Genomic DNA, 70,832 nt, shown 5'->3' with positions numbered 1-70,832 from the left:
ATATTCTGAAGTCAACGCCAAAGATACACAAGAATGTTATAATCATCTGCAAAAAATTATTTTAATTAACAAATAATAACAGTGAACAATCAAAACAATTGAACAAGATTTTTTCAGCTGCGGCACTTCATACCACAATACCCTGTACGAAGTAAATATATGCTCGAAGGGAATTGGACTCCCTTCAAAAGAAGGAGATGAACTACCAGACTGCAGTTAAGTGTATAGAAGTCAGCCTCTTATTTACTTATTATATTATTAAGACCCTTAAGTACGTTACCTACACAAAATTGAACAATTACCTCTTAGCTACAGTATAAAGTAACGTTAAGATTGTGAACAAACTTGCAAAGATATAGGTCCCAGTCTGCAAGAACCTGTCAGCAAGTTCATTATAGTAATTACAAAATGTGAATGATTGAAAGTTGAAACTCAAGTCCAAAGCAGCTCGGTGTTTTCTATTTGTTAGCAAAACATTTGATGCTACTAGGGCAAACGTACTGTGAAAATAAGAGCATTGGAACAACAATGACAAGAAGTCCAGAGACAATGTAGCTAAGTATGCTTTGAAACCCCTATTCTTCGAAGGTGCATCGTCGTTTTTCTTCTTCAGGGAGGCACCTTTAATAATAATAATAAAAAAAAAAAGGCAAACAAACATGTTATCTACGTAATGTATATGAACAAGATAAGGTGAATAAAGCTTGCATGGAATCAAACAACCGAATCATAGGGTAACAATACTAATCATAATAAAAATAAAAATGTCAAAGAGAATTATAACAAATGCAGAAACTAAGCATAAATAAAATGTTCGGTTTAGCTACTTGAGTTTGAAAGTGTGAAATTTAAGTTTTATAGACTGACCATTTAAAGAAAAGGAGGGAATGGAGTGACGAATAAGGACGAGAATCTGTAAGGGGAACAAAAAAAAAAAGACGATCACATCACATTTGAGTTGGTATGAAAATTGTATGTGGCATGCAAATTGTGGGTTGACTCACAGGGACAGTTACTGTAAGCGCGGCGATTTCAAGCATAGAGGATCCGCTCAGTTGCTTACGAATCTGCATTTTAAGACAAATACGAAGGAGGGATTAATAATGAAAATTGAAGACGATTACAATAAGGAAAAAAGCATGGGTTAGGGAATAAGAAAGTAGAGAGAGTAACTCTTCTTTGAGATGCTTGTTGGGGTTGAAGGAGGGTTTAGGCAGAGGAGGATCCATGGTTCTATGCAACCGTTAACTTTGGCTCAAAGATGTAGAAATCATAGATAGCTGTAGCTTCAAACTTCCCTTGAAATGGAGATGGGTCGGGTAACGTTACGGGTCGGATTTATTTTGATACATATTGGGTTTAATAAAATCAAGTGGGTTTCCGGATCTCCAAATGACCCGATTGGAGATGGTAATTGAGCAAGCTCCACGTCTTTCTAGCTCGAAAGGAACCTCTCATTCATACAAGATTTTAATGTTTTATACGTGTTCATTCCATAGGATCATTTGGAATGAATTTATTGTAATCTTTTTCAATTTTTTGGGATCAGAATATTTATGGATTAGTTGATGAGTTAACTCTCTGCACACAGATATAGCAATAGGTAAGGTATAGGTGGGGTACTATAGTATCCATTCTTATATCTGCGTTTTACAAAAATACTCGTACCTAACCTTATACCTGTGTAGGTATGAATATTAATCCTTGTATTCGTACCTTTTGGTACCTGCATACCCATCTTGTACTCGTTACCCACGTTTGTTTGAGAAAAAAATATTTATAAAGAAAAATATGTTTATATAATTTCACATAATTAACATAATAATACAAAAATTTAAAATGTAATTGTCAAACAAAATACAAATATAGATAAAAAAAAATAAATATTCAAAGATCACAAGTGATAAATGTATCTTAATATAATAAATTTTTAAACTAAAATTCTTAGAAACAATAAACGAAACTAAACAAACAAATTATTTGTCGGCGATAATCCTATCTTATGTGAGATTCGATCAATCAGCAACGTCAGAGCAACAACGAAATAGATCTGCACAGTGGGTAGCCCTTCGTGTGAAATCACTTGGTAATCTCTTGTAGCGGTATTAACAACTAACTCTAATGAATAACAATTTCACAGTTGTTAGGTTTTAATGAAACAGACATTAAGAATGAGAATAGAGTTAGGGTAGAGAAGTTCAAGTACTAACAACAAAAAGGTAGATACATAAATATTTTTTTAACTTTTGAATTTGAAATTGTAAGAAAAATAATATATTTAATTAAAATAATATATATATATATATATATTATTAATACTAATATTTTTAACTCATATACTATAAGAAAGTATTTTGTCAAAAATAAAAATTTTTAAAAAATTATTTTAATGAATTAAATATTTATAATGTATATATATTTTAAAAGAAAGAATTTGAATAAAAGATAAATGGTTACAATAAAATTTTATAATAAAGAAATATATGTGTATATAAAAAAATTATACTTTTTTATCTGAAGAAAAAATTAACAAAAAAAAATTAATAATAATTTTTTATATTTTATATCTTTTCAAAAACTTATTTAAATATAAATAAATAGTAAGAATAATATTATTTAAATTTAATATATTATAGTTGTGCTTGTAATATATATGTTGTATAGAAAATATTATTTTAAATTAAAATATAAAAAATAAAATTTAAATATTATCAATAAATAATAAGTTTATGGTAATAGTAGGTTATTGTAAAATTTATAAAATATTTATAATATGCTTATTATTTATCATTCACTTTAAGATTTAAATATTAATATGATTTTATTAACAAAAATATTTGTGTGAAAAATATTTTATGTGTGTCATATATAAATAATATTTTTAAAAAAAGTAAATCTTATATCAACTATGTAATAATTAAATATTATTAGGCTAATTAAATGATATAAAATAGTAAATAAATTTTCCTATTAAAAATATAAACATAAATAATTTTGGTTTACTTTGTTATTAAATATATTTTTATATTAATCTTATATAATTTTACATAAGTAATATAATAATATAAAAATTTAATGCATAATTATAAAACAAAGTTCAAACATATATATATATGCAGGTATAAGGCGGGGTGAGTACTTAAATATCTTGGATAAATTTAACGGGTGGTCATCGGATACTTTACACATTGTCATCCCTATCTATACATAAAATAAAATACCTTACCATTGTGAATAAATTTTGCGGGTGCCTATCGGATACTTTACATATTGCTATCCCTATCTATCCACAAATATTATTTTATTTTATCCACTAATCAAATTGTATATATATATATAGTATTAAGGTGACTAGGTGTAGATGAGAATGTTTCACCATGCTTTTCTATTGCTTTCGACTTCGATTCTTCTGGTTTTTATAGTGACAATTAGTTCTTTTAAGTATGTTTATTTTTAACTTATATTTAAATAAATAATTTAATTAAATATTCAATAAGAATTTAAGTATAAAAGCTCAACTGAATATGCTATTTGTGTTTGAATGCAGATTTTAAAATATACTTACAAATGTTTGGATGTCCACTTTTAAATAATGCTTATAAAAATAAAAATAAATATAATTAAAAATTAACATAGCATATATCTTAATAAACTAATAAAATTAACATTAAGAATTAGAAACACCAGTGTAAAAGATAATAAATGTTAAAAAAGCTAATAATTCTAAGTAAGATAATAAAACTTATTATAAAAGTATATAAAAAATTAAAATTAAACATGAATTATATAACTAAAAATTAACATAACGTTGATGATTAAAATTTATTAAATTATAAATATAATTTCTATACTTAACACATAAGTTTTTAATTTGGTGTCTATATAAAAAAAAGTTATAATTTCATTTTTATATAAATAAATAATTTTAAATTAGTTTTTACCATTTAAAGTTTTAATAACGATGTTAAATGAAAAGAATTAAAATATATAAAAAAAACTTATATAAAAATTTAATTATCAATTTTAAACATAAAATTATTTAAAAATAAGTGTCATTTATAAGAATCAAGTATGTATAATTTAACTAGAAATAAAAAAAATACACTTGTTCGAAAACAAATCAAATAAAAAATTATGAAATTTTAAAAAACTAAAAATTTATATTTTAAATCAAATTTATATCAAGTATAGTTTTATCTTTCAAGAATAGTAAATATTTTTCTTTTTTGTAAAGAAAATAAAAATATTTTATAGTAAGTGATGTACAATAATATTAACACTAATACTTTATTTTGAAGGTATGATCACGGACACAAATATAAAATAAGAAAATGTTAATTTTAATTCTTAAAAATGAGTTTAAGCAATGAATTATAATTTTATTAAAAATAAAAGTAATTATTACACTTTTATAATAACTAAATGTATATTCTAACCATAAGTAAAAAAAACTAGACTTATTTAAAAAAGAAAAATAAAGATGCCGAATTAAAAAGTTATGAAATTTTTAAAGGTATAATAAAAAGTATATTATAATAAAGACTTATTGTGATTAATATATAATAAAAAGTATATTAAAAATACTAACATTGATACTTTATTCATTTATTTAAAGGTATAATAAAAGATAATAATAAAAAAATTATTAATTTAATCCTTAAGATTAAATTTAAAAAATTAATTATAATAAAATTTTATTGAAAGGAGAAACAAAATTCTTACTTTTCACTGTTTAAACTCAATCTTAATAATTGAGATTAACAAAACCTTATAAAATAGAGAATTTTTTTTTGTTACAAGACTAAGTGTGTTGTCAAGACAAGATTGAGTTATAATATAAACTTTTTTTAAATTAAGTTTAATGTTTTGTGATTTTTAAATATTATAATTGGTTAGAATATATATTTAATTTTTATAGTTTTTACTTATTTACAATTTTTTTTATAGTTAAAATTTATATTTTAGTTCTAATAAAAGTTTTTGTTTTTGTTTTACATTTCGGTTCCTTAGTCTAACACTGTCAACGCGTAATAGACAGGAAGAACTAATGTAAAAATGTTCTTTCATTTAAGAACTAAATTAAATATTTTTAATTTTTTTTATATAGAAATCCAAATTGAAAAAACATGTCAAATTAATCACCAATTCTATTTTAAATATGAAATCCCTCATAGTTTTAAATTAAAAAAAAAAAACAATAACGATAGAAATGCAGTTAACAATGTCATAAAAAACAAAATAGAGGAAGACTAATGCATCCACTCCTCATAGTGTTCATCATGCGAGTACATCTTTTGTTGGTGGATCATCTAGTCACTCATCAATAATCAAATCCAAACACTAACTTAAGTATTGTGTTATCTTAAAAATCTTATTTTTAGATTCTAGACACTAGAACAATTGAACATGTTCCTCATTCCTTCTACTCTTTTTGTCACTTATCACAGAGTTCATCTAATTCATAAAAAATTAACTGGTGGTTCCATTGTTATTGCATGATATTTAAGCACAATTTGCTTTTCTAAACAGTTAACTCCACAATGTATTTTACATTCTTGCATTTCATTTTAACTTCATTTTCGTATACCAACTCGTCTCTTCTCTTAATTGTAAACTGATCGTTCATGGTATGTCTTGCCTTGTATAGGGTGTATAGGATATCTAAGAATGATAGGAATTGTTTAACATATTGTAGAATAGATTTTATGATTTGAAATATATATATATATATATGGACAAGATCTTCTTCTTACATTCAATATGAAAGACTCCGATTACACGAATTTTTAGAATAATGTAAAATGGTCCTTCAATATATATATTCCTTCCGTTTTCTTATTCTTCGCATATTGTAACTGAGAAGTTTTAACGATCAAGTTATTTTGACCCGTGACATCTTCATTTATTACAAATAAGATACTAATCATCACATTTATTTTAATAGTAACAATTGTAATATTTTAAAATTTTGCAAAGCAAAAAGGAAAAACAAACTACTTTTCTCTTTTAATGTTGCTAACCTTTTAATTTAGTCTTTCTTCTGTACATGCAGGTCATTGCTTTCTGATTGGTGTGAATAATTACAAGGGACACTTGCCTATTTCTCAAGAAATCTAAATTTGAAACTAGAGTTGAGTGAATTTATGTTTTATAATTTTTGTACGTTTATGGAATTTTGCATCAAACATTATGCGTTGAAACTCCAAAATAGAATTCAATTATGAAAAAGAAAAATTAGTACATTTGATAAACAAAATTTCACTCCTATTTTAAATTATAAATCTCTCTATGAACTTATTACACAGTAATCTACCAACCTTCCAAAACTTGAAATTTTTGGTTTTTTATGTTTTACCTCCACTTTTACACAACATAGAACTAAGCTAGATCTAAAGGCTCGTAAATTTAAAATTCTTAAACTTGATAATGTATATTATCATGGATAAAACAAGGGAAATAGTGGCATCTACAAATGTTATATTTTGTGAGCATTTTTTTTCTATGCTTATGTTCTTGAATTTCAATAGTATTTATAGAGACTTTAACATTTTTTAATTTTATTTTGACATTTCTCCTTCTCACGTTTCGTCTAATTCTCATCAACTAATTCCTAATACAACATCAAACTCTCCACCACCTCTTCAAAGATCCCAAAGAATTAGTAAAACTCCAAGTTAATTAGAAGACTTTCATCGTAATATCTTCAATTAAGCACAGTCCAATACGTTCCCATAGTCAGGTATTCCTTATTCCTTTTCCTTAATTCTTTCATATTAATATATATCTCCATTACATCTCAAATATCTCAACGAATACAAGACTTAAGTCTTACAAACAAGCTATTCAGTGTAAAGATTGGGTGTGAGTTATGAAGGCTGAACTTAAGGCACTGTTTGATAATAACACTTGGTATCTCGACCCCTTGCAAGATTCTTATTAGTTATAGGCAAGTCTATGGTACTAAATACAAATATGATGGTTTTATTGAGCTCTATAAAGCATGACTCGTCACCATGGGATACACTTAACAAGTGGGTGTTGTTTATTTTGATACCTTTTCTTCCATCGCAAAACTGACACTATAAGGCTTTCCTTAACTGTTGTTACCACTCTATGCTAGCATTGATTTTCATCAACTAGATGTCAAAAATTCCTCTTACATGATAACCTTAATGAAGAAGTATATATAGAATTGGCATCGAGAGTTTCTTCTTCAAAACCCAATCAATTTTGTCACCTTACCAAATTTTTTTATGGCTTGAAGCAAGCCAGCCATTTACAGTTAAGTTGTCAACTTTTATCGTGTTTATTTGCTTTCACCAATCACAATAAGATCTTTATTTGTTCGTAAACTTCGCTACTACCTCTTTCACTGTTCTCATATATAGTATGTGTTGATTGTGAACACTAAAATTTTGATTTAAATTTTTTTTTAAATAAAAATAAAAATAAAAAAATCTGAATTTTAATATTACAAAAGAAGAATGGAATCAAAAAGTTTTTAAAAAAAATTGTCTTAATAAAATAGGAAATTTTCAGAATTAATTTTTAAAAGGAAAATAGAATATGACAAATAATTAAATTCTTAAACCAATGTTACTTTATACATAAAAAAGGAAAAATTCAGAATTTTGGGTTTTTTGTGAAAATCCTAACAATAAAAGGAAAAGAGGACCATGGAGCAGGGGGAGACATCAGAGGAGGCTAAAAATTTTTGAGAGGAGACATTCTAGAACGGGGAGAGAAAAAGAGAAAATAGAGAGAAAGAAAGGTTAGTAGAAAGGAGGAAGAACAAGAGGCAAGCAAAAATTTTCAAGAACATCAAGTAAGCTTTATCATACATTTTACACATTTTTCTTCTTCATACATATTTATATTTTGAATAAACATTTCCTATATCAAATCAATCTCAAATGATAAAAAAATATTTTAAACCACCATTTCAAATATCCATGTCTCACCACCTCTCCACCCATTCCTCCATCTATCATCATCATCATCCACAAACACAAAACTCACCATAAAAAAAAACTCTTTCCCTACCTTGTCTCATTCTTCTTCCTTTTGCTCTCAATAACCTTCACCACTCAAAATCATGGCCTCCATTAACCTCACCTCCACCCTTTCATAACCCTTTTTTGTTTTTCTTGGAGAAAAGCACACCCCTAACCCTAAAGTCCTTCCCTCTCAAATCTGAAAATTTAAAATTTGAGACCATTTTATCCTTTTTTTATTTTTTTATTATTTTTTTGTCCAAATTTTCTTATTTATTTTATTTTTATCATTATTTAGTTCAACATATAATTTATTGTTTTAGTTTTATTTATTTATTCATCATCATTATTATTTGTTATTATGATAATTATTAATTTATATAATGAATGAGTTTTTATTATTTATTTTTATTTTTTATGTTAACTTTGTTTAAATTATTTTATTTTATTTTATTTATTTAAAATCTCTTGATACCGTTTACTTTACAATATCATATCTGAGTTGATTTTTTTTAAATTATTTCCTTTTTTATATTTCATTATTTATATCTTATATTTTAGGATTGTTATCTTTTATTTTATTTATTGTATATTTGTATCATATTAATGCGATTTAATTTTATATTTATGATTATTTTATTTTATATTGTGAATACTAAATTACTTATTTTTTTATAATTAATTAATAAATAATAATATAATTGTATCAATTTATAATACTAACGTATAGCTTCTCTATCGTCATGTATTATAAATTGATAAAGTCTATGTGTACCTACGTTACCAAGACTTTATGCAATATTAACTTATCACATATTGTCATTAATTAATTAGTTAATCACTTTAATAATAATGCAAGATGTATTTCTCTTCTAAATACTAATTTACAAATCAATCAACTAATTTAAATCTAAATTATTTTATTAAGAAATAATTTATAATGCTAATGTGTAGCGACTCTACCTTTAGGCGTTATAAATTGTCAAAATCTATGTGTACCAACGTTACCTTAGGTTTTATATAATATAAATCTATCAAATAAAATTTTTAATATTTTTTATTAAATGAGTATCTTCTTTAATCAATTCAAATAATTTTTTTTTTATTTTCTTAAGTCATGTTTCAAATTTTGATAAATTAAATTACTATAATTTATTCATTTTATAAATTTTTATAATATCGATGTGTAATTTACATTGCCTTCGATAGTCTAATAAATTATAAGAAGTTTATATATAGCTTACGCTATCTTAAATTTCTTTCAATATTAATCATAATCAAAATTAAAATTCAAATACTCCATTTATGAATAAAATATTTCTTAATGATTTGCAGTATAGTTGTGTGATCTTCCTTCACTTTCTGTATTGTTTTCTCGTAGGGTACATGTATAACTGCATTATCTTGTATCCTAAACATTATAATTTTTATGAAAAATGATTTTAATTCTAAAATAAATTTTTCTTTTACTAAACTTAATTATAATCAACTAATTTCATAATTTTTAGATAGAACTACGTGGCTTTGAGTTTCCCATTGCATCCGGGGATACATAGGAGCGGGAACCGTACCCGTCAAGTCAAAATATTTTTTAAAATAACCCGAATAATATTTTAATAAATAACATTTCTTCTTCTAAAATAAAATAATTAATGTTTAGGGGTTAAATAAATATTTTTCAAAATTAGAATAATTTTGTACAATTAATTTTAGGTAACCGTTTTTTAAACGGACGTTGTAGGGTGCTAATACCTTCCCTACACGTAAATGCCTCCCGAACTCATTTTTTTGATTTCAAAGATCGTATTATATTTAAGTTTTTCCAATGTTTTTTCTTAAAAATAAACTTTGGTGGCGACTCCTCTGATATTTAGGAACAAGTTTGTCATCCGTCGTACCGTTGCGATCGCCCGGTTGCGACAGATGGCGACTCCACTGGGGAAATCTTTTAGAGAGTCAAGCCTTTGATAATTGATCGTGCAAATTTGTCTTATTTTGTTTCTATTTGTTTAATCCCTTTCTTTTTTATTTATTTGAGTCAATTGTAGTGTTTCTTTTATTCGTGCATGTATTTCGTGTATGAATTGCGTAATCTCATTGTATGCTCATATTGATATTGTTATTAATCCTAGGGTAGATGACTATTGACAATTTGTATATTCTTGTGTTGTTTAATTTTTGCAGCTTTTTATTTTTGTTGAGTTGATAAGGTTTGTATGCTCCCTCACACACTACCACTTACACATTTATCACACACTTTGAGCGGGGCTCTATACCCGGGTCTGAGTATGCTTAGGATTAGAGGGGTTATGTAGCGGTGTCATTTTGGATGCACGTCCTATTTGGCTATTGTGAAAACCCTAGCTAGAGTTTGACCTTTTCTTGATGTCCCGCATCTAGTAGACTCCCTACTGTTGTGGTCAACATCAAGGATTGGATCTTAGCTCTAGTGACCTTTTAGGATTACAAGCCACCTTTTGTGAGTTTTTACACGTAAAAGAAAGTTGTAGATCTTTAAGTTAGACCCTTTAGGTGACTTGAAATAGGACACAAAAGGGGGTATTCTTTCCTTATTTATTCTTTTAGAAATTATGTGAATTATTAGTGCCTTAAAGTTTTTAAATAAAAAAGGAGAAGATTTTTTTTGGAATAATATAAGGACTAGTAATTCACATGATTCTCTTAATTAATTTTTTCTTACATCATCATCATTTCATTTATCATTGCATATCATTTATTTGAATATCATGCTTATTGCCATCCTTGTGACACTTGTAATAAATTTAAAATCAGTTTTGAAATAAGGTTAAGGATGACAATTTGCATAATTTCTTACATAATTGCATTGTCATGTGAAGCATTACCCTTATAAGTATCAATTCAGATTTATCAAGAGAAAAAACTAAAAAAAAAGGGTGGTGATTCATATTGTTCTCGCATTATCATAGTCATCACATATTTGTTTCATTAATAAAAATCCTAGTTTGATTCATTTAGGATTAATGTTGATTCTTATATGGACATTTATCTGTTTAGAATCAATATTAATCCTTATGACTACTAGGATCCTATGTTAATGAAACAAATACAAAATTTGAAATAATTTCTCATCATTTTCTTTTTATTCATAGGTTGAGGATCACAAAGTTTTTGAATATCTAAGAAAAATGAAAATTAATGTGGGATCAAGTAGCAATGAGATGATACACTTGAATTAAGAAAATTTTATATTTTGGTGATGATCCCACATTAATTCTTGTTTAAAAGAAAAACTTAAAGATGTTCAACAACTGTGATGATTCTTCAAGTTTTCAATTTTCTCTTTAAACATGTTCTTCATTGTGTTAACTTCTTTTTGACTGCATCATTTTTTTATTGCATCACTCACAAACTATTTCAAAAAATTAAACAAATATAACGGGGAAACGTTTTCTAAAGCATCCTTATAGAACTCGCGCTCAAGCAAGGATCATGGATGAGTTAGAGGAGCACAATGAAGAACTGAGGAACGATGTTAATCAGTTGAAAGAACAAATGGCACAAATCCTAGAGGCACTGAAGTCTTTATAGAGAAGAACCACAGAGGGGACCCCTATTCAAGCACCTCCAGCACAACCCACTCCTACCTATCCACCAGGTTTTACCCCTACACAAGGACTGTCCCAAAATTTTCCTCCTCATGAAACAATGGTGCCTTTGACCTTACATGTAGAAAGGCCTCCACAACAAGCTTTTAATCAACAAGATGTCCAATTTCCCCCATATGGCCTTCCCCAAGGTTATACGCCACCAATAGCTGAGAACCCACAAAACACTGGCCAGCCATTAAATCAACCCAATCCTGCACAACCTTCAGATCCACAAATCTAACCAACCCAAACATCCATCCCATCATATGCTTACCCTCAAAATACCCATCCCCAAGAAGCTCATATACCCCACATTATACCTACCCCAAACCAACCGATCTACCACCAACCACAAATCACTAATCCTAGCCTTAATGGAAACCTAGCCATATCACCATTCCATTCCCATAAGACCTTAGAAGAACCCCAGCCCAATTACTCAGAGAAGCACTTCCAATCCAGAGAAAAATTACAAATATTGGAAGAAAGATTGAGAGTTATTGAGGGGAGCAGCTATGGCATTGGGGAAGCTGCAGATCTTTGTTTAGTCCCAGATGTGATAGTTCCTCCAAAATTCAAAGTGCCTGATTTTGATAAGTACAAAGGAACAACATGCCCAAAGAGTCATCTGATCATGTACTATAGAAAGATGGCATCACATGCCCATGATGATAAGCTGCTAATTCATTTTTTTCAAGACAGTTTAATTGGAGGAGCTTTGAGTTGGTATATGCATCTTGAGCGTACTCGTATTCGTAGTTGGAAAGACTTGGCTGATGCTTTCCTAAAGCAATATAAGTACAACATTGATATGGCTTCTGATAGATTACAACTGCAGAATATGTTAAAGAAGGAGGATGAGACTTTTAAAGAATATGCCCAGAGATGGAGAGAAGTTGCAGCTCAAGTGGAGCCCCCTTTGTCTGAAAAAGAAATGGTGGCTATGTTTATTGATACTGTTCAATCACCTTTCTATGATAGAATGATTGGAAGTGTTTCGTCAAACTTCTCTGATATTGTGATTATCGGAGAAAGAGTGGAAGGAGGAATGAGGAGTGGTAAGATATTTCACAATTCAGGCGGACCCTCCAATTTGAAGAAATTTACAAATGGTCCAGGAAGAAAGAAGGAGGGAGAGACTAATGCTATAGCCTTTCACCCAAGAGAAGTTCCTTTCATCAGACCTAACCCTGCACCTTTTCAATTTCAACCCACATTTCCTGTCCCAAATGTCTTACCCATATGTCAATGTTGTTTCACAGAATCCAAGTCTCCAATCTTATCAGCCGCGACCCTACCAACCTGCTCCGCCTACTTTTCCCATAGCACCACCCATGAGACCACCCCAGCATTGGAACCAAAACCCAAATCCCAACCAAATAAGACCCCAAAACAATCAGGAAAGGAAGCAAGTTCAATTCGACCCAATCCCCATGTCCTACACTAAGTTACTACCTCGCCTATTCCAAAGTTCATTAGTTGTACCCTGCCCAATGAAACCTGTAGAACCGCCCTATCCAAGAGGGTATGACCCAAACGCTAAGTGCGAGTATCATGCTGGTGGCATTGGTCATTCAACAGAGAATTGTAGGGCATTAAAGTTCAAAGTGCAAGACTTAATTAATGCCAAATGGCTAAATTTCAAGGAGGATAATCCTAACATTAGGAGTAATCCCCTACCCAGGCACGGAGGATCATCGGTAAATGCCGTCGAGGAAGAGTCTACATATGTTTTAAAGAGGAAAGTTGAAAAGGTTACCACTCCTCTTAAGATTATTTTTGCTGAGCTGTGCAAGACTGACTTGATCAAGGGTTTTATACATGAAGGAAATATATGTGATTTGCACCCTGATGCAAACCACTCCATTGAAGATTGTGAAGAATTCAAGCATGTTCTACAAACCTTGATGGACAAGCATTTGGTCCAAATTGGACACCCTAAAGAGAAAAATGAAGTTTTGACTGTCGATGGGCAATCCTCAGCTTTCTCGAAACCTTTGGTCATTCATTACACCAAATGTATGAATACCCCAACTACCAACGGACCTAGAGCCATCACTATACAAGTACCGGCTCCATTCACTTACAAGGACAACAAAGCAGTACCATGGAAGTATGATGCAGGGGTTTACGTTGGCAATTTTAAGGAAAACCAAACACAAGGTGTCAATTCTGATACTGTCGCCGTCTCAAACATTGCTGGTGTTGGTGGGATGACCCGTAGCGGTCGTATTTACACACCTGAGGAGCTGAGAAAGAAGCGAACAAAAGAGATAGAGAGATCCTCAAAAGGGAAAGCCAAAGTGGGCAAGTTTGAAGACGCCGACAAAGAGAAAATGCCTGAAATAAAGAAAACGGTGTCAAATGAAGAAGCTTGTGAGTTTTTGAAATTTATTCGGCAAAGTGAATATCAAGTTGTGGAACAATTAAACAGAACTCCAGCACGGATATCTCTTTTATCGCTGTTGTTGAACTCTGAGCCACATAGGAGGACTCTTTTGAAAGTGTTGAATGAGGCTCATGTCAGCCATGATATCACTACCGACAAGTTTGGAGGCATTGTTGGTAATATTGTTTCAAACAATTATCTCACCTTCGCTGATGATGAAGTACCTGCCGAAGGAATGGGGCACAATAAAGCACTGCATATTTCTGTGAAATGTCGAGATCACATTATTGCTAGAGTACTTATTGACAATTGGTCTTCTCTGAATGTGATGCCAAAAGCAACATTGTCAAAATTACCTTATGATGGGTCGCATATGAAACCCAGTGCCATGATAGTAAGAGCTTTTGATGGAACAAGAAGAGAGGTCATTGGAGAAATTGAAATCCCAATCCAAATCGATCCTTGCACTTTTCAGATTTTGTTTCAAGTAATGGACATCGCGCCAGCTTACAGCTGTCTTTTGGGGAGGCCTTGGATTCATTCTGCAGGAGTTGTACTATCCACATTGCATCAGAAACTGAAGTTTATCATTGATAATAAGTTGGTGATTGTCTCTGGTGAAGAAGATGTGTTGGTGAGTAAGCCTTCGTCCACTCCTTATATTGAAGCTGCTGAAGAAGCTCTAAAGACCTCTTTTCAGGCTTTAGAGATTGCAAATGCTACTTATGTTGGAGAGGGAGCTCCAATCTTAAAGCCTCGATTGTCTAATACATCCATAATGACTGCTAAAGTCATGCTCGATGGAGGTTGTCAGTATGGATACATGTTAGGGCAAGTCATATCGAAAGCAACAAACTGGTTACAGCTCCATGAGAATAAGGATAGATTTGGGTTGGGATACATGCTCACTAAAGCTGATAAGAGAAGAGTCATGGAGGAAAAGAAAGAAAGAAGATTAGCCAGGTTGGAAGGTAGAGAGCCTAAGACTGAAAGGGTCCCCATTTGTGATCTTCTGAAAAGCTTCTATAGTGCTGGATTTGAGTTTCAAGACTCAGTGGCTGCTGCTGCTGATGTGGATACACCTGAAGAAGAGGTTGTGGACCTAGTCCGTACTTGCCCGCCAAACACAGAAGTTGGCAATTGGGAGATCATTGAGTTACCTGTGATTTTTAATAGCTATTCAAAGTAATCCTTGAAGTTAATCCTATTGTTTGGTTTCAAAGCTTTAGGATATCATTACTTTTTGAAAATGCTGATATATGATTTCTTTTTGTAAATTAGGACACATGTTTCCTTTTAAGTATATTTAAATGAAATGCGATTTGAATTCTCAGTAATCTTTCGTGTCTTTTTCTTTATCAGTTGAATCTTGTCATTTATTTTCTTTTTGTCTCAACTCTCGCACAATGCAGATTCGAAAGTGACATGTCTGAAAGTAACAGTGCTAATATCTCATCCACTAATTTTGATTGTCCCATTAATCAAGCTGTCGAAGATGATAGTGATGTTGATTTACCCTTAGAATTTCTAAGATTGGTTGATCAAGAAGTGAAAGAGATCCAACCTCATGATGAACCCACTGAGACAATCAATTTAGGGACTGAGGATGATAAGAGAGAAATCAAAATAGGCACCCTCATGAAAAAACAAGAGCACGACAAGTTGATTAAACTCTTGCATGATTATAATGATGTCTTTGCATGGTCTTATCAAGATATGCCAGGTCTAGATGTTGACATAGTCGAGCATAAATTGCTACTAAAACCAGAGTGTTTCCCAGTTAAGCAGAAATTAAGGAGAATGGAGCCTGAGATGTCATTGAAGATTAGAGAGGAGGTCAAGAAGCAATTTGATGCAGGTTTTCTTGCTGTGGCCAAATACCCTCAATGGGTTGCTAACATTGTGCCAGTTCCCAAGAAAGATGGAAAGGTTCAGATGTGTGTTGACTATCGGGATCTAAATAGAGCCAGTCCTAAAGATGATTTTCCATTGCCTCATATTGATATGCTAGTAGATAATACAGCTCAACATTCATTTTTCTCTTTTATGGATGGTTACTCGGGTTATAATCAGATCAAAATGGCTGAAGAGGATATGGAGAAAACCACATTCATTACACCTTGGGGCACCTTTTGCTACAAGGTCATGCCTTTCGGTTTGAAAAATGTCGGGGCAACATATCAAAGGGCGATGGTGACATTATTTCATGATATGATGCATAAGGAGGTTGAAGTCTATGTGGATGATATGATTGCCAAATCAAGGACCGAAGAAGACCATGTTATGAATTTACACAAGTTGTTTGAGCGGTTGAGGAAATTCAAATTACGCTTGAACCCTGCCAAATGTACCTTTGGGGTGAAATCAGGCAAATTGTTGGGATTCATAGTAAGTCAAAAGGGAATAGAGGTTGATCCTGACAAGGCAAAAGCAATCATGGAAATGCCGCCTCCTCGCACTGAAAAGGAGGTTCGCGGATTTTTGGGGAGACTGAATTACATTGCTCGATTCATATGCCAACTAACTGCCACTTGTGAACCAATTTTTAAGTTGCTACGGAAAAATCAGCCGATGGAATGGAATGAAGATTGTCAATAAGCTTTTGAGAAGATAAAGCAGTATTTACAAAATCCCCCGATACTAGTGCCGCCAGTGTCAAGGAGGCCGCTCATTATGTATTTGACAGTGTTAGAAGGATCCATGGGGTGTGTTTTAGGTCAACATGATGAATCGGGTCGGAAAGAACACGCCATTTATTACTTGAGCAAAAAATTCACCGATTATGAAGCTAGATACTCTTTGTTAGAGCGAACTTGTTGTGCCTTGGCTTAGGCAGCTCGTAGATTGAGGCAATATATGTTGAGTCACACGACTTGGTTGGTGTCAAAAATGGACCCAATCAAATACATCTTTGAGAAACTAGCCCTTACTGGAAGGATTGCTCGTTGGCAGGTCCTATTGTCAGAATATGATATTTTGTATGTTACTCAAAAGGCAATCAAAGGCAGTGCTCTCGCAGATTTTCTAGCTCATCAACCGGTGAATAATTACCAGTTAATACAGTATGAATTTCCTGATGAAAATATAATGGCGTTGTTTAACGAGAAAGGATCTTTAGTAAAAGACGAATGGGTCATGATGTTTGATGGTGCTTCTAATGCACTCGGACACGGGATTGGTGCTATACTGATTTCCCCAGAGAGGCAATATATCCCAGTCACGGCTAGATTATTATTTGATTGTACGAATAATGTAGCTGAATATGAAGCATGTGCTATGGGAATTCAAGCAGCTATAGAGTCACAGATTAAAATTCTCGAGGTATATGGTGACTAAGCTTTGGTTATTCACCAGCTGAAAGGTGAATGGGAAACCCGAGATGCCAAATTGATCCCTTATCAAACCTATATCAAGGAATTGGTGGGGTATTTCGACGAAATTACTTTCCAGTATATTCCTCGTGAGGAGAATCAATTAGTCGATGCTTTAGCCACTTTGTCATCAATGTTTGTAGTAAGTCAAAAGGAAGATATGCCATTCATAAAGATGCAACAGCTTGATCATCCTGCCTATTGTCAAATGGTTGAAGAAGAATCTGATGGTAAACCTTGGTATAATGACATTAAAAATTTCCTCAAACACCAAGAATATCCATTAAATGCTGCTGAAAATGAGAAAAAGACGTTGAGGAGGTTAGCAATGAGTTTCTTTCTAAACAGAGATGTGCTCTACAAAAGGAATCATGATATGGTTCTGCTTAGATGTGTAGATGCTTCAGAGGCACAAAAGATCATGGAAGAGATTCATGAGGGCTCATTTGGGACTCATGCTAATGGACATGCTATGGCAAAGAAGATTCAACGAGCGGGATATTATTGGTTGACAATGGAGGCCGATTGCTTTCGTTATGTAAAGACATGTCATAAATGTCAGACATATGCTGACAATATTAATGTTCCTCCAACAAATTTGAATGTCTTATCATCGCCTTGGCCTTTTTCAATATGAGGAATTGATGTAATTGGACCCATTGAGCCTAAAGCCTCTAATGGTCACCGCTTCATTTTAGTTGCTATTGACTATTTCACAAAATGGGTTGAGGCTGCCTCGTATGCTAGTGTGACCCGAAATGTGCTGGTGAGATTCATTAAAAAGGATTTGATCTGTCGGTATGGCCTCCCAAGCAAGTTGATAACAGACAATGGCACTAATTTGAACAACAAAATGATGAAAGAATTGTGTGACAACTTCAAGATTCGACATATAATTCCTCTCCCTATCGCCCAAAGATGAATGGAGCAGTTGAAGCAGCCAATAAAAATATTAAAAAAATCATCCAAAAGATGGTAGTGACATACAGGGATTGGCATGAAATGCTGCCATTTGCCTTGCATGGATACCGAACTTCGGTTCGTACTTCAACTGGGGCAACTCCATACTCTTTGGTATATGGAATGGAAGCAGTACTTCCTATTGAAGTCGAAATTCCCTCTTTAAGGATAATAATGGAGACCAAATTGGAAGAAGCAGAATGGGTGCAATCTCGTTTTGATCAATTGAATCTCATTGAAGGAAAACGGTTGAATGCGTTATGTCACGGTCAACTATACCAAAGAAGGATGAAGAAGGCTTTCGATAAAAAGGTTCGCCCGAGAGAATTCAGTGAGGGAGATATGGTACTTAAAAAGATTTTGCCAACGCATAAAGATTATCGTGGCAAGTGGTCCCCGAATTATGAAGGACCATATGTGGTGAAAAAGGCTTTCTCAGGAGGGGCTCTAATCCTCACAAACATGGATGGACAAGATCTTCCAAACCCCATCAATTCTGATGCTGTAAAAAAATACTATGCTTAAAAAATATATATATATATAATAACTAAAAAAGAGGAAAAAATAATTAAAAAAAAAGAGAAAAAAAAAGAAAAGAGCTCGCTAGGTTGAAAACCCGAAAGGGCGACCTAGGCAAAAGTTAGAGCGACCTGGTGAGCTGAAAACTCGAAAAAGCGGCTCAGGCAAAAGTTAAGGTCAAATAAATACTACACTGAACTGAAAACCTAAAAGGGCGGTTCAGAGGGGCACAAACTTCAGTCGCAAGAAAGGGCTTCAAATCGAGAAATATGATCGACTGAAATACTAAACTGGGGCAAATTTTGAGAGGTTAAAGTTGAGTCAAACGAAAGATGGATTCAAAATACCTTACTGGGGTAATTTTATTTTGGCAGTTTTGTTAATGGATGATCAATTTACATGAGAGATTAGCACTGTTCATCTGGAAGACGTCACTTAATCGGCATAATATTTCACTATTTTCATAGTCATTTTGATCCTTTGATGTATTTTTTCGTTACTCATGTCATAAGTCTTCTTTGCAAATTCACCATTTCTTTATTATAGTCATTCCTATGTTCCAAAAATATTTATCTTTGTCTTTTGTCACCTTCCATTCAGCTTATATACACCACTTTGTTTACTCAACTTCTTCAATAGAATTTTTATTGTCATTCCAATAATTATATACTAAAAGGAAACATGCAAATTGTTAAAAGGGTAATAAGAAAATATGATTACAGTTGGAAGCTTAAAAATTCACACAGTAAGTTCGATGAATCTCCTGATAAGTTTAGCATGACAGAAGAAGTTGACTCCTCTTGACGATGCAAAAATAGATGGCAGTCCAATTTGATTGATGTCTTACCTAGCTCAAATTTCATGAAAGAATTGATCCTGACTAAAGAAGTTACTCATTCATGAACCTTGATGTGCATGTTTCGATAAGGTTGGAAGAATTATCATCCCCGAAAAAAATAAAAAAAATAATAAAAAAATAAAATAAAAAGGACAAAGCTTGTTTTGATTTAATAAGTCTTATTATTGCGTTGGACCTCATCATTCAATAAATTTCATTCCAAGTGTTAACATTCATCCAGTTTATGCAATCGCATCATTACATTAGCATGCATTTGTTTTTATCTATTATCACCTTGTGAAGTTTAATTTAAATTCATTATCTGCTTTACAATCTTTATGTGCAGTCCAAGACTATGATCTAACTGAGTTCTTTACTTTTCATCAAAATTCAGAAGTTGATTGATGTCTTTATTTTTCTGTCTTACTCTTACTATTAAAGTTCAGAGGATGACTATCCTTTTATTTTCTTTTACAATCCAGAACATGATCAACCTTTTATTTTTCTGTCTTTGTTTTTACCTTTCTTGTCCTGGTCCCTTTATGTTTTTATCGAAGCCTAAAACTTGACAGCATCTTTCGCATTCTCTCAAAGCCCAGAACCTGACGGGCACATTTTACTTTTCTGTCTAAGCCCAGAACCTGACTGGCATTTTTCGCTTTTCTGTCAACGCCCAAAACCTGACTGACACATTTTATTTTCTGTCAAAGCCCAGAACCTGACTGGCACATTTTTCACTTTTCTGTTAACACCCAGAACCTGACTGACACATTTTTCACTTTTCTGTCAACACCCAGAACCTGATTGGCACATTTTACTTTTTTGTCTTCTGTCAAAGCCCAGAACCTGTCTGGCACATTTCACTTTTCTGTCAAAGTCTCAGAACTTGACTGACACCTTTCACTTTTCTATCAAAGTCCAGAACCTAAATGACACATTTTACTTTTCTCTCAAAAAACTCAGCATCTAACTAGCACATTTCACTTCTTTGTCAAAACCCCAGAACCTGACTGGTTCCTTTTACTTTATTGTCAAAAGTTTAGAACTTGATTTACTTTACGTGCAACTTTTATTTTTGGCTAAAGTCCATTATCTGCCGGGCAATCTTAGTTTTTAGTCAAAGCATAATGTTGTCTCATAATTCTTGTTATTATTTGTTAAGCACAAACCATCAAAAATCATGGTTTCTCTAATAGCTTCTGATGTTGACTCTTTTTTTTATGTATCTTATCATTTTTAAACCAAAATTAGTTCACTTCTTTACTCAATTTTTATCACTTTAATATGAAACTTGTTCATACATATTTTTTTATAAAAACTGAGTAAAGAGGGGCAATTGTGAACACTAAAATTTTGATTTAAATTTTTTTTTTAAAAATAAAAATAAAAATGAAAAAATAAAAAATAAAAAAATCTGAATTTTAATATTACAAAAGAAGAATGGAATCAAAAGGTTTTTTAAAAAAAAAAAATTGTCTTAATAAAATAGGAAAATTTCAGAATTAATTTTTAAAAGGAAAATAAAATATGACAAATAATTAAATTCTTGAACCAATGTTACTTTATACATAAAAAAGGAAAAATTCAGAATTTTGGGCCTTTTGTGAAAACCCTAACAATAAAAGGAAAAGAGGACCATAGAGCAGGGGGAGACATCAGAGGAGGCTAAAAATTTTTGAGAGGAGACATTCTAAAACGGGAAGAGAAAAAGAGAAAATAGAGAGAAAGAAAGGTTAGTGGAAAGGAGGAAGAACAAGAGGCAAGCAAAAATTTTCAAGAACATCAAGTAAGCTTCATCATACATTTTACACATTTTTCTTCTTCATACATATTTATATTTTGAATAAACATTTCCTATATCAAATCAATCTCAAATGATAAAAAAATATTTTAAACCACCATTTCAAATATCCATGTCTCACCACCTCTCCACCCATTCCTCCATCTATCATCATCCACAAACACAAAACTCACCATAAAAAAAAACTCTTTCCCTACCTTGTCTCATTCCTCTTCCTTTTGCTCTCAATAACCTTCACCACTCAACACCATGGCCTCCATTAACCTCACCTCCACCCTTTCATAACCCTTTTTTGTTTTTCTTGGAGAAAAGCACACCCCTAACCCTAAAGTCCTTCCCTCTCAAATCTGAAAATTTAAAATTTGAGACCATTTTATTCTTTTTTTATTTTTTTATTATTTTTTTGTCCAAATTTTCTTATTTATTTTATTTTTATCATTATTTAGTTCAATATATAATTTATTGTTTTAGTTTTATTTATTTATTCATCATCATTATTATTTGTTATTATGATAATTATTAATTTATTTAATGAATGAGTTTTTATTATTTATTTATTTTTTTTTATGTTAACTTTGTTTAAATTATTTTATTTTATTTTATTTATTTAAAATCTCTTGATACCGTTTACTTTACAATATTATATCTGAGTTGATTTTTTTTTAAATTATTTCCTTTTTTATATTTCATTATTTATATCTTATTTTTTAGGATTGTTATCTTTTATTTTATTTATTGTATATTTGTATCATATTAATGCGATTTAATTTTATATTTATGATTATTTTATTTTATATTGTGAATACTAAATTACTTATTTTTTTATAATTAATTAATAAATAATAATATAATTGTATCAATTTATAATACTAACGTATAGCTTCTCTATCGTCATGTATTATAAATTGATAAAGTCTATGTGTACCTACGTTACCAAGACTTTATGCAATATTAACTTATCACATATTGTCATTAATTAATTAGTTAATCACTTTAATAATAATGCAAGATGTATTTCTCTTCTAAATACTAATTTACAAATCAATCAACTAATTTAAATCTAAATTATTTTATTAAGAAATAATTTATAATGCTAATGTGTAGCGACTCTACCTTTAGGCGTTATAAATTGTCAAAATCTATGTGTACCAACGTTACCTTAGGTTTTATATAATATAAATCTATCAAATAAAATTTTTAATATTTTTTATTAAATGAGTATCTTCTTTAATCAATTCAAATAATTTTTTTTTTATTTTCTTAAGTCATGTTTCAAATTTTGATAAATTAAATTACTATAATTTATTCATTTTATAAATTTTTATAATATCGATGTGTAATTTACATTGCCTTCGATAGTCTAATAAATTATAAGAAGTTTATGTATAGCTTACGCTATCTTAAATTTCTTTCAATATTAATCATAATCAAAATTAAAATTCAAATACTCCATTTACGAATAAAATATTTCTTAATGATTTGCAGTATAGTTGTGTGATCTTCCTTCACTTTCTGTATTGTTTTCTCGTAGGGTACATGTATAACTGCATTATCTTGTATCCTAAACATTATAATTTTTACGAAAAATGATTTTAATTCTAAAATAAATTTTTCTTTTACTAAACTTAATTATAATCAACTAATTTCATAATTTTTAGATAGAACTACGTGACTTTGAGTTTCCCATTGCATTCGGGGATACGTAGGAGCGGGAACCGTACCCGTCAAGTCAAAATATTTTTTAAAATAACTCGAATAATATTTTAATAAATAATATTTCTTCTTCTAAAATAAAATAATTAATGTTTAGGGGTTAAATAAATATTTTTCAAAATTAGAATAATTTTGTACAATTAATTTTAGGTAACCGTTTTTTAAACGGACGTTGTAGGGTGCTAATACCTTCCCTACACGTAAATGACTTCCGAACTCATTTTTTTGGTTTCAAAGATCGTATTATATTTAAGTTTTTCCAAGGTTTTTTCTTAAAAATAAACTTTGGTGGCGACTCCTCTGATATTTTGGAACAAGTTTGTCATCCGTCGTACCGTTGCGATCGCCCGGTTGCGACATTGATGATGTAATTTTAGAAGAAAATAATCTATCCAACATCCAATTCATCAACGAATTTCTTGACTCTTGAAATAATCTATCTCGTACTCATAATAGCATCCATCTTTGTCAATGAAAATTTCATTTTACATTATTATCAAGCCTTCTAGCACTCCAATGACTAAACTCACTAACATTTATTCAACATTATTATGTTTCATTTTGATAATATATCTTATCGTTGGTTCATAGGCCTCTTTTTTATTTGACAACCATTAGTCCAAACATTTGTTTTCGATACAATATATAAATCAAATATGGCTTCTCCCACTATTCATCATTATCAAGCTGCTACTAAGATACGTTTTGTGATTTTTCTGGGAGATTCTTTAATCTCATGGTGCTCTAAGTAGAAAAGTACTATTTGTCGGCCATCTTTAAACTTAAAAAATGATAGCGTATTAATTATAGACAATGTTAATCATTAAGTCATGGAGTCTTATTATTGTTTACCACCTCATATTACAATTCAGTTAAATAAAATTTCTTCTTTTTGTTGTTGAGTTACTTTTTCATTGAAAAAATTAATGTATTTGTATAATTATTTTTATAATAAAAATGAGATAAAAAAAAAACTAAGTAAAAATAATTAATATAAGGAGGAGAGAAAGAAAAGTAGTCTAACTAATATATATATCAACTTCTGTTAAATTCAATCGTCAAAGACAATCTTCTCCAATTTAGTGGTGATAAATTGAGTTCATATTTTGAGTAATTCCTAATTGTGCTATATATTTCTTCAATAATGAAACCAAGAAGAGTATATTGTTGCTATAGGCAACTAGATTTTTCATGGATGACTAAAATGACAATAACAAAACTTATGTATTTAAATCAAAGTGAAGCTTATATAATTTTTTTTTTACTTAATTTCTAACGTTCAACTTGTACTCTCTTTTTTTCTCTGTTTTTCATCCCTTATTACATTATGACTTACTAAATATACTCATATGTATAGTATTTTTTTATATTTTTCCTTTTTTTCTTTTTATCACATAAAATTACTTATATCTTTCACTTTTTCTCTCCTCTTTTATTCGTTTATTTTTCTTTATCTCTCTCTTCTTTTCATCTCCTATACTAAAAAAAAGGGAAATAAACTAGTTATTTTTATTGTTTATTTTCCTTGTTTTTCATTTTTCTTTCCATTTTAGGTGTATTACACTCAAGAATGTTAACTTATTATTTTTGTACTTCAGAAAAATAAAAATAAGGGGAGAGATTTTTCTTTAGAAAAATTATGATTATACGTTCACCAGATGTCTTGTTTTTAACAACAGCGAAAAATATGTACAATGAAATAGGAAGAGGAAGCAAACAAGTGAAAGATGCGATATATAATGTGATGTAACAAAAATGAGATTAAAAATGAGGTAAAAATATTATGTTAATATGTAACTATCGTTATTTTGTTTATAAGAATGAGAAAAGGATGAAACTAGTCTCTTATCTTCATTTACTCTAAAATAATATAAAAAAGGCATAAGTTGATCGAAACTTTCCACTTCAAAATAAAAGCATTAATGATATGTAAATGATTTTCTTCCCAACCCAATGCACGGGTGTGTAAAATAGGTAGATAGATGTGATATAAAACCAAAAAAAAAAAAAGAGAAAAAAAAGAAGGAATGAAAAATGAGTGATTGAATGAGCAATATGACTAAAGGAAGGAAAAGAACGAGATAGAAAAAAGAGGTATAAAATGAAAAGAAGAGAAAGAAAAGTTGAAACATTTAGAATTGTTAACCATATATAATGTACAATGTATCTAAATACTACACACTACAAAAAATTATGAACCTAATAACTTCTATCTAAATTACATGTGAAAATTTTAAACAACAATTTTTTTGAAAATAGGAGTGAAAACAGAGAATTGATAATGATGACAGAGAATAATACGCTTCAAGAATTTTGAGTATGGCCAAGTGAAGAGAAGCCAGACATAGGTTGACAAAAGGCACAATTACGTCAAAGGTGCAACAAGCCTCGCCATGTCCTTGTAACTTACAGAGCTCATTGTACAATTACACCTACCTCTTGTAACATGTTCCGGTAATCTCAACATGTATTTATCATCATCTTTCCCTTCAACTCCCCCACCTCTAATCAAAACTATAGAGTGCCCCGTTGAGTGTGACCTTGCAAACATTTGCTGTTCTTGTTGCTGCACCCTGATGCTCATAAAAATAGGATGGTCATAATCACATTGACATTCATGTTTATGTTCATGTTTGTGCTTGTATCTTTGATCTCCAACACTTGCACTACCCCTATCGTTTTCCCCTTCTCTTACATCAATGTGTAACTCATCGCTTGTTGATGACACAATACTATCTTCTACAAGATGATCAATAATGTCCCCACTTTTTCGCATTTCATCGGTTGGCGAATCAAGGTCTCTTCGACAAACGGGGCATGTCTTGTGAGAACTAAGCCAAAGGTCAATGCATTCTTGGTGGAAGACATGGCAGCAGAGGGTCAAGAGGCGAAGAATACTATCATCCTCAAATTCAAACAAGCAAATGGCACATTCAAGACTATTCTTCTCCATGCGAAGGTCCTTGACAGAGGCAAAAAGGAAAGTAGGGAAGACTTGGAGCAAGGAAGGGTCAAGACCTCTAGGGGGAGACCTGTTGGGTGAAAGACGAATGAGGGAACCTGAGGCAGTGCGTTGAAAGGTCCAATTGTGGATAAGCACTGAAAAACAATATTTGCATAAATAGACAATGCTGAATGCCGCAAAGCAGATTACAAGGACGCCCAGGGTGAAGGCTATCAATGCCGGGGGGGTATTATTGCGTTCTGCAGCCACTGGCGGCGGGTTGCGGTTCGGTTCTCCCAGAGACATCAGAGACCAATGAAGGGAAATTCTTGTTTAAGGTCGCCGGAGAATGACTTATTCGGGACCTTCCATTCTTCGTTGTTTGCATGGGTAACACAAGTTTCCCACCATACAACACCCCAAAATTAAGTTTGGTAAAGGGGTGATATGTCAATGGTTTTGTATGAGTAATAGATAGTGGGTTAATATGCAACGATGATGCGGAGGGTAGCAAGGGTCGGTTTTGAGCGAGTCCTTATGAGGAGGACATGGACTCGTGTCCGAACATTATTTAGGATGTATTTAATGCTTTAACATTGTGTGTTTTCAAAGCTCTTAGAATTATTAGATCATTATATATAATCTTACATGAGTCTAAAGATTGCTCTTGTAGTAAGAAAAGATGCGATAAAATTTTGTCAGATAAAAAGATCAGGAGAATTAAAAGTTTCCATTATTTGCTACCCTTTCCGATGACTCGACTATCGAGGGTAGTTTTTTTTTTTTTAAATAGTTTTATTCTTACTTATATTAACACTTCTTATGTTTTTATATATTATACATCTTTTAGTTTTTTTTTATAAATATTTTTAAATATTTTGAGTTTTAGAAATATTTATTACATTTTACGTATTTGGCCTTCATAAATATTGATTTTTTTTATCACACAACAAATTACAACAAAGAATTTGCAGATTATCGATGGATACTGACGATAGATTATCTCCTATTAGTAATTACCGATACATGTTTTGATGGATTGATGTAATATTTGACTTTTTCACTTATAATAGTTATTTTTTTTCAACAACTAATGGTAAATCAATTAGTAAATGATAGCACCAATGAGTATCATAGGTAGTGTTTGGATACAGATCTTGGACACAGAAGACAGAGACACTAAGACAATAAAGAACAGAGACATTAATGTTTATGTCTTTGTACTGTGTTTGGAAGCAACAATAGAACGTGGTATATTGCGTCTTGTATTGTGTTTGGATATAAAAATTATGAGAATAATCTATGCAATTTCTAAAAATTATGAGAGGTATTTTTGTTTTCAAAAGTTTACCCTCTATATCTCTAGAGCTGGGACACTAGTGTCCCTTTTTCTATAAAGTACACTGGTGTCCTTCAAATTTGTGTCTTTTGTGTCTCTATCTCTTTAGTGAGTCACTAGCTAAACATGATATGCGTGCCTTCGTGTCTCTGTCTCAGTGTCTTTGTCTTTGAACTAAACACTACCATACTATCCCATCTCACACTTTATGATAAACATAACTTATCAACATGTATTACCAGTTTTAATTTTATTTATTTTTTTCTATATTATCAACAATATTATTGAAGGATTTTTTTAAAAAAATTATGTACATTGGCTTTAAACTTTTAAAATTCCAACTTTTTTTATGGATAAATTCATTGATAAATTACAGAGAAATGAATATATTTAATTTATTATTAACTACTCATCGATAAGAATATTGGTAATTTACGGATCGAGTACGATAAGTTTTTGAAAATTATGTTTATTATTATTTAATTTTTTAAAATTTTTGCTTACTCATTAGTGATTATTGAAAAATGTTAATAATGAACTTTATGCAATGACAGAAACTTCTAATTTAAGTAGAGATGATATCAAAATTTTATCTGAATTTTTATTAAGAAAATAAGATTAAAAGTAGTTATATTAAAAATTGAAATTAAAATTGAATTTGTATTCAAAAGTAACTATTTCATGTCTTGAAAAATTTATGTGATCTACACTTAATCACAAGTGCAATATTACTTTCATACCAGTCATGAATGTATGATAGATTGCATTCTAATCAATGGAGATTAAATTGAAAGTTTATAATAGTTTTAAACAATTTTAGAGGAAAGCATGTCAAACGGATAATTCATTAATAAGGCAAAAGTGCATGAAAGATCTTTACATGTTCTTAACATGTTTAATCCTTGACCCTTTGAATTCAAAAACTAAGATTGATGTATATCTTGAACCCCTTGTTTGATGAATTGTGGTCTCAAGGTGTTCTTACAACATTTCAAAAAAGTAGAATTTTATGATGAGGGTTGCATTAATATGGAACATCAATGACATTTCAGCTTATGAAATATTGTCTGCTTGGATGACTTTAGGCAAATTAGCATGCCTAATTTGCATGAAAATACTAAAACATTCACTTAGAAACATAGAGGAAAAAACTCTTGGTTTGATAGTCATATGAAGTTCTTAGATGTTAATCATTCATATAGGCAAATAGATATGGATTTAAAAATAATTGTGTTGAAAATGATGACCCTCCATTAGACTAAGTGATTACCAAATGTAGGATCAAAGTTAAGGAATTTTCAAAATAATAGAAGTCAAAAAGGTAATACAAATGTCGAGCTATGAGGTATAATCCCAAACAAGTTTTTTTTTATTTTTTTGGAGTTGTCATATCAAAAGGATAATTTGGTGTGTTATTATTTAGATATTATACATATTAAGAAAATTGTGTTCGACAAAATTATGAATATTGTGATGGATGGATATTGAACAAATCATTTCCAAGAATTGAGAGATGATTGTTTCTATAAACCAAAAGCCAAATATTCACTAAAAAATAAGTTATTTTTTTAATGGCTGAAGGAGTTGAGAGTGTTTGATGGTTATGCTTCTAACTTAAGTAAGTGCGTTAATGTTGTACAAATGTAAGCTTTTTAAAATGAAAAGTCATGATTACTACGTCTTCATAGAGTATTTGCTTGTAATTGCATTTAAGATCTACTTGATGTTGTTTGGAAGCCCTTAACTGAATTGAGTCAATATTTCAGAGATTTATGATCTTTTACTCTTAAGGTTGAATGTCTCCTTGTCATGGAAAAAATATTATTATAAATTTGTGCAAATTAGAGAGAATGTTTTCTCTTGGGTTCTTTGACCTAATGGAACATACATTTATCATCTGAAGCACGCATGTATGGACCAGTTCAATGCAGGTGGATGTATCCATTGAAAAAAAAAGTTTAAGAGAATCAATAAAAATAAGTCTCAAGTGGAGGAATCAATATGTCAATCTTATGTAGCGAAAGAAACTTCAAATTTTTACTCAGTTTACTTTTAGTAACATGTTGAATCTAGGAGAACTCGGATTGGTTGTAATGATAATGAAGGAGAAAGTTCTATTCCACCAACATTGTCTTCAATGACTAATTTTCAAGAAATAAAATTTAGTACACTTACACATTTTAATAAATTGTGATGCAGTGCAACTATTCAAATTATCAGTCAATAACTATTTTTTTTTTCACATTTTATGCATACTTAAAAGAAGATAAAATATATTTTCAATAACAAATACTTTGAATAATTGCACGAAAAAAATTGTCTTCAACAATACATAAACCTAATATGTAAGTCAATATTTTAAAATTATTATTCTTGATATATTGTTGTATATTAATTTTGTTTGATACAACTTAGTTTGAAATTTCAAACTTTATTTACATAGGTTCATAACAAAAAAATGTGTTGTATTTAAGTGTGGAAGTTATAATCATTGAAATCGACCCACAAGAAGATATGAAAGTTATGATCCATTTATCAAAACACAAAATGCTAGACAAGTAAAACCCACAAGAAGACATGAAAGTTATGATCCATTTATCAAAACACAAAATGCTAGACAAGTAAAATATATGTCTTATCCAGGAAAAAGTAGGTCATACTGGAGGGTTGTGAACATGATAAAACTAAGAGATAATATTGAAATAGAGAAAGATGTTGTTCTAGATGCTTATCAAGTGCATGATCCACCCCCTTTAAGGATAGTAATAGATGTAGACAATCTTGAAAATTTTCTTTTGTTGACTACTGGAGAAGTTGATATAATTAAATGTAAATAAAAAAGATTAAATAAGTAATATTAGTGGTGATAATTCAAATAATGATCGACAACAAATTGACGAGGAAAATAACCCTAAACTAATATTAAATAATAATATTTTCAAATTATTTTAAAAAAATTTATGCAATTATTGCTTTATATGGACTGTTTAATTGTTTCATTATGGTTGGCAGAGACAGAGACTGATTTCGTAAGGTCAATTTAACCACCACCACTTCTACTACCTCCATCTTTATCCTTGTCGCCACTTCTACTTCGATCTTTACTACCACCATCTCTACCTCCGTTCCTACCACTCCCACCTCTCCTTTTAGGATGATACCCATTCTTGGGTATGTTGATTCTTCATTTCATCATACTCTTGGGTATGATATTGGGTATATGTTTGCTCCAACTAGTCTGTTACAATGGAAAAAAGATAAAACACGAGACTTGGATAGGAGGCCCTTTGGCTATGACAGTAGGAAATTTGTGCTTGATGGTAGTTTGCTTCACTAGATTAGGTCGAACGACAAAGACAAGTTTAAACAAATATTTCTATAAATACATCATTACACATTGAAATTTTCATTATTTTTAATTATGTTAATCTATCTAATAATTTTAAATTGTTTGTTGCTAGTTACCATCGGATCACAAATGTTATATAGAGTAGGTATAATCACTCATGATCTACTTAAGAATGCAAGCTTTAGGAAGATACATAAGAAGATCACTACCAATGTCAAGATCACTACCAATGCCTCTTTGACCCATATTTTAGGACTCTTCACATTCAAATGACTTAGATGACTCTAATGGTTTAGATGATGATGTTGCTGCTTCCAATGATGGCAACGACCAAGAGTTTAATTAGTCTTTATCTAACTTTTTTTATTATTTTATTTGGATAATTTTTTACATTTATTACACTTTGTATACAACTCATTATAACATTTTCTTTAATTATTGCATTACTTTGTTTATTTAATTGATATTTCATTAGTTTCTTTCTTAATATTACTTTATTTGATAATGAAATTATTATAATAATAAATATAAAGACATGTGATACCAAATAATGCATACGTCAAATTAAATATTTGAAATAATTTTAAGCCATTATCCGTTGGTAATTTATTATAATTTCAAATTGATTATTTTAAAAAGATTAAAATATTTGTCAATAAATTTACAATAAATTTATTATTAATTTTAATAACCCACTGGTAAAATTACAAACACTTATTGGTAATATTATGCACTTGATAATTTAATTATACTTAATGGTCTTCATTCTTATATCCGACAATAATTACTTACGAGTTTCGTTCACTGTCTATAATATTTTTCTCGACGGCTAAAATACCAATGATCAGCCGTTGTTGATAAACCTGTTGGTATAAATTGTAACCGTCAAAAAACCCACCAATAATCTCGCCATTATTCTGCGCATTTCTTGTAGTAAATTAATCAATAATAGAATTTACCTTTAAACAAGAGTGAACTTAAAATGTCGAAATTAATATTTTAAAAAATAATTAATTAATTAATTTCAATTAACAATGTTTTGAAGGTGTGATTTAGTTGAAAGCCTCTTGTAAATAGGGCGGAAGGGGATATTAGCACTTGATGAGCAAAATCTTTGGTCATTCATGGAAATAAACGAGGGGCATTCATCAATACGTTATTGGTATACAGCACAAAGATTGCTCGCAATCTTTAGTCCCTCCTCAGCACTGAATGATATCAGAAGCTCTTCTCTAAGGTCTCGTAGACAGAAATCAATGATATCAACGAGGCTTCCATCAACGTTGACTTCACAAATGATACAAAAGAGGACAAAGGGCTTGCTGAATGGTGAGGAGATTTTGATGTTTGCATAAATTGAGGCGCTTCATGTGAATCTTGTTAGTGTCAACAGGAAAAAAAAATAAATGAAAAACTCGAATTTTCACTGATTGAAGGATGATTCTTCTCATATAACAGGCATGATTTTGCTACAACACAAATAGATTTTCTTTTGTCTTGCAAAACTCAAATTTCAATTTACTGGCAAGCATGTTCTCTCGATCAGGTGAACATGAATGATTGATTTTCTAATAGTAATAATTGATTATTTAATTTTCCTTCCGGAGTTGGAAAATGATCAATTCGAGAACCAAGCTATTGTGTCGACATACATTCTAGTGTAGAGGTTTGTGCTCCTCAATGCGTTCCTTCTCCAGGTTCAGTTTCATCTTCTCCGGCGTTGAAAGATAAAATTGTCCAACAATCAGAACCATTCAAGTAAAAATCAAGACTGAAGAAATCAACCGAGTTTCAAATTCTTATTTCTTAAAATTCTTGTTCAATTGGACAATTTTAACGCAAAATTTACGGTCCCAAACACTAGGAGCATTGATATACCCTCAACAGCAAGATGCATGTTAAACAGCTTTAAAAGAACGATTACGAGATAGAATACAATATGATGCAAATACATGGAAGCTGTTGCTACATTCTTACGCCAGGAAACCAGCGCATTAAGGTGAATTACACCATAAACATACAAAACAGTTATCCATGAAGCCGGAAAAAAGTGCTATTCCCATTGGAAGTGAAGGATCATAAGATATAGCTAATAAAACAACATGTGAATGAAAATCCTTGCGTATTCAGTTTCATGGAAATAAATAAGCACTTTCCTTGTTTCCATGACTGGGATTATGTTATAACTCTATTCGATGTCATCGATCCAATCACCATATATCCTGCTGATTTTATCTGGACCTTTCCACTTCTGATGAGTTCTCTGTCCTGGCCTCTGAATCACAATAGAAGGCCTTTGTGAAGGGACGACTCCAATATGATAAACATCAGAATGTGCAACAGGTGTAACTGAAGCAACCACATTATCAGGACAAGCTTTTGAAGGCACTCCCTTATTTGTGTCAGGTGCAACAGCAGAAGCAGCATCTCTATTTTCTCCCTCCATAAGCCCACCTCCATATCTGTGCAACTCTGTGTTCACAATATCAATATCAAAGTCATTCATATGAAAATGGCTTAATAGGAAATTTTGACAGAAACAGTCTAAAAAAAAAAAATGCAGGTATGTTCCAACATCAGAAAATGTTCTCAAATGTCATAGGACCATGCACCGATCCACTGGAAAGTATGAAATGGTATTACAGTAATTCCCACGCAAACATTCAAATAATGGGGCTGAACATTTAGAAGTAACAATATCTATTGTGTGATTAACTATATCTTTACCACGCATTTGCATCCACCATGAAATTTTCCTAATTATATTCACTAATTTACTGAAAGATTAGATACAATCCTAGTCTTTGCTTCCAATTGTTGATATCATGACATTTATTATTTTTAATATCAAAAAGCAACAGAATAAAAAGTTTATTGTTTTGGAATCTAAAAGTATATTTTTAATAAATGTGTCAGTCCCTAAAAATGTTGATTGAGGTGGAAAATAGGCTGTCTAATATAATTCATCTAGTTTCTCAACTACATGTTGTACTGCCCTTGCATAACATTTATCTCAAGAGCTACTGTTTTAGTTGGAGAGAACCCAATGTTTGGGCGCTTACCAAAATCTGATAATCTTGAAAAATTGAGAAAAACTATGTACACAGCAGTTACCAGAAATTGCATCTGAGTAAGATTTGGTTGCTTCCACTCCATCTACAACTCTAAATCTCTGAGTGCTATCAGGATGTAAGCAGTGTCCTCTATTCATTTTGAACCCAGCACTAATCAAACTATGTTTTTCTCATCTTTTCAGACTGAGTATTTTTAATCAGAAAAGGAATCTTAGATATTGAAGAATACAAGGCAGAGGAAAACTCAACAGCAATCTCATATATAGAAACACATTGTCAAGTGAAGGACACTTAGAAAAAAAGAGAAACACAAATTTCCACACTTTAGACTTAAAAGTTCATCTCTTGCTGTAGATTCAGTTGTTTGTTATGCCTTTCATTGTGCAAAAAATAATGAACCATGCATTTCCCTCATCATAAGCATGTTTCAGAGCATGCAAACATGCTGTAATGAAATAGTGCAAAGACTACTAAAGTTGCCATGACACGCTTCGATTATATGCTTAATGAAACACATGGATATAATTATTAGTTGACACATGCAGCCATGGCTTACTCCATAAAATGCAATCTAAAAATATGATTATCAAATTTGTTAACCTTTGCCCTTAAGAATGAATTAAGCAGACAAAAGTAGACAACTTTTATTAAAAAGAAAAACATTTATTACATTGGAAATATTTTCTTTTTATAAAAAGTCATTATTATTAAATGCTTAAATTCAATTCTAAAGACTGACATTAACATTTTTCAGAAGGACAAAACTTAGGTATACTACCATAAGTACTTTGGTGTTGTTCTCTAATTAAAATTGAAGTTTAACCTTGGTAATCTGTGCCAACCTTTATTGTATGGATTACTAATGTGAAAATTCAATTTTCATTGGATAACTACACTAAAAATAAGTTTTGTCATTTTCAAAATTATAGTTATGCCAACCATATAAATAAGGAAAATGTTAACCTTAACCTTTAGAGCTTTTAAGGAACTTATAATAGTAAGATTTTATTTTTAAAAGGTTTTTATTATATTTTTATAACTTTAATGCAATGAATATGATTCTTCCTAATACTAATTTACCACTTTTAAATACTTAAACTCAAGTCTAATAGCTGAGATTAACAAAATTGTATAAATGATAGTAATAATAATAATAATAGCAGTAATAATAATTATAAAAACCAAGCCTGAACAATACATAAACAAAAAGCGGCCATCAACACCTAGATTTTGTTGTATCCCAACGGAAAGAAAATGCTTCACATTGGGAAATGACTGCCACAACGCAAAGTATTCATGAGCTTTTTATGCAAGAACACAACGATCCCCTATCCTATCCCCACCAATTATCAATAATTGAAAAAAGAAAATTTAAACAAGGAAAGAAAAGGGGTCACAATAATACCTGTAGCACCATGAGCAAAATGGCATTTGTTGCCAAAGGGACAATACCCTGTCATCTCCCACTTATTACAAATCCTGGTTTTCCAATTAGAGGGCTTAGAATTAGGCCCATTCCCAGCAGAACCACCAGAAGCAGCCCCACTACCACCGCCACCTCCACCACCACCCCCACTCCCGCCGCCGCCACCAACACCACCACCACCACCACCACCTCCATAACCACCAGGACCTAAACTAATAGCAACACTCTCACGATTCTTGGATTGCTCATCATGAAGAAAAGTACAACTGTCCCCATAGGGACACCCTTCCTCAGTGTAAAACTTCTTACAATGACGCCCCTTATAGGACCTCTGCATCATGTCCCCAGCGAAGCTAGAGGATCCCACAGTGGGAATCTGAAACTCTTCCCTCGGCTCAGTCATCACCATTTTCTCCTCCTCGTGCGCCGCCACGATCTCCTGCCAGTTCGGCGGCGGGCGCCGGAGCTCCTCTATGCTGTGGGCAAAATTGCAATTCGTGATGTACGGGCAGGTCCCTGCCCGGAACTTGCAGCACAGCTTCGTCTTGAAGAACATCTTTCCGATCGCCTTTGACCGGCTCGAGCCGCCGCCATCCTGCGAATTCCTCGACTTTTTGCCCGGCGGCTCGCTCCCCGACCGCCGAGACTCGTAATTTGAGTTCGACGGCGTCGTTTCGGCGTCGCCGTTGTTGTTCCAGAACCGGTACTCGTCCTCCGTCGCCCAATCGGCTTGGTCACCGGACCAGCTTTCTCCGCTGCCGCCGCCGCCGGTGATTATTTGCACGACGTTCCCGTCCCGAGCGTAATCCATTGTCACAAACGAGGCCAAACCCTAACCAGATTTTGACCTCTCTGGCTTCAATCCTTTGTGAAGATTAAGGTTTTGGAAAATTGGGGGAGTCGGTGGTTCGCGGAAGCCAACTATCTTGGAGTTTCCGAATAAGGTTGTGGTGTCGGGGATAGATTGAAGTTACGGTGAAAGAGTGTTAGAAAAAGACAACTTTAAGATGAAGTTTCGCATGAAGCTCTGATAAGAGCTGATTTTATGGCACTGAAATGAAACCAGATCTGTTCAACAGCAGCAAGAAAATGGAAGCATAAATTGTTAGTTGTTAGGAATCGGCAACGGGAAAATTAGTTAAATATTTGTGAGGAAAAGAAAAAATAAAATAAAATGGAAAGATGATTCAATCTTGAAAAGATGAAATCAAGAAAACGAGTTTCAAGAAAGGGAACCAGAGTTACAAGATTTTTCATTACCGGCATAAATTTCCTGTCAATAGAAATGGAGTAGAAAATTAGTAATATTTATTTTCATTTTGTAATTTTTTATTCTTTTTGAGGCAAACATTTGTGCGTAACAATGGTGCAGTTGATGACTTGGGCAGCGAAATGAAACACACAGGTGTTGCAATGCTTGATATTTATGGTTTTATATATTTAGCAGTCCATTTACTATACATTAAATTCTAAATATTAAATGATATTTTACTTAACTTATGTACTTTTAATGAACTTTATTTAGTTATTTTGGATTTGGTGTAATTTTCTTTTTGTCTTATTGTTTAGGTTGAGGAAAATAAATAATAAAGTTTCCTTTTTATTTATTAAAAAGTAATATACAAAATGCTATTTATAACTTTGTATTGTAATATTTTATTTATTATTTATTTTACAACATGACAAACCAATTGCTTATACTCTCAATAAAATAAAAAATATTAACATGACTCATGTTTATTCGTTCACTATTTTTCAACTATTTTTTTCCTTCTTTTATTATACTTTTATAAAATAATTAAGTATTCTACTATTACTCTTATGTGGCATTTTTATTTAAATAATGTTAAATAAAAAATAATTTATTAAATTAGGGTATATGTGAAACAAATTCTCTGTCTAGAGTGAATTTGTCACGTCACAGATTTTTCGTCAAAACGACTGGCGAAATTGAAATTAATTTAAAAATATGTATTTATTTATTTCACCACCAAAAACGCGAAACAAATAAGATCCACCCACGTGTTGGAAGATGAATGGTTTCGCCAGTCAAAAGGTAAAATTGACTCTGTGTTTCGTCACCACCAGAGCGAAACCAATAGGAGCGAGACGTGTGGCGGTCAGGGTGTGTGTTTCGCCAGTAGAAACGCGAAAGTCCAAAAAGAATTAAAAAAATATTTTAAATGAATGGCTGGAGAACATTTTGGACAGGTGGCTACATCATAGCAATTTCGCAACTATAATGGCGAAAGTATGTTTCGCCAAAAGTTAGGCGAAACCATTCACAGATGGACACGTGTCCGACTGTTCAGAGACCCTCCCCGCTTCTTCCTCTTCTCCCCCAAAGTCGATTGTCATTTCTTCCTTCGTCACCGGCATCCTCTCCCCTTTCAAAATATCTCATTGCATTTCTGATTTGGATTTTGCATTGTATGTGCTAAAAAGGTGTAAATGAGGTAATAATCATCATTATTTATATATTTATATTGTTATTTTTATTTTATATATTATTTGAAAATCTGAGAGTTTGAAAAAAATTAAATCTGTAATGTTTTTTAATTTTATGCAGGTGGGTGAAGTAGTGAAGTGTGATAAAAAATTAGGCAAAAGGTTTATTAAGGTTAGTAATAAAATTTAATATTTTAAATTTTTTATTATTATTTTGTAACATGTTTTTAAAATGTAATATTATAAATATATGTGTAATAAACATTATTTAAATTTAATTGTATATAATATGTTTGAAATATAATATTAATCATATTATATTTGTTATATATTTATAAGAATAGGAAAAATACAAAATTAGTTAAATAAAATAAAATAATTCTATAATTATATAATAATTTATATTTAGTTTTATTGTAATAAATAAATTTTACATTTAATTAATAATTTAAGTATAATGTAAAAATTGTATGAAGTACAATTTGTAATTATTTAAAATAGAATTTAGAGATTTATATTTTGTTAATATACAATTATTGTAGATTTAAAATGAATATATAATAAAATAACTTTTAAAAATCAATAAAGGAAATATTAAAATAAATTATATGTAAATAATTAGAGTTTTTTTATTAAAAAACATAATATTATTTATATAAATTATAGTATAAACATTCTTTTATTTAGTGTAATTGTAATAATTAATTTTTACACCCATTTATTTATTTGAGTGTAATTTAGATATTTAGATTTTGTTATTATAGAATTATTGCAGATTTACAATGAATATATGATAAAACATAACTTCTTTAAAGTAATAAAAGAAATTTTAAAAATAGATTAAATGTAAATAATAAGAGTATTTTTATTAAAAATGTAATATTATTTATATAAATTTTAGTATAAACATTCTGGCATTTAGTGTAATTATAATAAGTAATTTTTACACCCATTTATTAATTTGAGTATAATTTAGATATTTTAAAATGAATATATGATAAAACAAAATTTTAAAAATTAATCAAAGAAATTTTAAAAATAAATTAAATGTAAATAATAAGATTTTTTTTTATTAAAAACGTAATATTATTTATATAAAGTTTAGTAAGTATAATATTATATGAAAAATAATTACAATAATTATCATACAAATATTTTGTAACATGTTTTTAAAATGTAATATTATAACATTAGTGATTGAAAAATATTTTTTTTAATGTAAATGTAATATAAAGTATGTAATCTAAATTATGTTAGAAAGTTATGAATTAGTATTATTGAAATGAAAAATGAGTAGTACTAATATATTTTTTCTCGTATAGATGGCATCATCTTCACGACAGAGTAGGGTTATTAATCCTGGCCCAGAAGATCTATCACTTCTTCGGTTTCAAAGTATTCATATTTCTGAACATATTTGGGATGGACGTGATCACTCGATGTTGAGGGTTAGGAAGAGTCAAAATATTCCTGGTGGAATAGAGGGTGTTCCTGAAGAAATTGTTCTGCATCTGGAGTTAGCAGGGTTTATTGGAGTGACAAACTTGTCCTAGTTTTCCATAGACGTGGGGTTGATTACTGCATTAGTGGAGAGGTGAAAGCTTGAGACGCATACATTCCACATGCCTCCTGGAGAGTGTACTATTACTCTTCAAGATGTTGTTATCCTCTTGGGATTACGCATAGATGGGAGACCAGTTATAGCACCTACTGGAGGTGATTGGGAGCAGATTGTGGAAGATAGCCTTGGTATCAGACCAGGACCTGAGCATTTCGTAGGGAGTTTTTTGAAGATGAGCTGGTTGGATGAGCACTTCAGTTATATTGGTATGCATAATCACAGTCAGCTTCAGATAACTCGATTTGCTAGGGCATATATATTGAGGCTCATTGGAGGGTTCATGTTTCCTAATCACTCTAGCAGCAGGGTATCTGTGAGGTATTTGCCTTTACTTGAAGATTTTGAGGTGACCGGTCAATATAGTTGGGGTTCTACAGTTCTAAGTTATTTGTACCGAGAGCTATGCATGGCTACCAACATTGACCGTGTTGCTATTGGAGGACTTGCTGGGTTGATTGTGATGTGGGCTTGGGATAGATTTTCTCAAATAGCACCTAGCAATCCCCCCATACACGTCTCTATCTTCCCTATGGTGTCAGGTAAGTTTTTATTGTTATTGTCTGTCTATGCATATATTATATGTTAGGTTATTTATCAAAACCCTATTATTTGAGTTAAATATAACTTGCAGATGGGTATCAGAAGGAACAAGAAAGGGGAAGAAAGATGTACAGTTCTACAGATATATCTTTGATCGTCTAGCACGTGATGAGGTAATAGAGCCTAATTATTAGTTGAAATAGTGGTTCTAAATTGATATTATTAATATGGTATTGATCGTATTTTTATTCCTTCGTATAGATTGTATGGATGCCTTACAATATGGAACTCATCAACATGCTTCCACCCATATGTAGAGACGGTATGGATTTATGGAGAGTGGTTGTGCCACTGATATGTTTTCAGGTTTATGAGTGGCATCAACCTGACCGAGTAATGCGTCAGTTTGGTATGGTTCAGCACATACCAAAAACTCCTTACCAGCCTGACCAGCTTCATGACCTTACCCTTAGAGGAAAGACTGGAGAGGATTGGTCAGCCAAATTTAGTGTCATGTTAGACATTTGGGAGAGTAGACGATTGTGGGTCATGACTAATGAGATCCAATATGGATTACTGAGTTCTAATTCAGAATACATGCGATGGTATGTTAGTCACACTCGTTGTTGGATGACCAGGGATGCAGCCATATCTGCTTTGTCGGTATGTTGATATTTGATTTCATGTTTGAGATATTTTTTTTATACAAATATACATATACATTAACATGCCCACCATTTTCAGGGTGATGCTATGGAGATATTGCACTACTTATCCACTGATGGACATGATGCCTTTACCTTTGAAGAATTAAAGGACTTGTCCGAAACTTTCTTATCACTAAAGAAGGAGCAAGATCACATATTAGAGCCTGTTTCATCTTTAGATCCTCCATGCAAAGTGGTAATGCAGTAGATCCAGTCTTACACATAGACCAGCCATCACAACGAAGAGAAGGAAGGGGTTTGGCACGTTGACGTCGACAATTGCAGGCATCAGAGTGGTCCGTGCCAGCTATACCAGAGCGCCTTGATGGTGTATTCCCCATACCATCACAATTCCCTTTCCAGACATCGCATTTGCTGGTTGCCCCCACTTATTTTCATTCATCACAGGGTTCTCATCAGCCATCACAGCCTCCATCGTCACCATTTACAGGATCAGAAGACTATTCCCCACGACCTGATTTCTTTATGACACCTCCTCAGGATCATCATTCCCTTTTGACTCCTGGTACCCCATACGTAGAGGCAGACCCTATACCATCCTTCATGGCCCCTATGGATTCATGTATTGATCTTAATGCTGAGTTTGGTGCAGTTGCTGATGTCGGAGAGGCACGTCGAAATCCCCATAGAGGAGCTCGAGACAGACAGAGACAATGCATATTGACTCCAGAGGATCACCATCATCATGCACATAGGGGGAACAACAATGACATGTTTACTTCTTGTATTTTTCATATCATTTAACTTTTATGACTTTGGTGTTCATGTATCTATATACTACTTGAGAGCATTTATGGTAAATTCTAATCTTATTATCCATTTTCAACAGTTACATTACATCAATTATGCATTTACATGTTAAAGAACATTGTTTTGTTGAGGACAATGACGTCGATTATGACCAACGTCGTTACAACGCGAACACCTTTGTCTAGTTTGTGACTCAACCAAGTCCATTTCATTCCTAATACGAGTTGACTTCGGTCGGCCCTTACCTCTAGCTCTTTCAACGTCAGGCACTAACTTCCATTCATTATTTGTAAGGATGTTGCATTCATTACCAAGGGGGCACCAATGTTGGGAGTATGCATTGACAACATATTGCATTGAATAAACTGGGTCCACATATTGCCAAAAATCAATACTTACAGCTATACAGGCTACTATCACATGAGAACAAGGAAATCGATAAGACTGAAATCTTCCACAATCGCAAAATCTCCTATCTAATATAACTGTCCATTTGTGTCCACCCCTTTGTGTAATTGGATTAAATGTTTCTTCAACCTCAAAACTTTTTCTTTGTATGTCATACCTACGAACTTGGTGTGATGAAGCCTCTTGTTGATTTTTTTGAATTTGCAACATGATTTTATTACAAAACATGCTTCTATTGTGAAGGTCAGATATGGCTTCTTCTCCACGCTTGACGAAATATTCAACCAAGCGTCCATACGTGGCTTTAACCAAGGCAGTTATTGGTAAATTTCTTGCACCTTTGAACACCTTATTCACTGCTTCTGAAAGATTTGTGGTCATGTGACCATAACGTCGCCCATCCTCATCATAACATAATGCCCATTTCTCTTTTGATATACAATCAATCCACCTTTGTATATCTTCAGATTCATTACGAAATCTACTTAACTTTTGGTGAAATATTACCTTCGATGGTGTATAACCTACACATAGAACATTACAAAACCTTACATCAATGTGGCTAACCATTCAATTAAGTGTAACATAAATATTAATACGTAAAAGAACCATTACATACCTAATTTGATGAGGTCTTTCTTCAAGGCTATATTCTTAAATCGGTGATTAAAGTTGCTGGCAATATGACGAATGCAATATACATGATATGCATTTGGAGGTTGCCACCCAATGTGTGGATTTGAGACAACTCCTTTTATACTTTGATGCCTATCTGATATCAAACAAATCCCTGAATTATCAGTAACATGCAAACGAATCAATGCCAAAAACCATTCCGATGCTGACAAGGTTTCTCCTTCAACAATTGCAAAAGCTATTGGAAGTATACAATTGTTTCCATCTTGAGTTGTTGCAATGAGCAACGTATGACGATACTTACCATATAAGAACGTCCCATCCACTTGCAATATAGGTTTGTAAAATTTAAAAGCTTCTTGACATTGTTTAAATGACCAAAAAAACCCGTTCAAATACTCTAGATTTGTTATCTACTTGATGACCAGCCACATACTCTTTCGTTTCAATTTTATAAATAGATCTAGGAGCATGTAATTGCATGTATTCTAACCAATATGGCAAGGCAGCATATGATTCATCCGAATCACCAAAAACTTTTACAATGGCTTTTTGTTTCACCTTCCAAGCTTTTTTATATGAAATTTTGTATCCAAATTGTGCACAAATTCGCTCTTGAATCAATGAAATTTGTATCAACGGGTCTTCATTCACCATTCCTACATAAAATTTAAAAGGTTTAGTTAAACATAACAATGTAATTGTAGAAAAATTAAAAAACATATACAAAATATAACTCTTACCAAGGATGCATGAACAAATTAAATCGGAATCTAGCTTTTGATGATCTTGAGAAATGCTAACATTAACACATGTATGTGAACCACCCCACCTCGTAATTTTCCACTTCGACAATTTCTTCACCAATGAAGCCCTCACTCTCCATGGACAACCAGATGTATGGTTTAAGCATTTAACATACAAAAATGTTGGTTTTGACTCAGCCACAAAATAACTTTGATGAATCTTCATTGCGTAATGTTTTAATGCATTTTTCACTTCTTCTTTACTGTCAAATAACAACCCAACGAATAAAGGATCTCCTTCAACCCATGAATTGACTTCCTCCTCTTGTTGTTCATTCATTTCTTCATTAGGATATTCCCAATTAATATACTTATACTGTGGAGTAACATTCCAAAAAGGAATTACAGTATCTCCTGCATTATTTTTTGCAATAACCTTTAGCATTAATATTTACCAATCAAACTAAAAATTAATTGTATTTTACAATATTTTACATTACCTCCTAAATTTTCGCATTCTTGTATATTTAAGTTGGAATGAAACTCCCCTTCAACATTAGTAGAAAAAAAACTGCTATAAGAAATTTCTGCTTCATCATCTCCATCGGTGTCACTATCATAATCTGAGTCTTCATTATCTTCATTAACATCATTTCTAACTCCTTTATAGCAAAAAATATAACTTTTAATAAAAATATTTACATATATTAATAATAAAATATTACAAGATAATAAATTTTACCTTCTTTAGGATCATGACTCACACAAGTGTTATCATTTTGTTGTGAAATAGATAGATTTAAATTCATCATCTGCAATGGCATTGATGAACTTCCACCAACAACAATATCTACATACAACTCAATAACATTTCTACCAGATTGCTGTTGAAATGCACTTATCATGCAATCAATATCTTCATCATCACATATATCCAAAGCTGTATACTGTCTAATATTTTCATCAATCAAAAAATGAGAAATTAATCTAGATATCACTTGATTATGATTCAGATTAAGTTTCAAATGAATTTTTCTTTTCAACGCTTCAAAACTTATTCCTCGCTTTATCTAAATCACTTTCTTACTTCCTTCAAAGCTCACTCCTTCATTTCCTTCAAATATTCTACCATTCCAATATATAATAATAATAATTTCATTCATCCTGCATTTATACAAATAAACTTTATTTAACATTTATTTTTAAACAAATTATAAACATTTTCATACTCTCATTCATTAACTAAAATAATAACAAATATCATAATTACAAAATTTGATAATACCAAATATAGAATTAAATTTTAAAATAAAAAATCTACAACTAACCTTATTTTTTTTTGCTTCCTCCTTCAAAGAAAAATGAGTTTGGCTTCCTCCTCTTGAAAGGTAAATGAGTCTCGGTGAGCACGCAAACGTTTATATAATGATGGTTTCGCCAGGTAATTTGCAAAAATTCCCCTCTTTTTTGCTAATTTTGTGGTGAAAATAACAATAAATTTTGCCATCACTTTTGCGAAAAACTTTCCAGATTTAAACACGTGTCCCCCTTGTTTTGCTAATTTGTGGCGAAAATCCTTACCAATTTCGCCATGCCTTTCGCGAAATAACTGCAGCGTGACATGTGTCATTTCGCTGTTCATTTAAAATATTTTTTTATTTTTTTGTACTTTCGCGCTTCCACTGGCGAAACACACACCCTGACCGCCACATGTCTCGCTCCTATTGGTTTCGCTCTGGTGGTGGCAAAACACAGAGTCAATTTCTCCTTTTGAGTGGCGAAACCATTCGTCTTCCGACACGTGGGTGGATCCTATTTGTTTCGCGTTTTTGGTGACGAAATAAATAAATACATATTTTTAAATTAATTTCAATTTCACCAGTCGCTTTGGCGAAAAATATGTGATGTGACACATTCACCCCAGACAAAAAATTTGTTTCACATATACCCTAATTTAATAAATTGTTTTTTATTTAACATTATTTAAATAAAAATGCCACTCTTCTGTAGCTATTTACATTTTATATTAATCACCATAATAATTACTAAAGTCACTTTATTATTGTATTACTTTTTTTTCAATAATAGTAGCTTAATATATATATATATATAATACATAATTTTTATAAATAAAAAATTGAAATATATTTTTAGTTTTTATATTTTAATAATTTTTTATTTCAAATTTTATATTTTAATAAATAATTATTTTAATCTATATGTGACATGGTGCAATAAAAAAGCTGACATTAACTAGCATATCAGTGCATTAAATTACCAATAAAAACTAAAAATATAAAGGTATAAAAAATAAAAATAAAAATAAATTTAAATATTTATATTATTTAATAACTTTCATAAAATAAAAAATTAATAAATTTAATGGTTACTTTCCAACTACCTTCTTTTATCATCTTTATAAAATACTTTACGTTTAATTAGTATTTACACTATCACTTTTCTAGCTATTGACATTTTATATGAATCATCATAATTATTAACTTTAATTATTAAAATTATTTATTACGCTAAATAAATTTCTTAATTCAAGTGTTATTGCATTCATGGTAGAAGAGTTTATCTTGTAAGTAGGGATGACAATGGGTAGGGTACTACAGTACCCATCCCCATACCCGCGTTTTAAAAAAATACCTGTACCCGGCCCCATACCCGCGTGGGTATGAACATTAATCCCCGTACCCGTATCCTTTGGGTACCCATACCCGTCTTGTACTCATTACCCGCGCTTGTTTGAGAAAAAAATATTTATAAAGAAAAATATGTTTATATAATTTCACATAAGTAGCATAATAATACAAAAATTTAATATGTAGTTGTCGAACAAGGTACAAATATAGATAAAAAATAAATATTCAAAGATCATAAATGTTAAATGTATCTCAATAAAATAATTTTCTAAACTAAAATTCTTAGAAACAATAAGCAAAACTAAACACACAAGTTATTTGTCAGTGATAATCCTATCTTGTGTGAGATTTGATTGATTGGTAATGGCAGAACGACAACGAAATAGATCTGTACAATGGTTGTCCCTTCGTGTGGGATCACTTAGTAACCTCTTGTGACGACATTAACAACTAACTCTAATGAATAACATTTCATAGTTATTAAGTTTTAGTGAGACAAACATTGAGAATGAGAATAGAGTTAAAGTAGAGAAGTTCAATACTAACAATAGAAAGTTGATACATAAAATATTTTTTTTAACTTTTGAATTTGAAATTGTAAGAAAAATAATAGATTTAATTAAAATAATATAATATAATTAATATATATATATATATATATATATATATTAATACTAGCATTTTTTAACTCATATACTATACGAAAGTATTTTATCAAAAATATAAATTTTTGAAAAATTATTTTAGTGAATTAAATATTTATAATGTATATAAATTTAAAAAAAAAGAATTTGAATAAAAAATAAATAGTTACAATAAAATTTTATAATAAAGAAATATACGTGTATATTAAAAAAATTATACTTTTTTATCTTAAAAAAATTAACAAATAAAAATTAACAATAATTTTTTATATTTATATCTTTTCAAAAATCTTCTTTGAATGTGAATAAATAGTGAGAATAATATTATTTAGATTCAATAGATTATAGTTGTACTTGTAATACATATGTTGCATAGAAAAATATTATTTTAAATTAAAATATAAAAATAAAATTTAAATATTATTAATAAATAATAAGTTTACGGTAATAGTAGGTGATTGTAAAATTTATAAAATATTTATAATATATTTATTATTTATCATTCACTTTATGATTTAAACATCAATATGATTTTATTAACAAAAATATTTGTGTAAAAAATATTTTATGTGTGTCATATATAAATAATATTTTAAAAAAAGTCAATCTCATATTAACTATGTAATAATTAAATTGTGTTAGCCTAATTAAATGATATAAAATAGAAAATAAATTTTTCTATTAAAAATATAAATCAAAATAAATTTTTTGGTTTACTTTATTATTAAATATATTTTTATATTAATCTTATATAACTTCACATAAGTAATATAATAATACAAAAATTCAATTCATAATTGTAGAATAAAGTTCAAGCATATATATATATGCGGGTATGGGGCGGGGTGGGTACTTAGATACCCATACCCGCACCCTTCCCCATTAAAATTTGCGGGTTTTTACCCACACCCATACTCGTACCCGTATAGCAGGTAAATACCCTACCCATTGTGGGTAAATTTTGCGGGTGCCCATCAGGTACTTTACCCATTGCCATCCCTACTTGTAAGTGTGACACCCTTATTATTTATTACGCCATCAATATAAATATAATATTAAAATAATTCAAGCAGTAAGAAAGTCATATGTATGAATTTACGTCTGTTCATATTAAAAGAAACTAAATACACTAACCAGTTATCCAAATACATATATACATATCATCTGTCAAAATATACAGTCATCCAGTCATATAAACATATGCGCATAGCTGAATTACATACAAAAAATGTGGAGTCACAATATTAGAAACAACAACAAAAAAAATGACCTCACAAGCTTTCCCCCTAGACCCATGATCATCAAAAATACCATTTTCTCCAAAAGTTAACAACGGTTAAGGATTTCTATTTATACATTCCCTCAGTCACTAGTAATTATACCTACATATATGTACAAGTTATACTTTACTCGACCACCCTAGCCTACTCTCCTTTCCCACTAGGTTCCTGCTTAAAGGAGTCAAAACTAAGAGGAAGTCCGGCCTCAGAAGAAGTCACCTTCTTTCTAGTAGCAGTAGGGGTGTTTGAGCAGTGAGAGGAATCCGAAAATTCAGAAGAACTAGAGGAAGTCAAATTTGAAGTGGATGAGATGGAGATGTGTCTAGGTAGAGGTATGTTCGCTATATTGGGTCGTACAACAGGTAGATAATACAGGGACAGGAGGTGGGACATGGGGTCTCATAAACTGTGCTCCAGGAGAAAATGAAAAAGTGAGTCTCATGGGTACCCTGATGGGAATGGGATATGCCTGTGGGCCTGACCCGTTTCTATCTAATAAAAAGGTAATAGTGCCAGTATGCGTGAACTGTTGTTGTTCCCAATCGTCCGCCCATCTTCCTGCAGGATCATATCTGACTGTGATGCTGAACTGATACAGTGGTCGGGTCATTTGTGTTCTCACCTACTAAACATATTCACATACAACACACATAGCAACTAAAATAAAAGGGTGAGACAAACCCATTTCAACCAAAGTACAGTAGAAAACACGTCAAGATATTTACAATCATTATAGCAAATAGCAAACAACTCAACACAACAATGTACATGCCATGTATGATTCTGTGCATCACCTAGTTAATTGCTATATTGACACATGCATGTGGGCCTAAACTATTTTTTTCTTTCTTGGAAGGATCAGGAGTTCACTACCACCAACCATTTTTGGTCATAACCATCTCCTCAGATAGTTTCAAAGGATAGCTCAACTGATTCTGAGAACCATCGGGTTCTGTCAGGATAGTCTGGTTTTACAGTGAGAACCGACAGTACAGGGTTGCGAGCCCTGGCCTTTGCCCGGCTCAATCACACTTGACTATCCCCAAGACTAACCTGGAGTCTCCCCTAGATTTCGTATACTTACCATCCAACACCATCATCATTATATGCTTATGATGCATGAACCTAATTTTAGTCTTTTAATTAGGTATTAAACATTTCTTTTTAATCAACAACATATGTTTCAAAATTCCACTGACAATTCGACAGAGTTTCCTCTATAATTCAGATATTTCTAAATTTTCTTCTCTTTGCAAAATAGCTAGAAAATTCTAATACACTTCTAATTTTAAGCAGAGACTCACCACCACCACATTTCACAACTTTCCAGCTATTTCAATGGCTCTCAAATACATTTTTCCAATTATCACTACATTTCAAAATACTCATTTAAAATAATACTTTAAAATGAATTATAATACTTTAAATTATTTAAATATGTATATAGGTATACTTTAAATATATAAAAATTATTAAATAAATTTTGATCAAACCACTTGAAATTAAAGAAGATTTAAAAAAAAATCATTTTCTTAAGAAGAAAATTAACTACAATTGCATTTATCAATTTCTAAAACACTTTTCAAAATCCATCAAATTTTATCTTAAATCTTCCCATTTTTTTTAACATCTTTATTTCACAATTCTCCAATTCTTTCAACTTTCAACATACCTCTATATGCTCACTCCACATGAATGATAGTTCATTCCTCATCTATTTTAGGCAATCAATTATTTATACTGAATTCAACAAACAATTATCATAGAAGCATTATCACACATAAAATCAATCTCAAAAAGGAATATCAAACAATTGTACACTAAGTATGGAAATAATTATAAATTCCTTCAAATAATTTACACATACATAGCAAGGAATAAAACACTCCATCTCTCAACGTTTTTCTACTACACCTTTGAAAATAGATATGTCCCCCCTTATCTTGAAGTGCATACCGATTTTTCTCACCAACGTCCTCTTTCCACCACTTCTCAAATCACGATCCTAACCAAATAATCATACATAATCATGATCAATGTTAAGAGGCATTAATCACCTAACCCTCTACTAGTGAGTTGAAACTATCATTTTCTAATCTTCGCAAAAATGGCTTACGGGTCTTACAATTATTTTCTGTGATGTAAATGGAATACTATAAGCCTAAAGGTGATTAAAAATAATTATTTTCCCCTCATAACACTCTTGGGACAGCCTAGACCAAGGGTTTTGAACCCTCAAATGCATTTTTAACAAAACAAAAAGCACCAAAATTATTTATTATAAAACATAGAAGGATTAAGCAAATAAAAACATAATTTAGAAACAAAAATTTTGGACAAAATTTCACCCTCATGCCACTGTTCAAGCACCCAAAAAGAGGAAAAAAATAATAATTTAATCGGTTCAAAGTGTTCAAAATGATAAAAATAGGTGGAATATTAAAAAAATTTAATGAACTTACTTGGAAATTTAAGAGATTAAGACCAAAGATGATCAAAGTTCCTTGGGAGAAAGAAAATGGGGCTTACAGAAGTGAAGAGAAGAAGTGGGAAGCTTTAGAGACTAATCCTTATCTTAAGTAGTGAAAATAATAATATAATATTAGAATTTTCACTAATTTTTTATAATTAATTGAAACAATTAGATAAAAATCCCAAAATTTAAAAATAATCATGCAATATATTAAACATAATTATAAAATAATTTTTGACACATTGATCCTTTAGTTAGTGTCCAAAATTTTTACACGCAATTTCTGCTTGAGCATGTAACTAATTTACTTAAAGTTAACCAAAAAATCCAAAAATGCTTAATAATTACAAAAAAATTATTTTTATATTCCAAATAATATTTATAAATAAAATATAATTTTTTATAATAATAATAATAATTATTATTATTATTTTTTAAAAGAAAATGTTATTTTTAGCTTTATACAGCAATTTTAACCAATACAAATTGACATTTTTTGAAACTTAAAAATTTCAAAATTAAAAATTACTAAAAATTTCTTAAAAATATACCTAATAATTTTATCTAAAGCATCTCATGTTAATTCTATCACAATTTTCTCCAAAAAATCAAGAACTATACTTTAACTTAGAACTATATTAATAAATTAATTGTTTAGCAAAAACGAGGATGTTACAATAAGAACTTTACTTTAATGAGATATTTGTTTTTAGCTATATATGTTTTAAAATATTTGACTTAATTGTATTTTAGGTTATTATACTTTAATGTATGTGTAATTTTTATCTCTTTAATTGTAATGATTAAACTCTTATTTTGGTCTATAAGATAATAAACATTAAGCATTTTAGTTTGGGAAATTACAGTTTAACATTCTTCAATTTTAATTTTATTATATCTGATTTATTCAAAAAATTTTCAAACTTTTTAACCCAAAATGTTAAGATAACTCTTTTCAGTTACAACATCTAAACAATAAAAAGTTGTAAACCATCTTGTATTATTAGCATTTCTCAACTAGGTAGCTAGAGGCTGAGATCTTGAGTGAGAAATTTGAGGAATAAAAATTTAGGTAAAGAAAAATGGGATGCAAGAAAAGTAGAAATAAAAGTGATCAGTGTTGGGAGAGAAAGCGATAAGGTCAAAGAAGTGTTAAGAAGAAAAAGAAGATTGAGTATCTAAAAAGTTTTAAGAACTAAAGACTAAATTGTTTGACGGGTGATAATATCAAAGATTAAAATATTTAAGGCATAACAATCTTAAAGACTAAAATAAAATGAAAATATATATTATATCATATATGATTTCATTTTTAATGTGAATCAATTATAAATGTCATTAATATGACATGTCAACATTTTTTTAAGTCTATTGATGGTACATAGACTAAAATATCTAACAAATATGGAAGTCATAGACTCATATGATACTTTTAAAATTGTACTGAAATGTTGTTTCCTACTTCAAAATTAAAGCTTTTCTTATAATTCATACATTTTATTTTATATTTTATATTCTTTCTTTGTTTGTTTGTATAAATTGATAAAATCACATACCTTCATTATATTTTTTATTAATTATTAGGTGAAATTTTAAGTTAAATGACTTAAATTGTACATTTAAAAAATTAAAAAAATTAAATGTGAGCAATTAAAAGTAAGAAGACCAAAATGGTACATACATTAAAGTATTAAAACCAAAAATGTAATTAAATCAAAATAGTTATAAAATGTCATAATTTTAAAAATAAAAAATAAACTAAAAAGGTTATAAAATTTTCATATTTTATATATATATATATATAGTTATATATATATATATATATATAGTTATTAAAAGTAAGAATACTCTTCTCTCATCAACCACTTCGTAATAGTTTTTAAGTTGAATAATTTAAAAATAAATCATGATTGTAGATAGAATAAAAATATAGCATTATAAATATCATAAAATCACAATTAAAAAGTTTACCAACAATCATCCATGTATTTATAATTTTTAATATTTTTAAAAACAATAAAAAAATTATAAAAAAATAAACTAAGTATTTAAAAAATATGTTATTGTAAAATCATGATTAAAGATAAATTTACCGGCACCATTCACATGTTTATATTTTTTTCAAAACTAAAAAGAATTAAGAATTAAGCAATACGTTAAAAAATTAAAATATTAAAACTTTGATGAGAAATTAAAAAAAAATAATACTTATCATGATTTGTTTATGAGTATTTAATATATAAAAAATAGTAAATAATGAGGCATGTCTGAAACATAATTAACTACCACACATCAATATTAGGTAACTATAATTTGGTAGGTTAGTTATAAAGTACAATATCTATAAATAATAAAAAGATGAATATAGTTTTAGGCATTTGAAATCTAATAGTATTTCTTTGTTTTATTTATCTAATCCTTTCTTTATTTTGTTGTTCTCACGTGCATATTCAAATAAAGTATAGCATCAATATTGTAATTTATACTATGTCAAAAAAAGTTATTAGAATTCTAATTTAGATAGTAGTCAGTAAATATTACTTTGTAATAATACACTAAGAGAGCAGTTAGCGTTGAATCGCTCTTTAATGTACATTTCTAAGTGTGGTTCATAAGAAATCATTCTTTAATTTATACTTTTGAGAGCGGTTTATTTATAACGACTCTCTAAAGATAACTTGGAGAGCAGTTACAAAATAATCTCTTTAAGAAGGTTGATATTTTAGAGAACGGTAGACATGTGGAATCGCTCTCAAAAGTATACAACCGCTCTCTAAAGTTGTATTTCAAATTCAACCCTAAACTCAAAACCTCATCATCCTATCCTTGTTCTCACTCTATACCCTTGATTTTTCTTTGTTTTCTGTGTTCTCAATCGTATTTGCATCACCATCTGCACCATCGACATCACCTTTGCACTCCCAACGCATACTCATCAATGTCTCTGTGTTCTCTGTAACATCTTTATTATAATTTAAATAATTTCCCTTGAATATATATATATATATATATATATTATAACAATTAAATTATAAAAATTCTAAATAGTTTTAGGACATTGTATAGATATATGAATATGACTAAGAGAAGTCAGCCAATTTTGAAAATTTTGTTTGTACAAAATTCTCATGAATAGATAAAAATAACCTACATCCATAACTTAAACTTATAATTAGAATGAAAACTAAAATTATATATATATATATATATATATTCTAAATTCTTGATTCAAACAAACTATTTTTCAGTAAAATAAATTTCCAACTAATATGGATATAAGTTAAAATTTAAACAATTATCTATTAAATATTACACATAAACCTCAAATCATAATTTATAGTAGATTTATCAAATTCAAGTTCTAATTGGAAACTCAATCAATATAATTACATTCCTTGAAATAACCAGTCCTAACAGAGTAGTTCGTTTCTTTACAGTCTTGTGCGAGTATGATCCTAGAATGAATCAATCTTCGTTTATTTTTTCTTTACCTAAAATTGTTTGTAAGGGTGAGCTTCCTTCGCCCATTAAATTCTCAATTTATAAAACAGTCAAAACATTACAAAAAAATATTTTCTAATACATTATGCATCACATTAGAATTTATTTGTGTAATGCCCCAAATTTTGTAATATTGTTTTGATTATTAATATGAATGTGTAGATTGTTATTTGAATGTGTATTTGATGTATGTGGTGATGTGGATATGAGTACATATGTGTGTGGTGACGTGGATGTATATGAATATGCGTATATGAGCATGAGTGTGAATGTTGATTCTGTATTGAGAATGTTTGACTTGTGGATTGCTGGACTGATTGAAAAATAGGCTAGATGTGTATTGTAGGAGCATTCTCGTTGTAGCGAGAAGGCCCTAGGCGAGTTGAGTGATTCTGTTGCATTCTCACTGTAGCAAGAAAGCGGCAAAAGAGGGTGCATTTTTGGGTGCAGTCTTGTTAGAGCGAGAGGGCGTCGCTATAGCGAGATTTTGCAGAAATCATAGTACAATTTTCTCTAATATTTTTGTTGTTGTGAGAGAGGGTGTCACTGCAACGAGGGAGATGCCTCGCTGTAGCAAGAACATTGCCACTAGAAGGGTATTTGAGGGGTTTAGGATTTGGAAAATTCATTTTCCATTTCTCTCTTTGAAATATTTTCGATTCTCTCAACGCTCAACCCTTTTTTCACCAATTAAATTGCCTTCAAAGCCGTTTGTGAGCAAGATTGAAGGTTGAGATTGTGTTTGGAGCGTTTGGAGGTAAGTTTTATGAGTTAGGGTTTCACTTTTTGTCCCTTTCATTCATTTTCCCGATTTCTCATTGAGTTTTCCATGTATTTAGGACGAAGCACCATGTAGGGAACATTTTCTATCATTGGATTGCGTTGGGTCTTCATTTCGAGGTAAGGAGAGACTCTACCCTATCTCCTTTTGTTTTGAATCTGTTTATTTGCCATGAGTTGCAATGTGGTTGAGATAAAATGTAGGAATAGGCCTGTTTTGGTAGAAGATTCTTGATTGAGCATGATGAAATGAATGTTGGATATATGTATGATGATTTGGCTTTATTGTGGTAGGGTTTCTATGAAAAATAGACATTTGAGTGTAATATGATTGAATGTGGGCATACGTGCCATGTGTGAAAATGAATGACGTGATGTGATTGAGAATGTGGGTGATTGTATGTGGTTGCATGCCATTGATTGATGTTGTCGAATAATATAAAATGGGTGAAAGTATGTGTGGATGGCATGTTGAGTGTGAATATGATTGTGTTGGAATATGTTGGAAACTATAAATATATCAGCGATACACTGGGGGCGGTAGAAATACCTTGGAGAAGAGAGAGTGGTGGTGACACCAACAATGAGCGTGGGTGCACCACAGGACAGACACTTTCCTCTTAACTCGGCCTTTGACTAACTGATGATGATTTATTTTGAGGTGTTTAAAAGATTTGTCGCAAATCCTCATCAAAATTTAAACAATTTAATGTAGTACTAGGGTTACCCTAGATTGTCTCCCGTGAACATTGGCTATTAATCTTCATTAAACATGTTGAAGGCATTAATTGAACAAGCAATTAAAATGGGGGGGGTTTGTGGTTTCAAATCAAAATAAAGAGTAACGAACAAATGAGTTTAATTAGTTCAAACAATATAAAGCAGCAATCCTTAGTTCATCCACAAAGATTCTATCCTCATTCCACTCAAGATTTAACATTCATCCTCTCTTCCATGAATTAGGTTAATTTAACAAGCGAAAATCAACCTTATGGTCCCCAACGAAATTATGCAATTTGTTAGGCTCTAATCTCTCATCCCAAAATTACGCAACCTTAGAATTAAACCTAGGATTAAGCAATCCCTAGTTTAGAATCTCCTTAAAATGAAATTAGGGTTAATTGAGCAATACCCCCCTCATTCACCATTAATTCAATTCAAGAGACAAGGAAGAAGTAATTCATGAAAAGAAAGACATTATATTATCATTAAATTCAAGGAACTCAAGAATCTATGCGAACTTACTAAGGATTACACAAAATTTAGCCCTGCATGGAAATGGGGGTCAAAAACGCAGTTGGAAAATGCAAAAAACTCATTAACATTAATGTAAAAGCAAGATAAATGAGAAACCAAACCCTAGGTTAGACCCTTGGCTGTCACCCAAGGTTGCCCTAAGCTCTGGAAAATATCCTAAATTGAGTAAAGAAGAGAAAAGGTTCAAAAAGTGTAAGAACTCCCTACCCTAATTTGGTAAAAATCTATTTATACTAAAGCTGGCGCCCTCTAAAGTAGTTACTCTCATTCTTTCATAGTAAACACGTGCAGCATCAGTTGGGTTTTGCCTCTCTGGAGTGATTACTATGAATATTCATAGTAATCACGCGCAGCACTGGGACATTTTGGACTCTCTAGAGTTGTCACTATAAATTTTGATAGTCACTACGCGCAACACTTTCAATTCTGCATGCTCTGGAGTGACTACTATGAATATTCATAGTAACCACGCGCAGGTTTAGTGGATTCTGGGTTGCTGTAGTTGTCACTTTAAGCTTTGAAAGTGATCACTTTGGTCCCTTTGCTGGAAATGGCTTGCTGTAGTTGTCACTATCAATTTTGAAAGTAGTTACTTTCACCTCAAATTCCTCAAAATCCAATAATTCTTCAAAATAAGCTTGGGGATTCTTGCCACATTATTCAAATGATCAAAACATGTGAATAAACTATATAAATCAATGTAAATTAACTAAAAACTAAGAAACCTATATTATTTAGCCTAATTGGAATATTCATCTTATTTACACTATCTAAGTCTATTCTTTTCTATAAAAAGTAATAAATGATGTATAAAAATTTAGTAAAATGTGGATTCATCACAACCCCAAACTTAAACTTTTGCTTGTCCTCAAGCAAACCAAAATTCAAGGACTTAAGTAAAAAAGGTTAGACTTATCCAAAAAAATTTCTCAAAATTTTTCTGTTCCAATCTTTGAACTCTAATATGCATTTCCTCCATTTCAAAATCATGGAGTCATTCAACAAAGAAAGCACACTCATATCAATCAATTTTATGCAATGTCTCATACAAGTGAAACAAAAATTCAACAAGGTTCATCATACTTCACACAATGCAAAGAAATTATCTAGCTCACAAGGTGGTGTTTCACTCTTCACTCGTCAGTGTTTCAAGCTAGGTATTTTCCCTCAACACATGCAAATTGCTCTACCCTACCATATGCTTGCCCATATTCTCAATCTCCTTTTCCTTAATACAATGATTTACCTATCGAAAGGACTTGGTTGGCCACAAATAGGGATAGGTAAGGTTCAATTTGATCAAGGAGGGTCAAAAGCTCAAGTGGGTTTTCAAGATAAGGGAATCCTTTTGAGTGAGTGAATACATCAATTAGAATGAAATGCATCAAATGAGGTAGCCTAAGAGGTTCAAGCATTTTTCACCTTGTTTTTCATCATTTTTTATTATGTGAAGATCTCTTCAATCTCTTGGATCCTTCTTCATTTTATTTTCTTTCCTTTTTCATTCTTTCTTTTATGATTTATTGGACTTTGGCAACCACTTTTTTTTTTTGACATGTATTTTAACATGTATAATGTTCACCACCCCAAACTTGAGAGGTTGCTTGTCCTCAAGCAACTACCATCAAAATTAACACTTCAAACTTGGTATTTGCATTCACTCTTGATGTTACTCAAAAGAAATATGTTCTTGAAGGAAGGGAAAAAAAATGTTTTGGCAAACTAAGTTTTGGCAAAAGAAGAGGATGTAATGCAATAAGGTGCAAAGGTGGGCAATGGGGAGTGGGTATGTGTATAAAGGAGGCCTCAATCATCTATGATGGGAGCTTTGCTCTGAGGGCTCAATAGCGCACACGTTGTATCTGTGGAGTGGGAGCTATCCGGTGACCATCCATGGTGTGAAACTGAGTAAGTCCCTGAGGATAAGGGCATCAGGAATCTGTGATCACAATACCGTAGTGAGCGCACGTGGATGTTTCATATGAATTGTTTGATGGTGCAGTGAGCGCACCGGTGTGTGAATGAGAATGGAATGATGAAATGATTACTTGTGTTTGTTGATGAATGACTTGAATCCTGTTAGAAAATGTATGGAATAGAGAAGTGAGACTCTATGCTTGTGTATGTGTGTATGATAGTGTAGAGTACTCACCCTAACATTTATTTTTCAGGTAATTAACACGATCAACACCAGACTCAGTTAAGGGATGGATGAAACTGCTATAGGACTTAGAAAGTTATTTTAAAAATTTTGATGTATTTAAATTAGTCCTATAGCAATAATGAAACTGTTTGATGGTGCAGTGAGCGCACTGGTGTGTGAATGAGAATGGAATGATGAAATGATTACTTGTGTTTGTTGATGAATGACTTGAATTTTGTTAGAAAACGTATGGAATGGACAAGTGAGACTCTATGCCCGTGTATGTATGTGATAATGTAGAGTACTCAGCCTAACATTTATTTTTCAGGTGATCAAGACGATCAACATCAGACTCAGTTAAGGGATGGATGAAACTGCTATAGGACTTAGAAAGTTATTTTAAAAATTTTGATGTATTTAAATTAGTCCTATATCAATAATGAAATTGGTTGATGGTGCAGTGAGCGCACTGGTGTGTGAATGAGAATGGAATGATGAAATGATTACTTGTGTTTGTTGATGAATGACTTGAATTTTGTTACAAAACGTATGGAATGGACAAGTGAGACTCTATGCTTGTGTATGTGTGTGTGACAATGTAAAGTACTCAGCCTAACATTTATTTTTCAGGTGATTAAGACGATCAACATCAGACCCAGTTAAGGGATGGATGAAACTACTAAAGGACTTAGAAAGTTATTTTCAAAATTTTGACGTATTTAAATTAGTCCTGTAGCAATAATAAAATTGGTTGATGGTGCAGTGAGCGCACTGGTGTGTGAATGAGAATGGAATGATAAAATGATTGCTTGTGTTTATTGATGAATGACTTGAATTCTGTTAGAAAACGTATGGAATGGACAAGTGAGACTCTAGGCTTGTGTATGTGTGTGATATAGTGTAGAGTACTCACCCTAACATTTATTTTTTAAGTAATCAAAACGATCAACACTAGACCTAGTTAAGGGATGGATGAAACTGTTATAGGACTTAGAAAGTTATTTTAAAAATTTTGATGTATTTAAATTATTCTTGTAGCAATAATGAAACTGTTTGATGGTGCAGTGAGCGCACTGGTGTGTGAATGAGAATGGAATGATGAAATGATTACTTGTGTTTGTTGATGAATGACTTGAATTTTGTTAGAAAACATATGGAATGGACAAGTGAGACTCTACGCTTGTGTATGTGTGTGTGACAATGTAGAGTACTCAGCCTAACATTTATTTTTCAGGTGATCAAGACGATCAACATCAGACTCAGTTAAGGGATGGATGAAACTACTATAGGACTTAGAAAGTTATTTTAAAAATTTTGATGTATTTAAATTATTCTTGTAGCAATAATGAAACTGTTTGATGGTGTAGTGAGCGCACTAGTGTGTGAATGAGAATGGAATGATGAAATGATTACTTGTGTTTGTTGATGAATGACTTGAATTTTGTTAGAATACGTATGGAATGGACAAGTGAGACTCTATGCTTGTGTATGTGTGTGTGACAACGTAGAGTACTCAGCCTAACATTTATTTTTCAGGTGATTAAGACGATCAACATCAGACTCAGTTAAGGGATGGATGAAACTACTAAAGGACTTAGAAAGTTATTTTCAAAATTTTGACGTATTTAAATTAGTCCTGTAGCAATAATAAAATTGGTTGATGGTGCAGTGAGCGCACTGGTGTGTGAATGAGAATGGAATGATAAAATGATTGCTTGTGTTTATTGATGAATGACTTGAATCCTGTTAGAAAACGTATGGAATGGACAAGTGAGACTCTAGGCTTGTGTATGTGTGTGATATAGTGTAGAGTACTCACCCTAACATTTATTTTTTAGGTAATCAAAACGATCAACACTAGACCTAGTTAAGGGATGGATGAAACTGCTATATGACTTAGAAAGTTATTTTAAAAATTTTGATGTATTTAAATTATTCTTGTAGCAATAATGAAATTGTTTGATGGTGCAGTGAGCGCACTGGTGTGTGAATGAGAATGAAATGATGAAATGATTACTTGTGTTTGTTGATGAATGACTTGAATTTTGTTAGAAAACGTATGGAATGGACAAGTGAGACTCTATGCTTGTGTATGTGTGTGATAATGTAGAGTACTCAGCCTAACATTTATTTTTCAGGTGATCAAGACGATCAACATCAGACGCAGTTAAGAGATGGATGAAACTGCTATAGGACTTAGAAAGTTATTTTCAAAATTTTGATGTATTTAAATTAGTCCTGTAGCAATAATGAAATTGTTTGATGGTGCAGTGAGCGCACCGGTGTGTGAATGAGAATGGAATGATAAAATGATTACTTGTGTTTGTTGATGAATGACTTGAATTCTGTTAGAAAACATATGGAATGGACAAGTGAGACTCTAAGCTTGTGTATGTGTGTGATATAGTGTAGAGTACTCACCCTAAAATTTATTTTTTAGGTAATCAAGACGGTCAATACTAGACTTAGTTAAGGGATGGATGAAACTGCTATAGGACTTAAAAAGTTATGTTAAAAATTTTGATGTATTTAGATTATTCTTATAGCAATAATGAAACTGTTTGATGGTGCAGTGAGCGCACCGATGTGTGAATGAGAATGAAATGATGAAATGATTACTTGTGTTTGTTGATGAATGACTTGAATTTTGTTAGAAAACGTATGCAATGGACAAGTGAGACTCTATGCTTGTGTATGTGTGTGTGATAATGTAGAGTACTCAGCCTAACATTTATTTTTGAGGTGATCAAGACGATCAACATCAGACTCAGTTAAGGAATGGATGAAACTGCTATAGGACTTAGAAAGTTTTTTTAAAAATTCTGATGTATTTAAATTAGTTCTGTAGCAATAATTTGATATAAATTTGTAATCCATTCTTATTTTGAAATACTTTATTGAACTATGTATTGGGAACAGTTTGAATGAAATTTTTTATTATTCCTATTATTGCAAAATTTATTTATTTGGAAATTAAATTAAAGTGTTTCAATTTGTATAGCCATTCTAATTAGACTGAGAACATTCACATACGCTATTTATCACTCAATAAAATACAATTCATGTTTCCTTTATTCAGCATATTTAGTTTCTTATTTAATTAACATCATCATTCAATATCTGAACTCATGCCACTGTAATCATTTCAATTCTAAAATATTTATCACATAAGAGTACTCTAGGTACTCACGGTCCCCTAAATTGCTACCAACATAATTTTCCTAGCTACAATGTATTTACGCCAGTATGGATAATTGTCGTCAGCCACAATACACAAACAAAATGTGTGCTTTATTAGGCATTCTTAGCAAAGGTATAGTCAGGAGATCAGTCAAGAAATGAGCGTGAGGCCTATTAATGCTTTCGCTATCAATCATGTACACATAACCTATTAGCATTCATCATTTTCATTTTGCCCAGATTTCTTAAATCACCTCTAGACTCTATACCTTTAGTGTATCTCTAAATTATCTATACGGAAACTCAATAGTGGCGCACCAATATCATACTACTCATATCAATCGATATTTTTGATGAATCCATATTTTTACTAATATTTTACTATAGTTTTAATACATTTGATAAGGAAAATATGTTGGAAAAAGTAGAAAAACTCATAAAAATGGAATGATTGGAGGTTTTCTTTAAATACATAGTTATTTTAGCATTTGTATAGTTTCTGCATAGAAATTAATAATACAAGCATGTTTTTTGTAGAAAATCCTGAGCAAAGTTCATGAGGATGGAAGATCAATGGAAAGATAGAAGAAAAGTAGCAAGTCTGGACTCAAAGAATAAGGTTTAATGGAATGTAAGCTGGGCGTGGTCACTTTTGCTGGTGAAAGTGAGTGTTCCAGAGCGTGGAAATGAAGTGGAGTCTGTGCGTTATCACTTTCGTTGGCGAAAGTGAGCGTTCCAGAGGGGCTTCAGACTTAGCACGTAGCACGTTGTCACTTTCGCTAGTGAAAGTGAGCGTTCCAGAGGAACTCATTCACAACAAAGAGCGCGTTACCACTTTTACTGGCGAAAGTGGATGTTCCAGAGAAGCTCCATGCATAGCGAGAAGCGCGTTACCACTCTTACCAACGAAAGTGAACTTTTCAGAGAGACCTCAGCTTGGCAACTTACGCGTGGTCACTTTTACTCATGAAAGTGAAAACGCGCACAACTCGACCCCAGCGTTACCACTTTTATGAATGAAAGTGATCGTTCCAGTCTTCCAGAACACCATATAAGCCTCTGCGTGGCTACTCTTGTGAAGGAAAGTGATAACGCACAGAGGCAGGAAAATCTATAAATTGCAAAAACGTTCAGATTTTAGAATCTTTTGTTCATTTTTCATTCTCACCTCGTTCCTTGGTGTGGAGAGAGTCTGAGAGAGGGATTGCGGAGGAACACCAACCTTCAATCTAGAGGAATCAGATTGAAGATCGGTTGAAGATGTTTCTTTTGCTTTCTTCCTCTTCTTCTCCTTCTTTTTCTTTCTCTGCTGTAATGGCTGTGTAATTTCTTCATAGTTAGGGATTGTGGACCCAAAACGAACGTGTTGAATTAATTTTGGATCTGACTTTTGAGTTTTGGAATGGATTGGGTGATTGATTCTGCACTTTACATAGTGATTGAATGGAAATTTGATTAACTAATTACAGAGGAACTCTTGTCAATGGAAATTGAATTTGTTCTTCAGATCTGAATCAATTTCCAGGATAATAAATGTCTTAGGGATAAGATAACTTGATTATACAATCTTCTAGTTTCTAACACCTAATGCAACATTTAATTGAACTAGATCTAAGGAATTGGAATGATTTGATTGAATGTTAGGTTCACTGAGTTAAGGAATTAACCTCTAAATAATACAATGTGAAACTAATTGTCAAACTGGTTCCTCTTGAGTGAGGAACATTTAACGTCAAGCTAGTGACGGTAAAAGAGCGCTTTGTGAGAGGCAACTCACATTTCTAACCCAATTTAAGTTTTCTGCATTACTTTTGAATTTGCATTGTTCATATTATTCAAAGTCTGCAATTTCATCTTTGTGATTCTGCTGCATCTGTAATTTGGGGTGAATGAATTAAGATTTCATGTAGTGAGTGTGTATTGGAAGGATTAGAATTTGATAAGTGAGTTATTTGAGGTTTTAAAGAGCTTTCATTGATGAAAGGAATCACTATTTTGCAAGAAAGGAGCCACGCAGAGGCTACATTCTGATGTTCCCCTTTGGAACAATCACTTTTGCTAATAAAAGTGATCACGCAGAGGCAGGAAGAAAAATACGCTCCTCTGGAACACTCACTCTCATTGATGAGAGTGAACATGCAGAGGCAAGAAGAAAAATACGCCCCTCTGGAACGTTCACTTTCCCTGAAAAAAGTGATCACGCACAGGTAAGTATGAAAAATTCTGTGTGCATAGCTTGTGCGTTGTCACTTTGCCCAACAATAGTGACAACGCGCTCTTCGATCATAAAATTAACCTCTTTTGAACGCTCACTCTATTTAAAAATAGTAACTACACCGAATGCTTTTAATAATGCAACATTCACTTTTAATTTTAAAAGTAGTCACATGCCAAGCGTAGTTTTAAATATTCCTTAAATCGAACACGCACACACTCTTCATTCTAAAAATTCCACTTCTCTCTAAGTTTTCTTTGTAATCTTAGTCTGTGTGTGTCGACCCAGCAGCAGCAAGCATTTCCCAGACATTTCTGCATCTTCCTGCAAGATACGCTTACCCTCATCTCTCTAAAACTGTGGTTAGGGTTTTCTGTGTTTGAAGTGTAGGGAAAATATTGATTGAGGGCAAATGGCATTGTTCTGCTATTATTTAATTCCACAATAGAATATATAATATTCAGAATATGTTTTTCCTGTCATGAATGAATTTTCTTTTAGGGATAGTCAAACCTAGCATAATCCAATATGTCTAAATAGACTTATGTGAAAGTGTTGGATTGAAAATGTCTGAATATGATTATCTAAAATTATTTGTGATTCTAAAACCAGTTCTGGATGATTGTGATACAATAGCTCTTTATTGATAATGGGTGAGTTGCAGAACTATGTTTGAAAATTAGTTGAGACCTATAAATATCCCTCTGCGCTACCCTGTTCTGTAACATCCTTATTTTTAATCAACATAATAACAGTATAAAATCGGAGAAAATTCAGAATAACAGAAATTTAAATCGAAAAGACCTGAATAATAAGACATTAGCCTTTAAAACTGGTTAAGAGAACATTAAATAATATGATCATATTTGTTTTCATAATGTACAGTAGATATCAGTACCTCCAAATATACATAAGAGTTATCAAAATACATTAGGACCATTCATTTACATTTACAAATACTCAAAATAGTAATGGTCCTAATGAGCAGTCTGCCCACCAATGACTAAGTGGCACTAGTCTTCCCCATGCCAACCCTCTATCATTGCTAGGTCTTTAGAATTCAGCTCGTCATCTAAGCTAAGGTACAGATCACCCAGATCGGCGGTGACCTGAGTACCCATAATATGCTCGATCGTCCATCGCGATGGTATTCTGGAATGGTCATGGTCATGGTACGTAACCAGATACGTTACTGCTGCTGGGGTTCTCTCAGTGCCAGAAAAGATATAAATACAGAGGGTATGATGGATTTGATGCACAAATAAATCAAAAGGGATGCTAAAAGCTAATTCCAACTCCATCATAACTACTTCACTAAGTACTTCACTATCATAAACAAGAATTTTAAAGTAACTAAGTCTCTGGTACTCGCCAAATACATTATTTACATTATCTATTACTGAACTATCTACTACTCTCATTCCCTCTATGGGTGCTGTCATCTGGATTCCCTGAAATGGTTACATAAGGATGAGTCTCTACATTCATCACCAAGCATACATGCACATAGAATTCAATAATACAGATAAAACATTCAAGATGCATCATATAACAATTCAATTATGCGTCCAAATTATGTTTATCTATATTTATCCTTTCGATACTCATTTCCATATTTAATTCCATTCTCAATTACACTGTCATTACCACTACCCTTGGGATCCCTCGAGGTCTTCCTTAGCATAGATAGTCGCAGCTACACAGATACAACGTGTGCTGACCTAGCCCATTTTAGCAAAAGCATGGTCAGGAGTATTAGTCAGGAAATAAGTGTGAGGCCTGTGGTACTCCTACTCTCATTTGTGTTGCGCAATTCAAGAGGAGCATCCACCACCCTCATTTCTCCAAGACTTCTCAGTCTTCTCCATCTTCCACCCACCTCTGAACTACCTATACTCGTCCTTATCATATTCCTTTTTATCTGTATTTTCTCATTTCATCTCTATATTTTCCATTCTCTGTTTACTACTATATTATTCACACCTTTATCTCTCTATTTTATTCTAGTTTCATTATTATATCATACATTATTCAATCATTGCCGAGAGTTAGTCCCCTCAGACTCAGTCCACCACAAACATGCATATACACTCAAATAAATGATCATATACTTCATCAAACACTATAAAATATGCTTCAAACATAAAAACACCTTCTCATCCAAAATACACTCAAAATCATGCATTTCATCACAACCTTTTCATGAATACAAACATAACACTTTATTGGTAACAAAATAGAGCTCTCCTTACCTTGAAATGAAGGTTTAGTAAAAGGTTTTTGCTCAAAACATGAGATTCTTCCTAAATATCACAAGAAACCTCATTTAGAGAAGGAGAATCAAGAAAATAACCAAAGGAATGGAGAACCAAGCTTCAAAAACTTACTAAAGAACAAGGAAAGTGAAGTTCTAAGCTTTGATCGGAGAAGAGTTGGGGTTTTCCAAGGATTTACTGAGAAAATGAGGAGAGAAGTCAGAGGGAACGTATGGGAGTCGTGACTTGGATTATAATTCAAGTTTCTTAACTTGGAAACCCTTAAATACCCCTCAACTTGCGACATTCTTGCTATAGCAAGCCAATTCTCGTTACAGCGAAAATACTAGACAAAATTGCACTTTGTTGTATGTCATTCTAGCTACAGCGAGAGCTCCTCGTTACAGCGAGAGCATCCTCGCTACAGCGAGAAGATTCTAGCTATAGCGAGAGAGCACCAGAATGCCTATTTTTAAATGATGATTTCTCACTACAGCGAGACACATCTCGCTGCAGCGAAAATCCTGCAACTCACACATCTAAAACTCTCCTAATTTCAAGCAACATGCATTAACAACTCACATCAAGTATAAAATTAATAATTAATAAAGTAGGAATGTTACATGTTCCTCTGTGATAGTGAATGCAATTTGAACTTGCTAATTAGGGATACAAATTAAATCTTCTCAGCTTATTGATAAGTGCTGTACATCTAGACTTTTGCAACTGTGCAGTTGTGCCTTTGTATCTGCATATTGAATTTTACTGACAGTAGACTGCATATGAAGTTGTTAGAAAAATTGAATTTCTGTAATTTGTTTGATTGAATTTTCTTTATTACAGAAATTTATACTTTTGTAGCTGTGTATTACAAATTTAACATATCAAATTAATTTTTCATTGCCAGCACTCTGAAAATGGTGAGAACTTCAAATAACACTCCACTTGGACCTTCCAAGAACACTCTAAGAGCAAAGGCAGAATGGATGGAGCTTCAGCCTCCAAGTCAATTGAAGTTTGCGACCCCAGGTTTAGGAGTCTTGCTCATGAGAACTTTTTCAGGGCAAATATTCTGAGAAGAAAAATTGTTCCAGACAGGGCATTTGAGATTGTTGGAGAAAATATCCCTAAATACAAGGAAGAGATCCAGAAGAGAGAGTGGGATGCCTTCTGCTCATTGGCTGGCATGGGTTGGAGGGAGATTACTCAGGAGTTCTATGCCAACGCCATGAGATTCAAGGGAGATCATATCCCTAAATTTCATACCATGGTAAAAAGGATGAGGGTGGACTTCACTCCTGCAAACATAAACAAGGTACTGAACATAAATTCTGCAAAAGCAACCTGGACAGCTGGAGTTCAGTGCTTTTAAGAATAGCCCTGACAAGGACTATGTGGAAATTCTGCAAAGGATTGGGCAGCTAGGAACAACTTGGAAGCTGAACCAGGCCAAGAAGCCTAAATGCATTGTCACCAAACAACTGCTGCCATTTGCTAAAGTGTGGAACACTTTCATTCTGAACTCCTTTATGCCAGTCAAGCACAGTTCAACATTGGCTGTGAAGAGAGCAAAACTCCTTTTTCCAATAGTTAATGATATATATATATATATATATTGATGTAGGATAGGTCATCAGTGAATGCATTCTAAATATTCTGAAAACTAAGAGAGATTCACTTGCCTTTCCTTTATTAATAACCTTACTTTGTGAGGATGCAGGGGTTGAAGTTAGAGATTACCAAGAGAGGATTAGATCTGTTCCCTCTATCTTTGTATCCATGGTAAAGGAAATCTATGCCATCACCTCCTGCACCTCAACAACTCCTATCCCCTCCCAGTTCAGAAAGGAGAAGCCAATGAATATGAAGGACACCTTACATCTGATGGCTGAAAGGAAAAACCAATTGGCTGAGAGGCAGACTGAACTCCATAGCAATGTCAAGGCTGGAATTATGCTGTTGGAGTGTGTTCTGCTAAACCTTGGTCAGAAGATGGGAATGACCAAGGATGAGATGTACCATACACTAGATTTTGCAGAAAATGCTCAATGCTTGCGTTCCTCAGTTTTTAAAGACCTGCCAATCTACAAAACTCATTTTCCACAGCTAGCTGAAGAAGTGGTGGAGGAGGAAGAAAAAGAGGAAGATAAGAAATCAGAGGAAGAAAAATCTTCAGATGATGAAGATGCAGCAGATGAATAGCTTAGGATTTTTTCTTCCTGTCATTTAGAATTTGTGTAAATTTTTGTAATTAAGTTTCAAACTTTTTAGGGATGTAATTACAATTTGGTACATTTTGGTTTAATTTTCACATTTCTATTTTGAATATCTACTAGTTTTCCAATTAATTGCCTTTTTACTTGCTAATTGAGAAAATTTTGGTGTTTTGTGCAGAATTTGTCACTTTCACACAACACTCAAACACAGGGATGTTGACACCTGCACAAGCTACCATGAAAGGGGGGGGTTAATTCTTTACCTCTTGTTCATGTGTTAGCTTCACAATACACTGAAAATTTTTCAGAAAAACATAAAAATAGTAGTATAGATATTGAACTGCTTTCTGTGAAACAATTATATTTCAATTGATAATTCTATGAATTCTGATTTAATTTTTCTTTTTAAGTTGTTTTTCCCATTCTCAAAATGAGATCACACTTGTAATTTTCAAAATGAGGTAGTCTTGCAATTATAGCGTCCTAAATCACTAAAACACTGATACCAACTTTATAACATGATAAATTAGAAAACACCAAAATTTGGTAATTTTTTTTCCTTATACAGTTTACAAGTATAATCTCCCTTCTCTGAGAGAGTTAACATGCATATAAGTTTCTCGTCTCATCATTCCATAACTCAATTTGAATGGTATAGCAATATCAGATCATCACAACTCAACATCTGAAAACATCCAAATATATTAAACTTCAATTCAGCGGAGTAGTCAAGTACATAATTAAACAGAACGGTCAGCATAATCCAAATACAACATAACATAAATAGACCAACTTCCTAAGAGCAGTTCCCCTAATACATAAGTAAATAAACAAACATCAATCATAAAGCGAGTAATCTTCAATGGGATTAGACTCCTCAGAAGATGTCAGGGAAGTGGAGCTAGAGGAAGTAGTCGCGTCATGACCTCCACTATTCTCCTCCATCATTCCAGCTGTGTGAGGAGGTGAATGAGTAGCAATAGGTGGGACTAAGGTGGATAGGTATGCAGGGTGCATATAAGATGGCATAGTAGTATACCTAATGGAGGATTCCACCACATGGACATCCCTCTCCATTGGCACGGGTGGGGAAGTAGGAGTCATAAAGGGAAATGGCACAGGCACGGGGTCTGGTCTAGCAGTAGGAGTACGGGGATCAATCAACATAGGTGTTAGGGAAGCAAATAAAGCAGGGTAAGGTAATTGAGTGTCACCAGGAGGGACAGAAAAGACAATCTCAATAGGGATTTTAGTATGAACATGTTGCTGTGTTTTGTGCTTGCATGTGGACTTAATTTCTGAGCAATTCATTGTGAGATTCATGCATTTTGGTGTTGAAAATTGTGTGAAATATGTTCTAAATAATTCTGAAATAATTTTTGATAAATCAATTGTGTAGAAAAGATTTTCAAAGTGCATCTTATAAGTACTAATGTGATTTTTGGTGCTGTGATTACTTGATCATGACATTCTGGATCATTGCTGTATTACTTTGATTGGCTCTGATTTCACGTTTACTATTAAGTTTTAATTCTGCACATGATTGATCATATTATTCTGCATTTAGCACATTGTACATGAAAATTAGGAGTTTAGCTTACCTTGAGAATTCATTTTGCACTTGAACATAAGTAGAGATTGATGAATGTTACTTGAATTACAACGTACTGATGATTTACACAGTTTTTTAGAGAGCTTATTCTCTGTATTTTGAGTTAGAAAAACTGTTGCAACTGTTGAAATAATTCTTGCACATTTGGTAAAATTCTGAACTAATTCTTCCTTTGTTTAAAATTGTGATTTGTGTACAAAAAATGGCAAGCACACTAAGAGGAACTCCAAGGACCAAAAAGGAAAGATTGTCAACTGGTCCCTCTTTAAGAACTATTCCTGACCATGACCCAAGATTTATAAGCATTGCACATGGAAATTATTTCAAAGCCAAATTTTAAGAAGGAAGATTGTGCATGATCGAAATTTTGAATTAAAAGAGGGATGTTGAATCCCTAATTTCACAGCAAGGAACCCTAGTTAAAGAGAATGGGGGGTTAAGTAATTACCTAAAGCAGATGTGTAGACTGTAGAAAAAAATGTAAGGAAACTGAATCCCTGGTGCAAGAAACTAAATGTAAGGGAGAGAAAGGCAAGGAATTGAAGAATGGGAACGAGAATGCTCAGAAATGGAGTGAGGGTGAATGTGAGAGTGAATACTTTATATATATAAATGCCCAAAGTGCTTACTCCTAAAAGTGAGTAAACACACGTAAGGTGTTTTGGCAGACTAAAGTTGCGCGTGTTCATCGTTGTTCACAAGAGTGATCACTACAAGGGCGCCCAAATTCAAAATTAGCAGGAAGTGTTGCACGTGTTCAGTCCCTTTCACAAGAGTAAACATGCACACCCATATTCTTAGAAAAAGACCCTGCATGTTCACTTTTGCAAATGAAAGTGAACATTCCAAAGGGCTTCACCCTATGTGTTATACATTAATATTTGGGCGTGTTCACTATTGCAAATGAAAGTGAACACGCGCACCTTATTTAGCTTAATTGCTATGAAAGTAGTCACTATCAACTGGAAGAGTGCTCACTACGGGGAGTGAGTATGCAAGTTAGAGTTGAAAGTGATTACTTTTGTTCAGGAAAGTGAGTACCTTCAAGGTGATCTTTTATTTTCTTACCAAAGTGATTGCCTTAAGCCTTGAAAATAGTTACCAACCTACTGCATCTAAACTTCCTTGACTTTATGCAGTACTTAGCCCCCATAATCACAATCTTGCCCTGCAAAAATGAGAATTATGTAGAAAACAATGTCAATTGTTGAGGCAAAAATGTAGAGAGCAATGCTTAAGTATCAAGATAATGAAGTATAAGAATAGAACAGCTCAATTGAAGACCATCATTTATTGCAGAAAAATAACTAAAATTCCTACGAACATTATGAGTTGCCTCTCACACAACACTTCTTTAACGTCATTAGCTTGACGTATAGGGTGGATTACTCAAGATAAGGGCTAT

At 31.8% G+C, this 70,832-nt stretch overlaps 2 protein-coding genes and 1 pseudogene across 2 annotated transcripts; 1 reads left to right on the top strand and 2 right to left on the bottom strand.

The window, feature by feature from the left end:
- The first annotated feature begins 11,681 nt into the window (after window positions 1-11,681).
- LOC113859526 lies at window positions 11,682-18,868 on the top strand (annotated as a pseudogene).
- Window positions 18,869-25,579: 6,711 nt separating this feature from the next.
- On the bottom strand, window positions 25,580-26,464 carry LOC113859525 (RING-H2 finger protein ATL29-like). Its single transcript, XM_027492274.1, has one exon. It carries the CDS (start codon window positions 26,462-26,464, stop codon window positions 25,580-25,582), a length of 885 nt encoding a protein of 294 aa, XP_027348075.1.
- Window positions 26,465-32,757: 6,293 nt separating this feature from the next.
- Window positions 32,758-36,627, bottom strand: LOC113858628 (zinc finger CCCH domain-containing protein 12). The gene is made up of 3 exons (XM_027491342.1): window positions 36,607-36,627; window positions 35,326-36,414; window positions 32,758-33,318 (listed from the first exon to the last, which is right to left on the bottom strand). Exons 2-3 carry the CDS (start codon window positions 36,155-36,157, stop codon window positions 33,035-33,037), a joined length of 1,116 nt encoding a protein of 371 aa, XP_027347143.1. The 5' UTR covers window positions 36,158-36,414; window positions 36,607-36,627; the 3' UTR covers window positions 32,758-33,034.
- Window positions 36,628-70,832: the final 34,205 nt, after the last annotated feature.

This window comes from Abrus precatorius, unplaced genomic scaffold, assembly GCF_003935025.1.
Source record: "Abrus precatorius isolate BTA unplaced genomic scaffold, Abrus_2018 Scaffold2, whole genome shotgun sequence".
NCBI classification, from domain to species: domain Eukaryota; kingdom Viridiplantae; phylum Streptophyta; class Magnoliopsida; order Fabales; family Fabaceae; genus Abrus; species Abrus precatorius.
The sequence above is the reverse complement of the archived record's forward strand: the minus strand, read 5'-3'. Positions and strand labels throughout refer to the sequence as shown.

Excerpts from the sequence above, each read along its gene's own strand:
- LOC113859525 (XM_027492274.1), bottom strand. The coding sequence starts at position 26,464 with ATGTCTCTGGGAGAACCGAACCGCAACCCGCCGCCAGTGGCTGCAGAA.
- LOC113858628 (XM_027491342.1), bottom strand. The coding sequence starts at position 36,157 with ATGGATTACGCTCGGGACGGGAACGTCGTGCAAATAATCACCGGCGGC. Across the intron at positions 33,319-35,325 it reads TTTTGCTCATGGTGCTACAG|AGTTGCACAGATATGGAGGT; the intron begins GTATTATTGTGA and ends TTGTGAACACAG.